This window comes from Monodelphis domestica, chromosome 4 (assembly GCF_027887165.1).
Source record: "Monodelphis domestica isolate mMonDom1 chromosome 4, mMonDom1.pri, whole genome shotgun sequence".
Classification (NCBI taxonomy): domain Eukaryota; kingdom Metazoa; phylum Chordata; class Mammalia; order Didelphimorphia; family Didelphidae; genus Monodelphis; species Monodelphis domestica.
The window spans coordinates 354,700,307-354,772,395 of record NC_077230.1 but is presented as its reverse complement, the minus strand read 5'-3'; the positions used below and the strand labels follow the sequence as shown (position 1 = coordinate 354,772,395).

At 35.3% G+C, this 72,089-nt stretch overlaps 5 protein-coding genes and 1 pseudogene across 5 annotated transcripts in view; 3 read left to right on the top strand and 3 right to left on the bottom strand.

The window, feature by feature from the left end:
* Positions 1 to 22, bottom strand: part of LOC100023613 (olfactory receptor 56B1-like) — a 951-nt gene extending 929 nt beyond the window's left edge. Inside the window, exon 1 of the mRNA XM_001375067.3 lies at positions 1 to 22. This exon is cut by the window's left edge and continues 929 nt beyond it. Within this exon, the coding sequence (XP_001375104.2) occupies positions 1 to 22 (22 nt within the window).
* A 25,682-nt stretch (positions 23 to 25,704) lies between these two features.
* On the top strand, positions 25,705 to 27,840 carry LOC100021318 (olfactory receptor 52N4-like). The gene has a single exon (XM_001365694.2). It carries the CDS (start codon positions 26,353 to 26,355, stop codon positions 27,316 to 27,318), a length of 966 nt encoding a protein of 321 aa, XP_001365731.2. The 5' UTR covers positions 25,705 to 26,352; the 3' UTR covers positions 27,319 to 27,840.
* Positions 27,841 to 42,084: 14,244 nt separating this feature from the next.
* Positions 42,085 to 43,050, top strand: LOC100023588 (olfactory receptor 52N4-like). Its single transcript, XM_001375049.3, has one exon. It carries the CDS (start codon positions 42,085 to 42,087, stop codon positions 43,048 to 43,050), a length of 966 nt encoding a protein of 321 aa, XP_001375086.3.
* Positions 43,051 to 52,948: 9,898 nt separating this feature from the next.
* On the top strand, positions 52,949 to 53,914 carry LOC100023562 (olfactory receptor 52N4-like). The gene has a single exon (XM_001375033.2). It carries the CDS (start codon positions 52,949 to 52,951, stop codon positions 53,912 to 53,914), a length of 966 nt encoding a protein of 321 aa, XP_001375070.2.
* A 4,952-nt stretch (positions 53,915 to 58,866) lies between these two features.
* LOC100023538 (mitogen-activated protein kinase 6-like) lies at positions 58,867 to 61,776 on the bottom strand (annotated as a pseudogene).
* Positions 61,777 to 68,966: 7,190 nt separating this feature from the next.
* LOC100023514 (olfactory receptor 52P1-like) lies at positions 68,967 to 69,932 on the bottom strand. Its single transcript, XM_001375002.3, has one exon. It carries the CDS (start codon positions 69,930 to 69,932, stop codon positions 68,967 to 68,969), a length of 966 nt encoding a protein of 321 aa, XP_001375039.3.
* Positions 69,933 to 72,089: the final 2,157 nt, after the last annotated feature.

Here is a 72,089-nt window from a genome sequence, read left to right as displayed (position 1 = left end):
ATTGTTGGACAGATAGAGTCATCCTAACCTGAGAGGAAAAATTCCCCAGAATTATTATACTCCATTTTGACCCTCACCCCCATTAAGTAGCATTTATCTGGTGTCTATATTTATGTAATACAGTACTTAATTGGGTACACAGAACACTGCATAGATAGATGCTCAGTATCTTAGGAAATTACAGCCCAAGATACATAACAATCCTGTAAGTAGGATTTCTGTCATGCCTAGCTGCAAGGTGCAATAGGACTTTAAAGCCTGATAAGGAGACCTGTCAACTGATGGAGTTGGCCTCATGGCCTCTAAGGTCCTTCATAGATTCCAAAGAACAGAATGTTGTTCCCTGGAAAGGGGTTCTCTGCTTCAGACCTTATCTGTGACCCTCTTAGTCTCCCTTATTTTAGTGCTATTCAGTCACTCCTTGTCTGACATATTTGGAAAGATTTCATGAGTAAATATGGCAAAACAAAAAGTGTTAAAAGGACTATGCAAATTTTAGAGTTGGTATGCATATTCAATAGAGGAATAATTTGGCTGGCAGGAAGACACATTCAAGTTCTCCATCTAACATATGCTAGCTATCTAACAGTGTCACTTAACATCTCATTTATTTATTCACCAAATATTTATTAAAGACCAGGCAGTGTATTGGGCTTTGGGCTAGAGAGATTAAAAAAAAAAAGGACTTCTTGCTCTTAACAAACTTACACGTATTTTTTTCTTTTTTTTTCTTTTTTGGTCAAATTTAACCTTAACAAATTTAATAATGAATAAAGAGCCAATGAAGGTTTTTGTGCACATGAATGACATAATTAAAAATAAATATAAGTAAAATTGCCCCAGATATGACAACCTTGACTGACCCAGCCAGTCACCTGTGGGATTTTGAAGAAAAATCATTGTAAACTACTCCGAAAACTGTCCTTTTCTTCTAGAGAGGAATATGTTCCCCTACCATAGTAAATGAGAATGCATCTTTCCATGCTTTTTGAACAAATTTCCCTTTTGATCTTTCTGCTCCTAGAGAAATCATTTTGTCCTTTCTCTCAGAGATTACTAAGAATTCTTAGAGTAATGATATCTATGTAGTAGCTGATGACAAAGACTTTTGTTATATATGCTAGGATTAGCTGTCTTTTACACCTGATCCAGAGAATCATTAATGACTATAACTGTGTCATAAAGTTAGGGGTTGCAAGAGGAGGGAGAATTATGTAGTAGCCACACCTTAACACAAACGTTAGAATCAATAATCTATACTCTGCTTACAAAAGGGAAACCAGGGTATAAAGCAGTAATCAGAAAGGATCATAATTAATTACCACTATTCCATCCTCTCCAAGGGAATTTTTTCTTCTCTGCAAATTAAAAAAAATTATATGGGTATATAATTTCAATTAAATATTTAAACTCAAATTTAGAATTAAAATTAAGATTTAATATAATCTAACATTACTTGAAATTAATTTAAAAACAAACATTTTAAATAAAATTATATTAAATTAGATACGACAATATATAAAAATAATATTTAAATAAAATTATGTGTGCATAACAGACATACAATTTCAATACATTACATTCCTAGTTCTTATAAAATTTGGTACTGGAGTCAACAAGGCACAGTGGAAAGTGTATTGGATCTAGAGACAAATACTCCAAATCTATCTTTGCTCTTTACTTCCTATATGGCCTTGGATATAACACTTAATCAGCTTGGACTTTTATTCGTCAGTGGTCAATTAGAAGATTTGGATGTCACATTTTCTAACACTCTTCCTAGCTTTAAATGTATGATCTTATGACACTTTGACTGTCATCTTTAGGTGAGCTCACATCTGAGATGGCTTTTGGTGTCTAGGAGATATGTTAAAAATGGCACTGGATGTTTTATAACTTTTAAGAAGTCAATGTTATACTCTACTTGAATTAGAGAATACTTTTATTCACATGTGATGTCCAAAATGAACTCCAGAGTTCATGAGATCTGCCAGTCTCAGCCTCCTTAATGGCTATTGTTATAGATATACTCTGCACTATACCAGACTTTTCTTCAACTTTGATGGAGAAAATTATTAATTTTACTGTACTACTAGATTTTTTCATTTTCTACTTTTATTGTACTTTATTTTTACAGTAGTATTTGCTTTGGTTTCTTGTCAAATAGATTGCTGATTGCAAAGAGTAAAAAAAGAATAGGTAGTATACCATGACTTAAAATTCTACAGCAGAATTTTTAGCTCAAGAGTGAAGAGATGATTTTGTAACACTTTTGTTATTATATATGTATATGCATACACATGCATACATATATATGCATACACATATATGGAAAAAAGAGATCATCTTTATAAAAACACCCACATAGTTACATAGGCTACACATGGGCCAATTCAGTTTTTAAAGACATATATATATATATAATATTGAGAGCGACATGATATAGTTAAAAGAGCCATGAAACTGGACTCTGGAGAACTTTTAAAGTACAAAAAATTGGAAAATGAGGGGATACCCTTCAATTGGGAATAGCTGAACAAATTGTATTTATTGGTGATGGAATACTTTGTGCTAAAAGGAATAATGAATTGTTGAAATTCCCCATGAACTGGAACGACCTCCAGGAATTGATATAGAGTGAAAGGAGCAGAACCAGGAGAGCCTTATACACAGAGGCAGATACACTGTGGTACAATTGAATGTAATGGACTTCTCTACTAGCAGTAATGCAATGAACCAGGACAATTCTGAAGGACTTATGAGAAAGAACACTATCCACATCCAGAGAAAGAACTGTGGGAGTAGAAACACAGAAGAAAAACAACTCCTCAATCACATGAGTTGATGGGGATATATGATTGGGGATGTAGACTCTAAATGGTCACCCTAGAGCAAATATCAATTGTATGGAAATAGGTCTTGATCAATGACACATGTAAAACCCAGTGTAATTGAGCATTGGCTAAGGGAAGGGGGTAGGAGGAGGAGAGGGAAAGAACATAAATCACATAATTATGGAAAATTTTTCATAATCAATTAAATAAAATTTAAAAAATGAGACCATTGCTATTAGATACATTACCACTGGCAACTCAAATGCATTTTTCTTAGTTTTCTCATGAATAAAGTAGAGGAAATCTACTTGGACAAACTACATAATAGAAATCTTGTTGAGAAAGTACCTTATTCACTTTGATATTATTCTATAAATGTAAGTTATCAATATTATTATTAGCATTATTAAAGTGAAATTATGAGTAGTAACAAAATTAAAAGAGTGACATAGTCCTGTAAAAAACATTATCAAGGACCTGAAAGTCCATAATTATCTGGAGTATGATGAATTCTTAGTTCTACAAAAAGAGGACTTTTGTGCCCTCTGGGGGGAAATAAAAGATTGATGGTTGGGAAAAGGATGAAAATGACAAAGTTACATAAGAAAGCAGAACTACTCTCTATCAAGGATTATGGTTAATATAACATGGCTAATAATAACTAGAATTTATGTAATATTTTTAGGATTACAAAAGTGCCGGATTTGTGGCATCTCATTTGGTCATCACAATAACTTTATGAGGAAGAAACTATAATTAGCCCACACTTTATAGATGAAGAAACTATGGCCTAGATGTTAAGTGACTTGCTGAGGATTATATAACTATTAAACAGATAGCTTCCAGGAAAGAGGTTTAAATCTAAAATTCATTGTAACTGAGTTAATATTTGAATTCTCACAGTCCTGATTCCAAATCCAGGCTTCTTTTTACTGTACCACCAGTTTCCCTAGGTGTTGACTTGGAACTGGAGAGGGGAAAATGAATAAAGGTGAAGATGAAAGTGAAACAGAAGATAACTAATTGACAACTATAGCACTATCTAACTCATATCTCTCTATCTTTTTCATAAAGATAGAATGAGAGAATTTGTCAAATGTTTTCCCAAGCTCTCAGCATACTGTATCTGCAGCATTTATAGGATCTGCTAGTCTAGATTAAAAGGTGTGGTTTGAGATTAGAATGAAGGTGAGAGTCTCCCATTTGTCTCAGCCTCACATTTAAACAATTTAGTCTTGTTGACTAATTTCCCAATACCTCACCTGCTTTTCCTCTTTACCCAAATGACCACCATTCTAATTTAAAATTTCAATACCTCTTCTTTTTCCTATTGTAATGGCCTTCTAACTTTATTCCCTCCCTTCTCTTTTCAGTTCTTTGTGGAATCATCCCTCAAAAATCTTTGTAATGTATAAATATGTTCCTACAAATACCTCACTTTAATATCACTTAGATAGGGTATGGGTCTATTTTCTATGTGTTATCTGTATATCCACATAGGTTTGTCTAAATCTAGCCAACAGCGAAGCATCAATAAATATCTCTGGAAACTTACCCACCTCTCTCTGATGGACACTAATTGAAACCTTGAGGGGAAGAGGAGATTGGAACCATGAGGCTGGACCTCTCTGCTCTCTTCAGGGAGTGTATATTGAACTAGAATTAAATCTATCCTCTGCCCCCACTCAATATCAATAGTTTAGGGTGAATGATTTTTCTGTTTAAACCTATTTCCTGGATACTATCTGTATAAGGTCAAGGAATGTCACAAGGTGGCATAGTGGATAAGAGCAATGGGTTTGGAATGAGCAAGACTTGAATTCCAATTCAGGTTTAGAAATTTGTTATCTATGTGATACTGAGCAAGTCATTTAAGGTCTCAGCCTGTTTCTTCATTTGTAAATTGAGAATGAGAACACCTTCCTCACAGGGCTGTGGTAAGAAACAAAGGAGATAATGTAAGTATAGCACTTTTCAAAGTTTAAAATGATTTTTAAATTCTAGCTATTATAGTATGATATATTTAAAGGACTGACTTCATTCCCTCTAAATGCTAGTTACTCAAAGACCATAATTAATATTTATTAATAAAAATATAAACCAGAGAAATAATATAAATAAGAATATGCCAGACAATACAAAGAGTGAATGAGCTTCCCCAGTTGGAGTGAGGTATCTCAGTACAATTGAGAGTCCCTGATTTTACCCAAAAGGAAATCCCTCTAATGCCTAGAGTATAGTAAGTTGGAAATCAAGGACATGTTGAAGTGCTGATTCTTCTATGTATTGGCTTCTTTCCAAAGTCAATCTTCTCCTCTAGGAGCTTCTCCCTGAAGAAACTTGGAATTGTGTGTGACCTCCCTTGAAGCAGAAGTCAAATGAGGGATCTTTCCTCTCTTCAGTTCTTATCAATGATACCCTCAGAGCCTCCTGGCTCCCAAAACACAGGCATTTTTCATGATGGCTTGGAGAATCAAGTAATCATTCTCTCCACCATTGAGGAAAGTCTTTTGCAGCTTCACTAAGCCTGGTTTACATTTGTTACTTTTAGACTGGAATATGAATTCTCTCAAATGCCATTTAAGACCCTCTGCCTTCTAGCTTGGACAATTTAAAAAATACTTTTAAAAAAACTCTTACTTGCTTAGTTTAAATTCTAAGACAGAAGAGCAGTACCAGCTAGGCAATTGGAGTTATGTGACTTGCTCAGGGTTGCATAGTTAGGAAGTATATGAGGTCATATTTGAACCCAGGTCCTCCTGTCTCTATGCCTGGCTGGCAATTCACTGAGCCTTCTGGCTGCCTCATTCTGACCAACTTTTAACAACTTAGATCATATTGCTGTATTTGCACTCTTTGTTCCTGATAGACTATCCTTTTCACTTTAGCTTTCCCACATGCTGGGAATACATTCCATTCATTCTTACCTGTGGAAATTCTTCTCTCCTTTTTATTTTTTATTCTCTCCCTCTTCAAATCTTCCTATGGAACTTTGCTGGTATCTCTCCTTTGCCCTATCACATTTTACTTGTTTCATGCTTTTTTGTGTGTGACCATGGTTTTTCTCCATCAGTGGATCCCAAGTCCTAGAAAAAACAAGACTAAGAGAGAGGGATGGAGACTGGTAAATGGGAGTCCAAGTCTCAAAGCATACAAAAGAGACTCTGCCTATTGCCTTAAATGTAGGGGATTTGGTGACCTTGCTTCTCAATTTGTGATGACAGATAATGGAAGAGCCCTGTCTTAATTCAGGCCTTAATTCAGGCAGTCTTTCACTATTCACTTTCCTTGTGAAGGCAAGAAAAATATTTTAATGCATTTTAATGAATTGCTAGATTGAGTAAGGAAGAATTGCTATAAGTTCCTAGGTGAGAGCACAGATTATATTATCTTACATCTTTGATTTTTTCTGCCTTTTACATTTTTGGACTGGATTTCTGATTGAATTGACATTGGAAAATCCTAGAGAGAAAATTCCCTCCATTAATGAAGATCAGCCACTGCTCTGAAACTCATAATGAGTAGACGGGGGCACTGAGAGAGAAAATGATTTGCCCAGAATCATGAGTATCTATGTGTCACAGGCATAATTGGAAACAAGAATCAAAGGACTTGGTTTCAATTCCTTCCCTTTAACTGACTAACTTCCAGTCTCAGTTTTCTCATCTGTAAAATGATTTTGGTCTTGATGACCTCTAAAATCCTTTCCAGATCTAAATCCATGATCTTAGGGGATTTCTGTCTCTAATTCCTGTCCCTTTACCCACTGCACCAGCATGTCATTTTCCTGAGCTCCTTTTTACTGCTTCTTAGAAGTGAATCATGGTGGGTCAAAGATCCTAAACAAAATCTCTGAGCCCTGAAATGTAAAATGTTATGAAAGTGACTTAACATATAATAACATGAACTTTTTTTATTTCCCTGTATAATCTCACAACTCAAGAATGCAATTTCCATTTTATAGTCAAGAAAATGAGCAGAGAAATACAGTACTTACTATTATGCATTGGTGAGAGTTATGGAAAATTATAGTACTCACCACTGTAGCATCACTTCTGGACCTGGCCTTGACAAAAATCCTCCACCATATCCCAAGTCTGCATCATAGTTGCTATTAGCACACAGGAGTCTATGGTCTATTATATGTAAGAGAGTAACTCAGGGAACGAGGGCAATTTGAAGGACTGAGAAGATGAGGACTGGGTATAGAGAGGGAGAGGGTGATTTAAATCCCTAGGGCTACATAAATTCTGAAGTTGACATAAATTTAACTAAACATACAATTAATCAAGGAACAATTCCCCTTGGCATACAAAAGGCAGTTTAGCATTGTTGTAAGCATCAGGGATGGGTTCAATTTCTACTTGTGATATCAATTAGCTATTTGATAATGGACAAGACACTTAAACTCTGAGCTTCTATTTTCTCATCAATAAAACTTGGGAGTTCAACTTACATGGTTTCTAAGTTCTCTTTCAGCTTTTAGATCCTATGATTTGGAAAATCCCATAATGGTCTCTGGTATGTAGGTGAATATAATGTCAGTGCAACAACAATTTAATGAATAAAAGACTTCCAATGAATACAATATATGTGCCTTTAAATATATTAGAATGAAAAAGACTAAGAAAGAATAAAGTACCATAATAAGTATGGAACAATGAGAGTCAGCATAGGATGATGGGTGTCAAAGACTGACTATCAAACATCTATAGTCACATCTGATCTCTAACCCTTTTAAGCTTTGTAATTTTGTTTTGAACATTTCATCTCACTTTTCACTCTTTCAAAATAGGACTATAATATTTATCCTACTGGGATATTTTGAAGACCAAATTAGATAATAGTTGACAAAGTGTTTTTCATTCGTGTAGTATTGTTTACTTTCTTAGATGAACATAGAGATACAAAGGAAGTGACTTACAGATTTACTCATCCTACCAGAAATACTCATGAATGTCCTATAATTGTGCACAGAATTAAATATCCTGGCTCCCTGAGAAGAGGTTGTAAAAATCACATACCCAGTGAAGCAGAAATTCCTCAGAGATTATCTAGTCTGACCTCTGCATAAGTACAATTCATCTCTAAATGATCTTCCTGACTTCAGACCTGGCATCACCTACCTGCCCTGTTGAATTAGAACTATTCTATCTCTATTAGAGGTGCCATAACTCTGGTTGAGAAAAGTGGACACACAACCAGGAAGGATCAAAGGAAGGCTTTGAACCTGTCCCAACCTAACTGAAAAAATTCAATAAGCTTTCCTTGAAACCACACAGTGCTTTTAACTAAATTCAAGTAGTCAGATGTCATTCATCCTTCATTTTTGAGGAAAACCAATGACATCACAAGATTGTGCTTTGACTTGCACATGACTTGTATTTAAGTTAGGCAGAGTTGCTCAAAGTCATCAGACTGACTCACTCTCTCTTACAGTCATTCAAATCTTCAGAATGACTTGCAATGGCCTGGTATGCAGTAGATAACCTTGGTGTCTTCAATATTAGACCAATCTCTAATGGTGTCTATGATTCAGTTACCTTCATGCCCACTGGAACAAATTGTTTTAATCTTCCCACTCCAGTGGTAGGAGTTTTCATATGCTTGGGGTAGATATCCATCTCACTAACAGTTTTGAGGCCTGTTGGGTACCCACAGTAATGAATTTGCAAGACTAAGGGAAAATGTTTTATCAGATGTCTTAGGTAATTATAAGTTGGAAAACAACAAATCCATATTGCTCATATACAACAGGTGAATTTCATGACCACTGCCAGGATCATTCTGAAACCTAAAATGACTGAATACCCAATCATGAATGTTCAAGAGGATCAAGAAATCTGAGACTTGAATGTTCACATATTTTAGATTTGATATAAATGTTTAAGATATGTTCTGAAGCTTTAAAAATTTGCCTTTACCTCATGGAAGCGTATAATAGGTGTAAGAGGGTATTTTTTTAAAGAAGTATTTATTACATTTTTTCATTAGTTCCTGTCATATTCTTGATCTATTGTTCTTCCAAATGTACTTGGTTATAATTTTTTTCTAATTCTATAAAAAAGTTTCTTGGTATTGTGATAGGTTTTGCAATGAATAAGTTAATTAACTTGGATAGTATTGTCATCTTTATTATATTAGCTTTTCCTACCCAGGAGCAATTAATGTTTTTCCATTTATTTAGATCTTACATTGTGTGAAATGTGTTTTTTAGTTGTGTTCATATATTTCCTGCATTTGTCTTGGCAAATAGATTCCTAAATACTTTATATTGTCTAGAATGATTCTAAATGGAGTTTCTCTTTCTAACTCTTACTGCTGAGTTGTGTTGGAAATATATAGAAATGCTGATAATTTATATGGATTTATTTTGTATCCTGCAACTTTGCTAAAGTTGTTAATTATTCCCACTAGCTTTTTAGTTGATTTTCTAGGATTCTTTAAGTTGACTATCATGTCATCTGCAAAGAATGATAATTTAGTCTCCTCGTTGCCTACTTTAATCCCTTCAATTTCTTTTTCTTCTCTTATTGCTACCATTAGCATTTCTAGTATAATGTTAAATAATTGAGGTAATAATGGACATCCTTGCTTCACTCCTATTCTTATTGGGAAGACTTCTAACTTTTTCCCATTGCAGATGATGCTTGCTGATGGTTTTAAATATATACTGTTTATTTTTTTTTAGGAAAGGCCCTTCTATTCCTATGCTTTCTAGTGTTTTCAATAGGAATTGGTGTTGTATTTTGTCAAAGACTTTTTCTGCATCTATTGAGGTAATCATATGATTTCTGTTGGTTTGGTTTTTTATATGGTCAATTATGTGGATGGTTTTCCTAATAATAAACCGTCCTTGCATTCCTAGTATAAATTCTACCTCACCATAGTGAATAATCCTCATGATCATTTGCTGGAGTCTTTTTGCTAGCATTCTATTTGAGATTTTTGCATCTATGTTCATTAAGGAGATTGGTCTGTAGTTTTCTTTCTCTGTTTTTGGTCTGCTTGGCTTGGAATTAGTACCATATTTGTGTCAAAAAAGGAATTTGGTACTCCTTTACTTATTTTGTCAAATAGTTTGCATAATATTGGAATTAGTTGTACTTTAAATGTTTGATAGAATTCCCTTGTGAATCCATCTGGTCTTGAGGATTTTTTTCTAAAAGAGTTCCTTGATGACTTATTCAGTTTCTTTTTCTGAGATGGAATTGTTTAAGTATTTCATTTCCTCTTTTGTAAATATTCACCCATTTCACCTAGATTGTCATATTTATTGCCATATAATTGGACAAAATAGCTCTTAATAATTACCATTATTTCCTCTTCTTTAGTGGTGAGATCACCTGTTAATTTTATTTTCTTCTTTCTTTTTTCTGGATAATATTAATCAGTACTTTATCTATTTTATTTGTTTTTTCAAAATAGCAGCTCTTAGTATTATTTATTAGTTCAATCATTTTTTTTACTTTCAATTTTATTAATTTCTCCCTTGATTTTTAGGATTTCAAATTTAATGTTTGTTTTTTTTCTGGGGATTTTAATTTGTTCTCTTTCTATTTTTTTAAAGTTACATGCCCAATTCACTGATCTCTTCCCTCTCTGAAATGTTGATACATGCACTCAAGTATATAAAATTTCCCCTGAGTATGGCTTTGCCTGTATCCCATAGATTTTGATATGTTGTTTCCTCATCATTCTCTTCAATGAAATCAGTAATCACTTTTTAAAAATTTGTTCTTTGATCCACAAGTTTTGAAGAATTATATTATTTAGTTACCAATTATTTTTAAATTTGGCTTTCCATAAGCTCTCGTTATTATTTTTATTACAATATGAACTGAAAAAGTTGCATTTATTATTTCTGTTTTTCTACACTTCTTTGTGATGTTTTTATGCCTGAGTACATGGTCAATCTTTGTATATGAGGCTTGTGCTGCTGAAAAGAAGGTATATTCCTTTTTATCCCCATTTATTTTTCTCCAGATATCAATTAGCTATATTTTTTCTAATATTTCATTCACTTCCCTTCTTATTTATTTTTTGTTTCAATTTATCTAGTTCTGATAGGGGAAGGTTGATATTTGCCACTATTATGGTTTTACTATCGATTTCCTCCTTCAGCTCCTTTAGCTTCTCCTTTAGAGATCTGGATGTTATACCATTTGGTGCATATCCTGAGCACTGATATTTCTTCATTATTTATACTACCTTTCATCAAGATGTAATTACCTTCCTTATCTCTTTTAATCAAATCTATTTTTACTCTAGTTTTGTCTGAGATCATAAATGCTACTCCTGCCTTCTTTATCTCAGTTGAAGCTTGTAGTAGAGGCAAAGCCATAGAGGCAAAGCCCCATCTTCTCCCCACTTGGGCTGCAGTAGTCAAGGTCATGGGTTGAACTGTGTACGACCTGCCCAGCTGTGTGTTCAAGGTTGGAATAGTCAGCATAAAGGAGGTTTGATAACGACTGTGAGAAACTTGTTTTTCTGCCCTTTTTTGGAGTCCTCTTGGTTCCTCCTGGTGCCTGGCAGGTAACGTCATGAATTCCTATGAATTTGCCCAATCATGGTTCCTGCTGGTGCTGGGATGTAACATCATACATTCCTGTGGTTTTTACCTTTATATGCTTTGTGTGAATCCAATAAACTTTGTTGCTATGCATTTCATATAGCGTCCATTTGTTACTCTTCATTTTCGTTACCCCAAGTAAGGTCACACAGGGTTGGCCACCCTGTGCTGGAGCCTTACAGCAGCTCAGTAAATTCACTCCACCATCTTCTTACCTTTACCCTGTGTATATCTACCTACCTGCCTCAAGTGTGTTTCTTGTAGACAACATATGTTAGGATTCTGTTTTTTAATCCATTCTGCTATTCACTTTCTTCTTTTTTATGGATGAGTTCATCCAATTCACATTCACAAGAATAATTACTGTCTGTGTATTTCCCTCCATTTTGACTTCCTCTTTTGATTCTGCCCTTTCTCTTATTCCTCTTAGCCTCCCTTCCAGCTTTTTGTCTTAAGTTAGTCTCCCCCCTTTCCCCTCCCTAATGTTCCTCCCCTTCATACCCCTTTGACTTTTATTGTTCCTCTCTTACTATAATGCCTTTTAAATGACACCCCCAATCTCTCCCTTCCTTCTATTACTCTCCTCTCCACCAGCCCATTTATTACCCTTCTACTTCTCTATAGGGCACAATATAATTATCTGCCACAATAGATTTGACTGTTCTTCCCTATCTGAGCCAATTCCTATATATATATATATATATATATATATATATATATATATATATATATATATGAATGTAAGATTTAAGTATGACATGTCACCAACCTTTTCTTCTCTTCCATTGTATTGGTCTTCTCCCTCCCCCCACCCATTGTTGCTTCTTTATGAAATGCATATATATTTACTCCTTTTAATTTTTACCCTTTTCTTTTAGTATTATCCTCTTTTTTACCACTAGTTTTTTTGACCTATCATCCTATACAGTTTACCACCATACCCTCTAAGTATACTTCTTCTAGCTACTCTGATGATGATAATAATTTTTAAGAGTTACCAAAATCACATGTTTTCATATAGGAATACAAATTATTTGTCCTTATTGAGTCCCTTAAATTTTTTTCTTTCTTAATTACCTTTTTTTGATTCTCTTGAGTTATGTATCTGGGCACCAAATTTTCTTTTAAAGTCTGGTCTTTTCCTTAGGAATGTTTGGAAATCTTCTATTTTTTAAATGGCCATGTTTTCCCCTACAAGAATACAGTCAATTTTACTGGGTAGTTGATTTTTGGTTTTAGACCCAGTTTCCTTGCTTTCTGCAATATCATATTCCATGCCTTTTGGTCTTTCAGTGTGGATGCAACCAGGTCTTGTGTAATCTTAGCTATTGCTCCATTATATCTGAATTGTTTCTTTTTAGCAGTTTGTAGTATCTTTTCCTTGTTTTGAAAGTTCTTGATCTTGGTTATAAAATTTCTGGGCAATGTCATTTGGGGATTTAATGTAGGAGATGACCTATGGATTCTTTCAATCTCTATTTTACTCTCTTCTTCATCAATATAAAGGCAGTTTTCTTGCTACAGATTTGCTATATTTGCTATATATGCTATAATTTGCTATAAATGCTATAATTTGCTATAGAATGATGTGTAGGATTTTTCTTTGGTCATGATTTTCAGGTAGTCCAATAACTCTTAAATTGCCTCTCCTGGAGGTCGGTTTTTTTATCAATAAGGTGTTTCATATTTTCTTCATTTTCTTCATTATTTTGAATATTTTAATAGATTCTTGCTGCCCTATGAAGTCATTTGCTTCTAGTTGTTCAAATCTGAATTTAAAGACTGAATTTCATCCTTGACTTTTTGATCCTCCTTTTCCTTTTGATCTCTTTTTCTTTTTTAGTCACTGTTTTTATTTTTTGCTTTCTTTGCCTCCTTTTCAAGCTGGTCAACTTTGTCTTTTATGTAACCATTTTCTTGTTTTAGATCATATGCCTCTGTTTCCAGATGACTTACTTTGCTTTTTAAGTTCTTTTCCCAATTTGCTTCAACCTCTCTTAATTGTTTTTTTTTTTTTTGAGCTCTTCCAGAGGCTTATTTCAATTTGCTGGAGTTAATGTGGTTTTGCTTGCTTTTCCTTGGTCCTCTTGTTTTTGATTTATTCTTTGTTCATTACCTCAACAGAAGCTGTCAATATGAATTTCTTTTTCCTTCTTTTGTTTACTCATATTATTTCTTCTTTCCCTCTCCTTATGGGCTGTATACTTAGTTCTCTGTTTGTTTGCTGGATCTGTGAATTTGAGCTTTTCTACCCTGAAGGGACTTCTTCTCTGTTCTGCTGATAAACTGGATTAGGCAATTTAGTTGACCTGTTTTATTAATGTACCCTGAGGCCAGATCTTTCCCAGCTGCTAGCAGAGGCTGAAGTTGAAGGTAGAGGTATGGAGACTGAAGGTAATTACCCTAGGTCCTGCCCTCTACTCCTCTCTGCCAGTCACTTTCTTATCAGCCACCTGGTCAAAGTCCTGAGCTTTCTGTGGTGTACCAAGGTACTCTATCATAGTTGCAGCTTTTGCCCTGGGATCCTACAGTCAGCCTGAGTCCTACTGGGGGTCTCAGCACATTAGGTGGGGAAGGATGTTGGATCTTTTCCTTATATATAAGAATTTGACTTTACCTGTATGCCTTTCAGGTTGAATTGAGTAGGAGAGACTTGTAGCTCTGTCTTGTTGTTGAGATTTTATTTCTGACTATTTTGAATTGCTTATTTTTGCTTTTTCTGTAGAAGGAAAGTCACAGAGGTTTTGGTTTCTGTGCTTCCAAGTCACCATCTTGACTCCACACTCTGAATTGAATCCATTTGGTACTATTTTGTTTTTAGCATTAAGCCATGTTGCATTTTCCTCTTTTGTGCCCTCTTCTCATGACCATATTAAGGATAATGCTATTATTAAGGTCCAGAGCCAAGCAGGACATACTCTATAACAAGTCAAGGTCATTGGACCTTATGGAAGCTGGGCCTGTCAACAACTCCACTGGAATTCTCTTTTGTTAGGGGCAACAATTCCAGTCCATAGGAATGAGACTTTGCCACAACTCATACCTCATGAGGATCATATATTACCTGAAAAGTCTTTTTCCCCTTTTGATTTTGTTATATGTCACATTGATAGTGACAGATGGAGTCCATCTACCTGGTCACAATGTCTATCACTGATCTTTGAGAGATTCACATATTTGTGAAAAACATGTATCCTAAGGTAATTTTCAGATATTTGGGAACCAAATACCAGTGACTGATCATGTTCCCATATTTGACTTGTGTTTTAAAAGAGCTAAGGGACTATCAAGTAGTGGATATATAGGTGATAATGTGAAGTACAATCTCATTATTCCATTCCCTACCACAACATTTATTTCTAAGACAAAGTCAATAGTATAAAGAATGGGAAACATAAATATACATCTTTTGCAAGTGTTACTGACTCATCTCAGCTGAAGACAGATTTCCCATAGGGTTTTGTGGCTCCTAGGCAATTCTATATTTGTAACTCTTCAGCTTTCTCTTCCCTTTTCCAAAGATGGTATGAGATCTGTGGTTTGACCTATTTTATCCCATAAGTATTGGTGCACAATCATTTTATTGTCTGGGCAGAAAAGCCAATGACTCAGAATCTGGTCACTTGGTGGCATACATGGAGCAAGAGATCTAGGTCTAATTCAATAGCCACTTCACCTGCAACACAGAGAGTTTTATGGGTTTCTATGTACACTTTTGGGATGATGGCAGTAATAGATTATACTAGGAATATATCTACTGAGGTTGAAAAATTGCCTCTGTCTATAGTTAAAGCCATCTCCCAAACTTCTAAGGCCATATTCTTCCTCTAAGAAGGGACTTATTCCTTAGGAAAGATAGTTATACAAAACTGACTAGTTATTGATGTGCTTATAGTCATTTTGGGGGTGCTTGTGCTGTTATGAATCAATCTTGTTCTTACATAAATTGATTAGGTGAAATTGTTTCAAATGTCCATGAGGTTCAAAAGATTTTGAATAACTCTCAGAAAATTCCTTTAGAGGTCTTTGTGACATCTGATGATGTGTAGTGGAACCTTTCATGGCTATAGGGAACAGATTTCTTGGCGACTGTAGCCAAATGGACCTTTTTAATCCTAGGAATTTGTATTTTTTCAGACTGCCTTAGTTGTTGTATTAAAGTCTATGCCAAGCTTTCACCAGGAGATAAACTTATGTACACATACTGAATATTATTTCCATGTTAGTGAGAGAATAGACTTACCTTTTGAGTAATCTATCTTTATTTTTTAATGCAAATTTAACTGTTACATTGTGTAAGGGGGTTTGAGATATTTTTTTTCTTTTTTCCCCTTTATCATTTAAATTTGATTAAAAAATCTAAATTTATTGAGTCATGACTGATATTTTATAGTGAAGGATCAGTTTACTAGCAGACTTTTTGTCTAACAGACTTGAGAACATAGCAAAATCCAGTGCAAAGACTATTGAAACCTGTCATTGGTTATTAAATCTTATGGAACTATAATTGATGTTTGAATCTAATTCCAGGAAAAGAGACTGCTAACAAGCCACTGATCAGTGCTGATGAGCATATGATGACTGAAGTCAATAATCTCTATAGGGGTGGTGAATGTCAATGCCAAAACAGTGGAGTTGTCTAAAGGGACTTGGGCAAATGGCTATTCAACAAATTTTGAGTTCCGCCTTCTCTGTTAGCCTATATTAAGACTAAAATATAATCCCTATTTGGTGCTAACTCTGACTTGTCATTCCCATGACTGGAGTATAAATCAGACTAGGGGATCATATTACCCTTTTTGTCAGATTTCTATGCTTTTTACTTTTCTTTGGCATGGCAAATTTCTTTAGTCATGGCAGAAAGTGGATAACTGCAATATTGCTAAACCTGACCTCTGTGCTAGTAGGATACAAACTACTTCCAGGAGACCTTGAATATGTTTCAGGACTTGTTATGATTTTAATATATATTTATTTTGTTAAATATATATTAAATTAAATTTTATATATTTATTTTTATTTATATTATAAAATTATACTTTATATAATTATATATATAATTAAATATATATTTAATATTAAAATTTCTCTCATATTTTTGGGAGAAGTGATCCATATATTATTTAATGCCTTCTTAGATCAATAACTGAGTAGCCCAGTCATACATCCTTTGCCAAAACTATTTTTAATGAAAATGAATATTCAGTCTGCTGGAAAATTATTTTGTTACATTCAAATTATGTTAGGATTAGGTCCTGGGCAGTATCATCCTCCTGAGGAGAGACTGTGTAATTATTCTAAAAGTTCATAGTCTAAGATCTTTTAAAACAATTTTAGGAAAAAATATCATCAATAACCTGGACCAGGAAAGCAGATCTCTTAGAGAAGTTGTAAGGACCATCATGATTCCAAACAGAATAAAAAGATGACAGCAGTAGAGGATGTCCCCACAGATCAAATACTTGTGAGTGTTAAAAACTGTGAATGCCAAAACCATTAAGGTTTTGGCCAAACTATAAAGATAATTTTAGTGTTTTGACTTAAAATCTAAAATAAGTGGTCACCATGGGAAATTCCCAAATATGAAAATACCCAAGTCAGCTGGGATTTATGGAGATTTTTAATTAATATAAATGAAGGACTTAAGGGAAGGAGAGAGAGAGAGAGAGAAAGAGAGAGAGAGAGAGAGAGAGAGAGAGAGAGAGAGAGAGAGAGAGAGAGAGAGAGAGAGAGAGAGAGAGAATAGCCAAGCAGTAGGAAAGGGCCTGAGCCTAAGGGAGAGCAATTCAGTCTTTATCACTCACCACAAGATTGTCTCCAATCTGGGTTCAATTGCAAACTCCATTCAAAATGTCCTCACTTCAACTCTGAACTCCAACTACTCTAAAATTCAATTGCCCAAACTGACTTTTCCTTTTAAAGAAATTTTCTCTTATGTCACCTCCCCTACATTTTCACATCTACCAATCACAATAGACACTTTTTCCCAGGACTGCCCATTCTTAGTTCTCTTCTTTTGTTCTCACCTTCTCTGGTTAGATTAAATCCTCTGAGTACTTCACACCTCTTTTGCTAAGCTTGCCTTTTGTAAATTGTTTGACCTTTTAGTGATCAATTTAACCTTTATAGGTACTTAGCAACCTTTTTTATTAGATCTAAAAATAGACCACCTAGCTTAAGGTTCTAGCTTTACTATAAGGTATGAGTTAGGGACTTTTCATTCTTCAATCAGGAGTTTGCAAGTTTATCTTCCCCTAAAGCACTGTCTGAGTAGGGTTGAGTAATTTTAAAAGTTCTCAAGTACCTTCATTGTTAAAAATGGGGAATAACTTAATCAAATCTTCTAAGGTACAGTCTGAGTAGTTTTAAGATTCACATACTGCATTATAAGACTGTGTAAATATTTCAATATAAAGAACTGAACTATGAGAGATCAGCCCCAACTTTGACTGGTCAAGCACATGTGTCTATATGACCTTTCAATCTGTCATCTTGATCCTGCTTCCTAGAATTATTCTGGATGTGTTATTGTCCCCATCTATCATTGGCATTCTATCAAATATCATAGTGTTTAGATGACTTCATAAAAATATGATTTTAGATTTGTTTCTACCATCTTGTTCTGATATCCTGAATAGTCGAGGATGTCAAAGCACCTCCCCTATCCAAGCATCCAAATCCAAAACCCCTCCTTGCTATAGGACTTTATAGGGTCCCTTTAGGGATGGAATAATCATTATTAATTGAACTTATGGTTCAGAGGGTTGAGGTTGGCTTCCTACACATTAACACATACTTAAATAATAAAACAATAACCCATGAGACCTATTATACTTTATTTAATACAAGAAATGTGACTACATTAAAATAAATACATAGAATGAAAATGAAAGACTAGAAAATTTCTATAACCTTAGAGATAAGCGATTGCAAAGAAGCAGTAGTTTCCATGATGTTAATTGGTGAAAAAAAATCAGTTGAGAGAGATAAACAGATAGAACTTTATGCTTAAAGTCATAGAAGTCAATTAATTGTTATCATTATCAAACATATATGTGCCAATTGATATAGCATGTAAATGAACAAATGAAAGCTAAGGGACTTTCAAATGAACATAAGGATTTTCTACTGTGATCATAAAATATATCAATCTCAACTAGTGATTGATAACTAATTATGAATATAATATCATCAATGGCACTACATTTTGAGGAAATTTGTGCTAAAATAAGCCTATTCTTCACATGAACATAATCATTTTTGTGGTTTTTAATTCTATGTCATAATTATAAAAATTGTCTAGGATTTTATTAACAAATGAATATAGGATTACTTTCCCAGATAATTCCTAGCTATGTGCTACTGGGTAATTTATTTAACCTCTCTCAGCTTCAGTTCCCTTATTTATAAAGTGGGGGGGGTATTAAGAGAACCAACCTCATGTATCGAATGAGATTTTGTGTGTGTCTGTATGTAAATATATGATTATATAGCAATTCAATGTAATGCAAATCAGCTAACACGCATCAAAGGTCAACTTGATTCTATAGATTCTGAGTTATTGCTTCAGTCACCCACTGGATAAGAAAGAAAATCATAGGTTTTTAATAGTTTTTCCATTATTTTAGGGGAACCTGAATGGGCAGTTGGATAGAACACTGGAAGTAGAGTCAGAAAGATCTAAATTCAAATCCATACTTAAATATTTACTAGTTATGCAATCATGGGCAAGTCACTTAACCTCTATTTGTGTTAGCTTCTATAAAGCCTATAAAATAGTGTCTCCTTTCCAAAGTTGTAAGGATCAAATGAAATGATAGCAGTAAAGTCCCTGGCACAAAGTAAATGCTCTATTGTTACTTTTCTGTCATTTACAACTTTTCATGACTCCATTGGGTTTTCTCGGCAAAGATACTGGAATGGTTCACTGTTTCCTTCACCAGATAATTTTTCAGATGAGGAAACTGAGTTGAACAGGGATAAGTGAGTTGTCTGGGACCACACAGCTAGTAAGTAAGGATTTGAATTTGGGAATATGAGTCATTTTGATTCCAGACCCTGCACTTTATCCACTATGCCCCTTATCTCTCAAGTGCTATATAAATGATAGCTATTTATATTTTAAACCTTGATTATTTTAGATAAAATTCGGTCCTTAGGCATTGATAGAATGCCTACCTCTTATTCCTCAGAGATCAAGGCTTTTTTTTTTCAAACCAGCAGCTGTGCCTCTGCTTCTCTGAAATGTCCCCAAAGTGATCCTATAAACATCCATAGTAAGGAGAGGCTTTGGACTTTCAGATAGGGGAAACTTTCATGCCCTAGGTTACCCAAGATATCAAAGCAACCTTATAGGATCTAGTCTAAGACCATCTTTTTGCCCAGCCATCTAAACTCTGAGGTATCAATTATGAATGGGGTTGCCAAATAGAGAGTAATTATGGTATTTGGGGGAAGAAGAGTAGAGAGGGCTGAGACTGGTTTTAAGCAATTACTCCTATTTTCAGAGAGCTCTGTTTGGTTTTAGGGTTCCTGATTGGAGATTGGTGTCACATTTGGGTAGGGGAGTAGAGGAAGGAAAGGAGAAAGACTTCCTGAAAATTCTTATTTTTTAATGTAAATGATCCAACCAATAAAAGGAGACTTCTTTGTCCTTAGAATTTAGTGTAGGTGGTTATCATTAGTTCCAAGGCTATGTAAAAATTGAAGTCATTTAATGGACTATTTGAGAGGGTAATGGTTCCTGGATTGAATTCTCTTGACTTTTCTCTAACTTACCCAAATGCCCAAGCTAGGAAGTCTTATGCTCAGTATCACAGTTCACCAGAAGGAAATCTCAGGTGTGGATCATCACTTTCTTCCTCCATGCTAGACCTGCAGAAAAGAGAATATAGTTGCATTGAGGATGGAGCATAAAGAAACCAATGGATGATGACACATAGTAGGTGCATGATAAATATTTGTGAAACTGAAGACAAATGATTTTTAAAAAACTGGCAGAGGTGGGGATGAGGGCTGAAAATTTGGGAATAAAACAAACCAAGTAAATGGTATACCATTTTGGAACTGTATAGATAAAGATGTGCTAGTCACAAAACTCAGGCAGCCAATAGTGAGTGAAATTCCCTACATTCTACCCATTCTACCCTACCTTCCCAATCTCCAAATTATCTTGGATTTTTGAATGCATGTTTCATATTTTAGGCACATGAACCTGAGATATTGTAAGAAATAAAAGAAGTCTTCCCACATATTGGGTATGTCCTTTATAGAGGACTTATAGAGGAATGTGGAACATGACAGAGAATTTCAATAAATGGAGGGAGCAGGGTTCTAGCTTCAATAGTGGAGTGTTTTCCAACAGTGAAAATGCATCAGGGTACCAATGTGCTGCCTTCTCATGTCTCTAATAGGTACTATATAAGGGTTTTTCTTAAAACCACATTCTTTTTAATAATAGTAATAATAATTATAGTTAGCATTTGTGTGGTGCCTACTATGTATCAGGCACCATGTTAAGCATTTTCCAGTTATATTGTTTGATCTTCACAATAATTATGGGAGGAAGATGCTATTATTACTCTCATTTTACATGTGAGAAAACTGAGAGGCTAAATGCCTTTCCACATAGCTAACAAGTCTCTGAGGCAGAATTTCAATTTGACCCTTCATAACTCTAGGTCCACCATTCTAGTTCTCATACTTTCTTGGCTTTATTGATATGAGAAACTCTAGAGCACTGAAGAGTAAGTTAACTTGCCCGAAATCACTCAATCTGCATGTGTCTGAGGTGAGACTTGAACTAAATACTTCCTGATTCTGAAAACTAGCTATATAATATACTATTCTACCTCTCAGGAAATATATTGTTTGATAGGGATAGCATTCTCAAGGATATTACAATCTAATCAGGGAGGCAAAGTTCTTGTTCCACTGTCTCTCTTCACTAGAAAATTCACAAGCGAAATCAGAAAGAGAAATCATTAAATATGGCTTTGTCATTAAGAAGAGAACATGTGAAATAGCCAAACTCATAAAACTCAAATTTCCATTAGTAAGTTGAGCTATTAATGGTTTTAATCGATGAAGTAACTATAGGATTAATTGAGTAGAATAACTTCTAGATTGTAATGCTGGTGAGTAGAATTACCAAATATTTTAATACCAATAATGATAAGGATCAATAGAACTAGAAGCTGTCAGGCAGTAAATTTAAGTAGGAGACTATCAGTTTTTATTTGTGGAAAATTTAGACCTATATATGTATATATATATACACACACATATGTACATACAGAAACACATATACACTCATGTAAAATAATTTAAAAATTTTCTCTTTTATTACTATGAACCTGAGAAGCATTAACACACCTGAACATTTCCACATTCAAAGAATAGAACAAAGAAGACCACATATGAAACTGGAAATCTCTGCTACATAATATTTAAAACTTTAACATTTAATGTGGTAATTCCAACTTGCTTTGTTTGTATGGGTCCCATTCTGCATTTTCTTTTACTTTCCTACTTGAATTTTTAAATGATTTATCAATATTCTTTTCTTTCTTTTTTATGATTATCATTAACTAATAAACTTAAAAAAATCCCTTTCTCAGCCCAAGATGGATGGCTTGTATGTAAGTTGTATATATATATATTACATATATATTATCTTATGATACAGATTTCTCTGTTTATCATATTGTGAAATAAGATATTGCTGATGTTAGAGAAAAGTTCATGGAGGAAATCAAGTGAAGAATGGTATGTTTCAATTGGCATTTAGACTACTATTTCTATCATTATAGATATTCTTTTTCATTATGAGTCCTTTAGAGATGTCCTGGATCCTTGCCTTGTTGATAATAATTAAGTCATTGAAAGTTAATCATATATTATTGTTACTGAGTACAATGTTCTTTTCATTCTGCTTACTTCACATTGCATCATTTCATATAAGTGTATCCAGGTTTTTGTGTGATTCATCTCGTTTGTAATTTCTTATGGCACAATAATATTCCAACTATCACATACTACAACTTGTTCAGCCATTCTCCAATTGATAGACATCTCTAGTTTCTGTTCTTTGTCACCACAAAAAGAGGTGCTACAAATATTTTAAAGCATATAGTTTATTTTCCTTTACCCTTGATCATGTTAGGTAATTCATCTTATGTGATATTGCTGGGTCAAAAGGTATGAACAGTTTTACAACTTTGGGTATAATTTCAGGTTGCTCTCCAAAATGCTGGATCACTTCCTAGTTCCACCAACAATGTGTTAGAGTATCCATTTCTCCACATCCCCTCCAACATCTGTCATTTTGCTCTCTTATTATTTTAGTTAATCTGATAGCTGTGAAATGATACCTTAGAGTTGTTTTGATTTGCATTTTTCTAATAGATAATGAATTAAAGCCTTTTTTCCCCAAGTAGTTATATATAGCTTTAATTTCTTCATCCAAAAACTATCTCTTCATATAGTTTGAGCATTTATCATTTGGGGAATGGCTCATATTCTTGTATATTTGACAAAGTTCTCTATTTTAGATATGAGACCTCTATTTGAGAAACTGCCTATAAATCCTGCCATCCCATTGATGTATTGCTTTCCATTTAATCTTGGCTTTATTAGTTTTATTTGTATAAAACCTTTGCAATTTAATGCATTAAAATCATGCATTTTGCATTTCACAATGTCTTCTGTCTCTTGTTTATTCATAAATTCTTCTATCCATAAATCTGATAGGAAATATGATCCCCATTCTTCTAATTTGTTTATAGTATCTCCTTTTATACCTCAGTCATGTATCCACTTTGGTCTTATCTTGGCAATTGCTGTAAGACAAAAATGCCTTCAAGTTTTTCCAAAAAATTTTATGAAATAGTGAATTCTTATTTCAAAAACTTAGATCTTTACCTTTGTCAAAGACAAGATTACTATTACAACTATTTGTTGTAGTCTATTCTGTTCCACTAATCTACTTTTCTATTTCTTAACCAGTATGAAATAGTTTTGATAATTACTGATTTATAATATAGCTCACAATCTAGTACTGGTACCTTTCCCCCTAACATTTATACCCATTATTTCCTTTGATATCATTGACCTTTTGTTTTTCCACATGAATTTTGTTATTTTTTCTAGTTCAATAAAATTTAATTAGGATGACATTAAATAAGTATCCAGGTCATTTTAATTATATGAAGTATTTTTAAGGGACCATTAAAAACTGGGGAAGAGTAAAAAATGCTTCTCATGATCAGAGATTTCATATGAGATAAGAGTTAAGTGAAGCAAGGAATTCAAAGAGGCAGAGTTGAGAAAGGTGAACATTTGAGCTGCAAAGGTTATATCAGGGTGACTGGCAAAAGAGGGAACTTTATGAATGTGGAAAAGTAAACGTGCTATTTTATCTAGAATAGTGAATAGAAAAAGGCACTATTATATGAAAATTTAATTTTATGAATTTATATGAAATTTTAATTATAAAACAGATTCTATTATTCTATTATAAAAGAATTTTTAGTCTGTCCTAGAAATATTAGAGACAGAAAATTGTTGATAAAGAGAAGGATAGGGTTAGGAATCTATTTTATAATTAAAATTATAGGTGTTGCCCATCTTTATCACTGAAAGGAGGTTTCCATAACAAGAATTTCTTATACTAATTTGGGTCTTTCTCATTCCACCAAAAATTCAAAATCCATGTTAAAAAAATTAACTTCACTTGTCTTTAAAAGAAAATTGGAGGCATGGTTAGTTAGTAGCTTGTCCATGTGAAAAACTTCGAAGGGTTATTGTGGGTCCAAGGGCTATAATGAGTCCACAAAGACATCATCAGAATCAGGCTCCATAAAAGCCTTTTATATGCTATTCATATAGGAATATTTTGAAACACAATACAAACTTCTTTCAGAACCAGAAAATTCAAACTGAGAAAACACCTTAACTGCTTCTAATTTTGTCTAAATAACTAGCACCAAATGTGTGTCCTATATACAACCAAATGTATTCCATTTCTACTTCATTGTATAACTCTTTGTTTGTTTATTTAATAAAAGCTGTTGAGCCTTTTGGTAAAAAAAAAAGATGATGGCCTGTTAGACAACATTAAGAACATTGTAGTATCCGGGATGAGAATGGGAACATTCCTGCTATATATACTCTGCATGCCAGACTACACCTGAAATCTCAGTTCAGTTTTAGGGAGAACACTGATTTGGGGTTTGTGGGGGGTGTAGTTTCCTGAAGGCTCATCAGCTTGTTGATTGACTTTAAGGTTTTGCCTTATAAAGGCGAATTTTAAAGAGCTAAAAATGTTTAACTTGGAAATGACAATGTTTGAGTGGCTGGAGATGGAGATCACATCTATCTTTAAATTCTCAAAAGCCTAGTATGTGAAAAGGATTAAAGAGACAGCTAAGTGACTCAGTGGATAGAGCACCAGACATAGAGATTGTGGGATCAAATATGACTTCAGACACTTCCTCACTGTGTGACAGTAGGCAAGCCACTTAACCCCAATTACCTAGCTCTTACTGCTCTTCTGCTTTGGAAATGATATTTAGCATCAGTTCTAAAACAGAAGGTAAAAGTTTTTTTTGTTTTGTTTTTGTTTTTTTTTTAAAGAGGGATTAGATTGTCCCAATTGGCACCAGCTAGGAAAAATGGCTAGAGTTGCAAAGACATTTAGATTTATTTAAGGAAAAGCATATTAAAAATTATAGCTATTCCAAAGGTGACTAGTTACTTTGGGAGGTAATGGATTCTTCATCATTGCAGTTCTTCATTTGGAGGGGTATTCTTGGTCTAAAAAGAATAAGATCCTATTTTTTTTCCTGCGATCACATCCAAGGAAAAATGCTATCTAATTCCTGAGTTCTGTGGTTCCCAGTGATTCTGATAAATAGCTTTGTTAGGTTAGACTGGAAGATTGAATACAGATGTTTTAAATGTCAGGCTAAGTATTTTAAACTTTGTTATTTCCACAAAAGTTTGTTACAAAGCTATATGCTTTACTTACAATAAGCAACTACATAAGAAACAAATTTTTATGAATTTTTGAGTCACAGAAATAATAAAAGGAATTAATTGTGGTCAAACTATGTAATGTAGCTCTCCCTCCACCATGAAGGAGAAAAATATGTGCACTGATGAGTGTAGCAAGTGGCATAGGTATATGAATATACACATATGAATATAAATATATATTAATAGATATACAAAGATGTACAGGCATAAATTCTCTGCTTAGGCCATAATGACATTTATTTATTACTATATATGTATTTATTATGATGATAAAGTATGATAAAATGTTTTTTCTGGCAGCTGATATTTTAAAACTTTATTTAAATTAAATTAAATTTAGTTTTTTTACACATTAACTATCTGTAGGCATTTAAAAGTATTGACAGACAAATAAGAAACCAGAATATACAGCTTGTTTGGTGGTTTTTCATCCTCATTGTGTTTCCTGGACACACACACACTCAGATACTGTATAGAATATTTTTTATTCCTTTGGCACAAACAGCTTTATTGATTCAAGTGTCAATGTGTATTTCTTTCATGGAAAATTTATGGATTTCCTTTAGAGCCTGAGGAGCTTGCTTTTGCAAGCTTACTCTATGGATCGGCTTGTAAATGTATATCTATCTATCTATCTATCTATCCATCTATCTATCTATCTGTATACACACATATATAATATGAAGAAATGCATTCTCTGAACTCAGGCTAAAAAACTATTTACATTATAATTACATAATCTTAAAGTGATGATGAAACATTATAAAAGGATTTGAACTTAATGAATTCTTTTGTATTGGATTAAAGAGAAAATGGAGGTAGCAATAAATATTTTTTCTTCCAAATTCTCTTCCACTAGAGGAAGACACTGCAGCTGAAAGCTAAACACGGGACCATCCTATATCCGTCATGCAAAGGACCAATGCAACTACTCTGACTCCAGTTTCATTCATCCTGAATGGAGTTCCAGGACTAGAGGACATGCATATCTGGATCTCCCTTCCATTTTGCTCCATGTACATTGTGGCCATGGTGGGAAACTGTGGGCTACTCTGTCTTATTCATTATGAGGATTCCCTCCATAAGCCTATGTATTTCTTCCTTGCAATGCTTTCTTTCACTGATATCATAATGTGTTCAAGCACACTGCCTAATACTCTTGGCATCTTCTGGTTTAACCTCAAAGAAATTGATTTTATTGCTTGTCTGACCCAGATGTTCTTTATCCACACCTTCACATTGATGGAGTCTGGAGTCCTTATGCTCATGGCTTTGGACCGCTACGTGGCCATCTGCTATCCACTGCGCTATGCCACCATCCTCACCAATCCTATCATTGCCAATGCTGGGTTTATTACATTCTTAAGGGGAGTGATACTTGTTATCCCCTTCACTTTACTCACTAAGCGACTGCCCTACTGCCGAGGAAATGTCATCCCTCACACATATTGTGACCACATGTCTGTGGCCAAGGTTTCCTGTGGCAATGTTAAAATCAATGCTGTGTATGGTCTCATGGTTGCCCTCTTGATTGGGGGCTTTGATATTCTCTGTATCACAGTGTCCTACACCATGATTTTGAGGGCTGTGGTCAAACTGTCATCTGCAGATGCTCGACAGAAAGCCTTTGGGACATGTACAGCTCATATATGTGCCATTGTATTCTCCTATACCCCAGCTTTCTTTTCATTTTTTACTCACCGCTTTGGGGGTCACAGGATCCCCCACTCTCTCCACATTATCATTGCCAACATCTACCTCCTCCTGCCTCCAACTATGAACCCCATTGTTTATGGTGTGAAAACCAAGCAGATCCGGGATTGTGTTATAAGGTTTTTTGTGGGATCCAAGGATACCAAGTCCCATAACATCTGAATCAGAACCCTACTGATGAAGACAGTATTGTCTTCATGATGAAGAACCATACTTATGGAGACAGGAAATATTATTCTTTTCTGTGTTGGAAGAACTAAATGATTTTTGACCCTTTCTCTTGATTTATTCTGCCTTGACACTATTGTTCTGTTAAGATTTATCTTTTTTTTTTTGTCTATCTAAAGCCAGTATCAGCATATAGTGTGAAGACTAGAGATTTTGACATTGAGAATGGTATAGGATAATGGACAGTGATCAAACTTCAATTCATTGATTAATTAACTTTCTTGAAGTCCAAGGATTATGTCAATAAACTTATTTGAATGACTCTTTATGAAGGTAGTATAATAGTTCAAAATTCATGAAAACAGGAAGTATGTGTGGTGGCTATAGTGGGAAGACAAAAATGAGAATCAGAACTAACTATAAATGTCTTAGCAACTCATTATATATCTCTTTAAGTGACTAATAAACAAAAAAAGTTTATCTAAAAGCTTCTATTGCTTATAAAGAGCCTTCTCCACAATGGGATTGATGGAAATAAAAATGAATCATACTGTCTTCTCCATCATCTGTCAATACTACACTATTGTCCCTTAAATAGTGGGCTAATACTTTCCAGTTCATTTACTCTTGACATAGTTTAACTACTTCTTTTGCAGATTCTTTTTCTGTTATAAACTTTAATTAAAAGATAAATTAGTTCTTGATTTTTAATCTATTTGGCACCATTCTTACTCATCAATGACTCTTAGATTTCCTTTGTTTATGTTTCTTTTTATGTCTTTTATGTTTTGTCCACAATTTAAAAAATTAAAATTTGCAAATTTATGTTTTCTTTAAGAAATAAAATTATAAATAAGGAATTGTCCTTTCAAAATTTCTGTCTAGTCAAAACTTATGGTAAGATGGTAATTAGTAGTTTTCTCTATAACTCTCATTTTTGTTCCCCAAAATAATAAGACGTGTGCCAAGTGTTCTTATGCATCAAATATTTAATGAGAATGAAAGAAAAAAAAAACACAATATATGTTGAATAAAATCAGAATGCTAAGTAAAGAATTTAACCCTCAGTCCCAACTTGGGTCACTCTGTGCCCAATGTGAAAGGTCTCTGTAAGCCTAAATGTAGTCTTTTCATTTCAAATGGTATTTCTGCCATTCCCACTTTAGCAGTGACCAGTCTCATCATTTTAAATATTCTTTAATGAGGAAATTTCTTTGAATTTGCTCACTTGTGAGACCCAGTTGCATTAACAAAATCAAGGAATCGATATGAAAAAAATAATTAAGTCTAGACTAGAGAGAAGAAATGGGTTGCAATAAGATAAAGGCTAATTACTATGGGGACTTAACATACAATTACCTGGAAAAGACAGAGAAAAGGCAAGAAGGCTGACAGAGAAAAGTTGGAAATAGACCAACCACTAACCAGATCAATGAGACACCTAAAGAGAGAAGGAAAAAAATGTGATTATATATGTACACACACAAATGTAATAAACAGATAATACATAATGATAGAAAATGAATATAAGGCTTCATATAAAATAAAGACAATTTCTATAGGCTCTTGAAAAATAATGGAACAAGAAAATGAATTCCTGGATCACTTCCAAAAAGAAATAGAATATTTAAAAATAAAAAGAAATTAGAAAAGAAATTAAAGTTCTCATAGAAGAAAGTAATAATTAGTAAATAATATCACATAGATAATGCAGCTTTCCAAAAAGGGTAGAAACTTTGGAATTGGAACACATTTTTCTACTCAGAAGCAGAGAAATGGAAGAAAGCATGACAGAACTGAATTTAAAAAATCAAGAATATAATACTAGATCATGAATCTACATCTGAGAGGAGACTCAAAGACAATATTATCCATTGGCCTTCCTCTTAAGGATGAGGAAACCAAGGTCCACAATGGTTAGGTAATTTTATAAAGTTCACATTGATTAGGGCATATCAAATTCAGATCTGATCTTAGGTCCTCTAACTCTTTCCTTATTGATAATTTCCATTTGGCCATGATATCTTCTAATGATGAGATGATGATAGCTCCCATTGATATACTGACCCAAGGTTCACAAATTAATTCACACATTAACTTATTTTATTCTCACAACTACCTTGGATGGTAGGTGATATGATTATTCCCTGCATAGAAGAGAGAATTGATACAGAGAGGTTAAGTGATTTACCCAAGGGCATACAGTATGTATTTGAGCCAAGATTTAAACTAAGGTCTTCCTGATTACAAGTCCTATAGTCTAGCTACTGTTCTTTTCTTTATTTTTTTTTCACTTTAAACATTATTTTATTTGGTCATTTCCAAACATTATTCATTGGAAACAAAATCATTTTCTTTTCCTCCCCCCACCCCTTCCCACCACCTCTCCCATACCTGATGCACAATTCCACTGGGTATCACATGTGTTCTTGGTTTGAACCCATTTCCATGTTGTTGGTATTTGCATTAGAGTGTTCATTTAGAGTCTCTCCTCAGTCATATCCCTTCCACCCCTGTAGTCAAGCAGTTGCTTCTCCTCGGTGTTTTTACTCCCATAGTTTATCCTCTGCTTGTGGATAGTGTTTTTTAGATCCCTGCAGATTGTTCAGGGACATTGCATTGACACTAATGGAGAAGTCCATTACCTTTGATTGTACCACAGTGTATCAGTCTCTGTGTATAATGCTTTCCTGGTTCTGCTCCTTTCGCTCTGCATCACTTCTTGGAGGTTGTTCCAGTCTCCATGGAATTCCTCTACTTTATTATTCCTTTTGGAACAATAGTATTCCATCACCAACATATACCATAATTTGTTAAGCCATTCCCCAATTGAAGGGCATCCCTCATTTTCCAATTTTTGGCTACCAAAAAGAGAGCAGCTACGAATATTCTTGTACAAGTCTTTTACTTATTGTCTCTTTTGGGTACAAACCCAGCAGTGCTATAGCTGGATCAAAGGGCAGATAGTCTTTTATCACCCTTTGGGCATAGTTCCAAATTGCCCTCCAGAATGCTTGGATCAATTCACAACTCCACCAGCAATGAATTAATGCCCCTACTTTGCCACATCCCCTCCAGCATTCATTACTTTCCTTTGCTGTCATGTTAGCCAATCTGCTACGTGTGAGGTGATACCTCAGGGTTGTTTTGATTTGCATCTCTCTGATTATAAGAGATGTAGAACACTTTTTCATGTGCTTATTAATAGTTTTGATTTCTTTGGCTGAGAACTGCCTGTTCATGTCCCTTGCCCATTTATCAATTGGAGAATGGCTTGATTTTTTGTATAATTGATGTAGCTCTTTGTAAATTTGAGTAATTAAACCTTTGTCAGAGGTTTTTATGAAGATTGTTTCCCAATTTGTTGCTTCCCTTCTGATTTTAGTTACATTGGTTTTGTTTGTACAAAAACTTTTTAATTTGATGTATTCCAGATTATTTATTTTACATTTTGTGACTCTTTCTATGTCTTGCTTGGTTTTAAAGCCTCTCCCTTCTCAAAGGTCTGACATGTATATTATTCTGTGTTCGCTTAATTTTCTTATAGTTTCCTTCTTTATGTTCAAGTCATTCACCCATTTTGAATTTATCTTGGTGAAGGGTGTGAGGTGTTGATCTAAACCTAATCTTTCCCACACTGTCCTCCAATTTTCCCAGCAGTTTTTATGAAATAGTGGATTTTTGTCCCAAAAGCTGGGATCTCTGGGTTTGTCATATATTGTCTTGCTGAGGTCACTTACCTCGAGTCTATTCCACTGATCCTCCTTTCTGTCTCTTGGCCAGTACCAAATTGTTTTGATGACCCCTGCTTTATAATATAGTCTGAGATCTGGGACTGCAAGGCCCCCTTCCTTTTTATTTTTTTTTCATTATTTCCCTGGATATCCTTGATCCTTTGTTCTTCCAAATGAACTTTGTTATGGTTTTTTCTAGATCAGTAAAAAATTTTTTTGGAAGTTCCATGGGTATGGCATGAAATAGATAGATGAGTTTGGGTAGGATGGTCATTTTTATTATATTGGCTCGTCCTACCCATGAGCAGTTAATGTTTTTCCAATTGTTCAAGTCTAGTTTTAGTTGTGTGGAGAGTGTTTTATAGTTGTGTTCATAAAGTTCCTGTGTTTTTCTTGTGAGATAGATTCCTAAGTATTTTATTTTGTCTAAGGTAATTTTGAATGGGATTTCTCTTTCTAGTTCTTGCTGCTGAGCTGTGTTGGAAATATATAGAAATGCTGATGACTTATGTGGGTTTATTTTGTATCCTGCAACTTTGCTAAAGTTGTTGATTATTTCAATTAGCTTTTTGGTTGAATCTCTAGGATTCTTTAAGTTGACCATCATGTCATCTGCAAAGAGTGATAACTTGGTCTCCTCATTGACAATTTTAATGCCTTCAATTTCTTTTTCTTCTCCAATTGCTACTGCTTGTGTTTCTAGTACAATGTCAAATAATAGAGGTGATAATGGGCATCCTTGTTTCACTCCTGACCTTAATGGGAATGCATCTTGTTTATCCCCATTTCAGATGATATTATTTGATGGTTTTAGATATATGCTGTTTATTATTTTTAGGAACGACCCTTCTATTCCTGTGCTTTCTAGTGTTTTTAATAGGAATGTGTGTTGTATTTTATCATAGGCTTTTTCTGCGTCTATTGAAATAATCCTGTGATTTTTATTGGTTTTCTTGTTGATGTGGTCAATTATGTGGATGGTTTTCCTAATATTGAACCAGTCCTGCATCCCTGGTATAAATCCTACTCGATCATGGTGAATGACTCTTCTGATAACTTGCTGGAGTCTTTTTGCTAGTATCCTATGTAAGATTTTTGCATCTATATTCATTAGGGAGATTGGTCTATAATTTTCTTTCTCTGTTTTTGGACTGCTTGGCTTTGGAATTAGTACCATGTTTGTGTCATAAAAGGAATTTGGTAGAACTCCCTCTTTGCTTATTATGTCAAATAGTTTGTATAATATTGGGGTTAGTTGTTCTTTGAATGTTTGATAGAATTCACTGGTGAATCCATCAGGCCCTGGGGATTTTTTCTTAGGAATTTCTTTGATGGCCTGTTGGATTTCTTTTTCTGATATGGGATTATTTAAGAAATCTATTTCATCTTCTGTTAGTCTAGGCAATTTGTATTTTTGTAAATATTCATCCATATCACCTAGGTTGGTATATTTATTGCCATATAGTTGGGCAAAGTAGTTTTTAATGATTGCCTTAGTTTCCTCTTCGTTGGAGGTGAGGTCCCCCTTTTAATCCTTGATGCTGTTAATTTGCCTTTCTTCTATCCTTTTTTAAATTAGATTGACCAGTACTTTGTCTATTTTGTCTGTTGATTCAAAGTACCAGCTTCTAGTCTTGTTTATTAGCTCAATAGTTCTATCACTTTCTATTTTATTAATTTCTCCCTTAATTTTTAGGATCCTCTACTTTGGTTTTCTTCTGGGGGTTTTTAATTTGTTCGTTCTCAAGTTTTTTGATGTGCATTTCCAATTCATTGATCTCTGCCCTCCCTAATTTGTTAATATATGCACTCATGGATATGAATTTTCCTCTAAGTACTGCTTTGGCTGCATCCCATAAGGTTTGAAAGGATTTCTCACCATTGTCATTTTCCTCAACGAAATTATTAATTGTTTCTATGATTTCTTCTCTAACTAACCAATTTTGGAGTATCATATTATTTAATTTCTAATTAATTTTTGATTTGGCTCTCCATGTACCTTTTCCAATCAATATTTTTATTGATTTATGATCTGAAAAGGTTGCATTTATTATTTCTGCTTTTCTGCATTTGAGTGCCATTTTTCTGTGACCTAGTGTATGATCTATTTTTGTGAATGTGCCATGTGGTGCTGAGAAGAAGGTGTATTCTTTTTTGTCCCTATTTATTTTTCTCCATATGTCTATTAACTCTAATTTTTCTAAGATTTCATTCACCTCTTTTACCTCTTTCTTGTTTATTTTTTGGTTTGATTTATCTAAATTTGATAGTGGTTGGTTCAAGTCTCCCACTAATATGGTTTTACTGTCTATTTCCTTCTTCAATTCTCCTAGTTTCTCCATTAAAAATTTGGATGCTATACCATTTGGTGCATACATGTTGATTAGTGATATTTCCTCATTGTCTATACTCCCTTTTAACAGAATATATTTACCTTCCCTATCCCTTTTGATCAGGTCTATCTTTGCTTTGGCTTTGTCAGATATCATGATTGCAACTCCTGCCTTCTTTCTATCAATTGAGGCCCAAAATCTACTCCATCCTTTAATTCTAACCTTGTGAGTATCAACCCGCCTCATATGTGTTTCTTGAAGACAACAAATGGTAGGGTTTGGGGTTCTAATCCAATCTGCTATTTGTCTACGTTTTATGGGTGAGTTCATCCCATTCACGTTCAAAGTTATGATTGTCACTTGTGGATTCCCTGGCATGTTGATATCTTCCCCTAGTTCTGACCTTTCTTCTTTAGCTATATCCTTTTGAACTAGTGATTTACTTTAGGTCAGTCCTCCTTGTCACTTCCCTTGATATGCTTCCCTTTATAGCCCCTCCCTTTTTATGCTCCTTTTCACCTTCCCCCTCTCCTTCCCTCACTTTTTATACTCCCTCTATCCTCCCCCTCCTTGATTTTCCTTTCTTTCTTACTCTGTTGGATAAGATAGAATTCAGGATCCCACTGGATCTAGATGTTATTCCCTCTCAGATTTGATTTCACTGAGAGTAAGGTTTAAGTAATTCTACTTCAAGCTCTCTTCCTCTCCTTCTCATATGAGATTTCTTCCCCTCCTCTTCCCATGTGTATCTTTGTATGGGAAAGATTATTCTATTTAGTCTCCCCCACCCTATTTCTTGAAGTAAATGTCAGTATTATCGACTATTCCCCCCTCCCTTATTTTTCTTTGCCCCCCCCATTCACCAAATCTTCATGATGCCCCAATCTTTCCCTACACATGATTCTTCTAATTACTCTTATGATGCATACAATTTTTGAGAGTTACACAATACATTTTCCCCACATATTAATATATATAATTTGATATAAATGTAGTCCTTATAGAAGAGAGTTTGACTTAAAGAAAAAGATAAGATTTACCTCCTTTTACTTTTTTTCATATTTACCTTTTCATATTTCTGTTGCTTTCTGTAATTGGATATCAAATTTTCCACTTAGTTCTGGTCTTTTCTTAGCAAATGCTTGGAAATCTTCTATTTTGTTGAATGCCCATACTTTTCCCTGGAAGTATGTAGTCAGTTTTGCTGGGTAGTTGATTCTTGGTTGGAGACCCAGCTCTCTTCCCTTTCTAAATATTATGTTCCATGTTTTGCGGTCTCTTAGTGTGTTAGCCACTAAGTCCTGTGTGATCCTTATGGGAGCCCCCCTATATCTGAAGCTCCTCTTCTTGGCTTCTTGTAGGATTTTCTCCTTTTCCTGGAAGCTCTTGAATTTGTCGATTACATTCCTGGGGCTTGTCTTTTGGGGATTTAGTATAGAGAGTGTTCTATGAACCCTTTCTGTTTTTATTTTGCCCCCTTGCTCCAGAGCATGTGGGCAATTTTCTTCTATAATCTCCTGTAGAATAGCATTGAGGTTTTTGTTTATCTCTGGTTTTTTTGGGGAGACCAATAATTCTGAGGTTGTCTCTTCTTCCTCTGTTTTCCAAGTCTTTTCAGTGAGATATTTTCTGTTTTCTTCTAATTCATTAATTTTTTGGCTTTGCCTTATTGATTCTTGCTGTTTTGTAATCTCGCTGTCTTCCAGTTGCTTAATTCTAGTCATTAGGGACTGGTTTTGCTTTTCAGCTTTGTCTGCCCTTCTATTAGATGCTTCCAGCTCCTTCTCCAGTTGTGAAGTCTTGTCTATCAGACTGCTGATCTCTTTCTCCCATTTTTTTCCCCAAAAGGTTTCCATCTTTTGGGTAAGCTCCAGTTTGAGATCTTCCAGAGCTTGTGGATAGTTTCCATTTTGGGAGGCATGTTCTGATTTTGTTTGCATTTCATCCTCATTCTTTTTTTTTTCCCTTGGGTACTCCCTCCATAAAAGTTTTCAATAGTCACTCCCCCCCCCAACCCCCTTTCTTCTTGGAGGCTTGATTTTGGGCTGTGTGAGCCTTCCCTTTGATGGTTTTATTCCACTTTCTTTTTTGGTCTGGGGTCTGGGCGGGTTTTCTGTGAATTTAGGTTGCCTCAGACTAGTTCTTCCCAGCTTCTGAGGTTTCTTAGAGCGCGGGCCCCTGTGTTCAGCCCAACCACCCAGGCAATATTCGTGGCCTGCCCAGGTGTTCATCTCCGCCCAGGGGCTCAGAGCAACCACCCCAGAATTCAGCTCCACAGCCCCCTGTGCTCAGCGCAGGATTCTCCCGTGAAACTGCCCTGATAGGTCGTTTCCTTGCAGTCTTTAGATCCCAAGGACCCTGGTGTTCCCCCCCCCCCCCAGACAGAGAAGCTCCTCACTCACTCGCTGTCCCAGTGAGCGCTCTGATAGCTTACTCTGGTTTGGTGGGTGGGGGGGAGGGGCGGCTCAGTTCACATTTTTGTGCGAGCTTTTCCTCCTCCTTATAGTGTGGAAATGTTCAAACCCCACATACCTTCATTTCGGTGGGATTCTGGAGAGTCCCTCTGTTCTTCCAAAGGTGATTTTTATGCTCTTTTGAGGTAGTCTATTTCGTTTGGTGCCGGGGAGGGGAAGCAAGTTGTGTCTAGATTGCAGCCATGTTTACCCAGAAGTTCCTTCTAGCTACTGTTCTTTTAACTGAACCTAATTCTAACACATGCATTCTATACATGCCAAAATGACTAATTGTGAATTCACAGGATTTTTTAAGACTCATATATTATTTAAGAAAAACATAATTAATTAGAAACTTTTAACCACCTCCCAAGTAAATAAAGGAAAAAAAATTAAGCAAAAGTAAACTGATGGATAGAATCCATCAGGTGTGGGAAATTCCAAACTTAAAACACTATGGCGGGGGCAGGTTGTTGGCTTAGTGGATTGAGAGCCAGGTCTTGATATCAGAAGTCCTGGGTTCAAATCTGACCCCAGACACTTCCTAGCTGTATGATCCTGGGAAAGTTATTTAACCTCCATTGCCAATCCCTTGTTGCTCTTCTGCATTGGATCCAAAACATAGTATTGATTGTAAGATAGAAGGGAAGGGTTAAAAAAGTCCTCACTGTGGAATGTGATGGTTAAACTTATAAATCAGATTCTCAAGCAAAAATATTCCAAGAGACCAAGAAAAAATATTCATCTATCATCTAAATTTTTTAAGTGTCATTTACTATTTGATCCAGTGACACTAGCTTCCTTAGTGTTACACAAAAAACACCCCATCTCATAACTTTAAATATTGTATCTATCTGTACCCCTATACCTGAAATGCTCACCCTTTTATATCTACTTCCTGGCTTCACTATTCTCCTTTAAATCTCAGCTAAAATTCCATTTCCCAGAAGAAGCCTTTCCAAACTCTGATGAATTCTAGTGCCTTCTCTCAATTATTTCCTCTTTATCCTGTATAAAGATTGTTCGTATATAGTTGTGTTCTTGTTTTCTTCTCCATTAGTCTGTGAGCTCCCAAAGGTCAAGGTATATCTTTTGCCTCTTTTTGAACCCAATGGAACATGGAGAGTACTTTATAAATGTTTATTGACTGGCTGACTCGTTATTTGCATCAAGGATTATCTCATTATGCTCCCCAACAGAAAGAATCATTTTTTTGTTTAAACTCCCTCCAGACTAAGACCTTGTTCTAAACATATTAAATAATTAGTCCATGTATGATGAATTGAATTTTTAAATTGGATTCATATTTTTTTTCTTTCAAGTAATACTGAATGTTTCACTGCATTTCAGTCTATTCTTCATAAGTCATAGTATCCTCTCAAACCTGATGCACTATTCCTGGCATGTCAGAAATTGCCAGTTAAAATTATATGAAATACCCTGATATGGATTCTTAATCTGGGTTCTATTAACTTGGTTTAAAAAAAAAAGAATAACCATATTTCAATATGATTGTTTCCCCTTGTAATTCTCTATTTCATTTTATGCACTGAAAAACATGATACTGAGAAAGGGTCCATAGATTGCCAAAGGGGTCTATTATGCTTAAAAAGGTTTAGAACTTTTACATTAGAGGCTGTCAAGATTTCATATAAACTGGTTTCTGTCAATTATTGGGGCCCTGAAAAACTCCAAAAGAATGTTGCCATTTCCCTTTTGGATCTTCAATACTATCTTTCTTTCCCAAGAACTTGAATGATGAGAGTCATGAGTTCCCTGTCCATAGTACAGACACTGATCCCAGTAGATATCCAAATAAGGTTAATTGAAAAAATGAGGAGGCTTCATTGTCTATCTTTTGATTGCTGCCCCAGAAGGTCAATGTATCATGCTAATCTCTTCTTTCATTCCCTATGATTACCTTAAGAGAGAATTGAGGAGTTTAAGGCAAAGGAGACTGTTACTTAAGTATGTGTGTATGCAAACATCTAGGATCCTCAGGGAAGAGCCTAGTTGTGAGTGAGTGAGAGAGAGAGAGAGAGAGAGAAAGAGAAAGAGAGAGAGAGAGAGAGAGAGAGAGAGAGAGAGAGAGAGAGAGAGAGAGAGAGAGAGAGAGAGAAAAGATAGAAAAAGCAAATGGTTGACTTCAGATCTTTTCATCTACTTCTGACCAGGGGATCCCAGTTAACTCCTCAGTCATACACTGGAAAAGGAAGGAAATAATACATTTGTTATAGTTTTATTCCTTGTATTTTATGGGAAGCTAGATGGCATAATGGACTTGAGTCAGAAAGATCAGAATTTGAATCTAACTGGGTGACTATGGATAAGTCATTTAATCTCTGACTACCTCAGTTTCCTCATCTGTGATAAAATAGTACCTCACTTCCAGGGTTGTTGAAGGGATCAAATGAAATAACAATTGTAATGTCCCTGGCTCATAATAAGTACTATATAAATCTTAGATATTATTTATATTTTTATAAATTGCTAGTTTTAGATAAAACTGTCTTTAGGTTCTGAGGAAATGTACATCCCTCCTTCCCCAGAGATATGGCTGATTTTATTACCACAGGCTAGACCTCTGCTGCTCTGCAACTTTCCCAAGGGGATCCAGTAAACATATATGGCCAGGAGAGATTTTGAATAAGGACTTTCAGATAGCGGAAATGCTTGCCTTCATGTCCTAGGTTAACCAACTATTAGAGCAACTTTATAGGATGTTAACTAAGATCATCTTTTGTTTTGCACAGCCATCTAGACTCTGAGGTCTTTGATAGATGGTCAGTGATAGGCGGGAACAATAAATGCTGAGCAATTCTGGTATGCTGGGGAAGAAGAGTGAAGAATATTGGGACTGGTTTCAAGCAGTTTCTCATACTTTCAAAGAGCTCTGTTTGCTTTTAGGGTTCTAGATTAGTCACTTAGAAAAGAAATTAGAGAAATGAGAGGATAAGGACTTCCCCAAAATTCTCATTTCTTTATGTAAATGACTGTGCAGGCAAAAGAGTCATCTTTGTCCTTGGAATTTGGGCAAACAGTTGTCAGCAGATCCAGGGCTATGTAAAATTGAAATCATTTTCTGGAGTCTTTGGGAGGATAATGGTTCCCGGCTTAAATTCTTTTAGCTTTCCCCAGATTTGCCCAAGTGCCCAAGTTAGGAAGTCTCATCCCCAGAATCAGTGTTCACCAGAAGGGAATCTCAAGTTTGGGTCATTACTTTCTCTTTTTTCCTGGCTGATGCTATGCCTGCTGAGCAGAAGATTTAATTTCAAGGATGGAGCATAAACAGACCAATGGAAGATGACACATAGTAGGTACATGATAAATGTTTGTGGAAATGAAGTAAAAAAATTGTCATCAGTGGGAGTTAAGGCTGAAAGTTGGGGAAATAAAACAAACCAAGTAAATGATGGATCATGTATGAATCTATCTGGACACAGATGTTCTAGTCACAAAATGCAGGTAACCACCAGCAAGTGAGGTCCTCACTCCCCTTCAATCCTGAAACTTTCTACAATTTTTGAGTGTCTGCTTTGTATTTCAGGCATATAAACTTGTGATATTATCAATGCTTTCAACCTTTATCTTTTGTCTTAGAATCATTGCTAAGTATCATTTCCAAGGCAGAAGAATGGTAAGGGTTAGGCACTTAGGGTTAAGTGACTTCCACAGGGATACAGCTAGGAAGTGTCTTATGACAGCTTGGAACCCAGGACCTCTGATGTTTACACCTGGCTCTCTATCCTTTGAGCCACATAAACTTGTACCTAAACTTGCAATATTTTAAGAAATAAAGGAGATCCTCCCACCTATTAGGTATGTCCTCTACAGAGGTTTGATAGAGGGATGTGGAAAGTGACATAGAATTTCAATTGCTGGAGAGAACAGGGTTCTAGCTTCACTGGTAGAGTGTGCTCCAATAGTAAAAATGTATCAGGGTGGTGTCAAAGTGTTGCCCCCTTCTCACATCTCTACTAGATACCACAAGGACTTTCCTTAAAGCCACATTCTTTTAAATGTGAGTAATAATAATTATAGCTAGTATTTGTAACATGTCTACAATGTAGTATGCCCTGAGCTAAATGCTTCCACAAAATTTATATTATTTGATTGTTTCAATAACCCTGGGAGGTAGGTGCTATTATCACCTCTATTTTGCAGCTGAGGAAACTGAGATTTATCAAATGATAGGTTTGAAGTCATGTCTTCCTGACTAGACAGAACATTCTACTATGTTACCTAGGTTTTATTGTTTGGGGAATTCTAGGGCACTGAAGAGTTAACTCATTTGCCCATTCTGAATATATCAGAGGTGCGATTTGAACCAGAGTTTTATTGACTCTGAGGCTGGCAGATGTATGATATATACATATGTACAAACATACAGACATATATTTAAACCGACGTGATTTTGAAGGGAGAATAAAAAACTGGTCAGGAGTTAGAAGAGCTTCTTTTATGTCAGAGGTCTAACATGTGCTGAGACTTAAATGGAGTAAAAAATTAAAAAAAGGCAGAGGTGAGAAAGGTGAATATTTAAGGTATTCAGGAAAGGTTATACCAGAGGACAGAGGCAGGAAAGGGAACTTCATGAATGCAGAAAAGCAAACAGACTATTTTGACTAAAATATGTATTGGATGAAGACATAATTATGTGAAATGAATCTGGAAAGAGTGGCAAAAGCCAGATTATGGAATGCTTCAAATGGGAAACAGAAAATTTTTTAGTTCATCCTAGAGGCATTCGAGATAAAATTTTTTGATGAAGGGAAGGTTGGGGTCAGGAATCTGCTTTAGAATTAAACTTAGAGATATGGTGTCCAGCTTTATCAGTGAAACGAGGCTTCCTTGCAAGCAATTTCTTGTACTAATAAACTCACAGGTTTTTACCTTTCCCACTTCACCAATAATTCAAAGCCTAGATTAAAAAAATCAACTCCTGTTGTATTTAAAAGATAATTGGAGGTATGGAAAGATAGCAAGTTGTCCATTTGAGGAAGATTTACAAGTTATAGTGGGTCCATGGTCTTTGTAAGTCAATGATGACAGTAAAAAAAAAAGATGATGGCCTATTGGACAGCATCAAGAGCATCATAGTGCTGAGAATAGGGAAGTGGACATTCCTGCTACACTCTACATGTTGAACCATACCTGGAGTCTTTAGGTTTCAGTTCAGTTTTAGGAAGGACATTGATTTGGGGATGAGGGGAGAAGGTATTTCTTGAAGAGGGTGACCAGTCTGTGAATTGGCCTCAAGTATTTCCCATATAAAAATAAGTGAACTGTTTAACCTGTAAATGAGAATGCTTAAGTGCACTGTCTTTCATACCTTTGAATTTCTATTTTGTAAAAGAAGAATTAGATTTATTACACTACTCTCCACTAGGAATAATGGTTACGGTTGCAACGATATTAAGCTTTGTTTAAAGAAAAACCTATTAAAAGTTATAGTTATCTCAAAAGAAATTAATTGTTTTCACAAGAAATGGGTTTTCTCTCAATGAAGATCTTTATTCAAAGGGGGATTCTTTGACTAACTAAAATTAGACGAAAATTTACCTGAGATCTCTTCTGTTTCTGAGTTCTCAGACTCGGAGTAGTCCTAATTAGCTAGTATATCTAGTATCTACAGAACGAAGAGGATTAGGTTGAATTGGGAGGTTGGATGCATATGGTGGAGTGTTTTAAATGCTAGGATAAGAATTTTAGACTTTAGTTATTAATACTAAAAGTGTGTTACAAAGTTACATGCTTTGTTAACCATAAGTAAGTACAATAGAAAGAAATTTTGATCAATTTTTAAAATTCACAGAAATAACAGAAGGAATTCATTACTATTAAAATATGATTTAACTCTGAGGTTGATTGCAGAGTTCTGCAGGTATAAATTGTTTGGAATTACATCATAATAAATGTTGATTTATTACTAAATATATATGCATCAAAAGGAGTAGGTGATTATATATGTGTATGTATATGTATATATATGATACATGTGTATAAAATGCAGAAATGTATTCTCTGGACTCAGGCTAAAATGATGTTTATATTATTATTATATAATCTTAAGGTAACTGTGAATGAAACATTACAAATGACTTTGAGTTGTTGAATTCTTTTCTTTTGGATTAAAAAGGCAATGGAGACAGTAATAAATATTTTTTCTCCTCTATTCTCTTCCACTAGAGGAAGACACTATAGCTGAAAGTTAAGGACTACCCATTAATCTATTCCATCATGCAAAGGACCAATGCTACTACTCTGACTCCAGTTTCATTCATCCTGAATGGAGTTCCAGGACTAGAGGACATGCATATCTGGATCTCCCTTCCATTTTGCTCCATGTACATTGTGGCCATGGTGGGAAACTGTGGGCTTCTCTATCTTATTCGTTATGAGGATTCCCTCCATAAGCCTATGTATTTCTTCCTTGCAATGCTTTCTTTCACTGATATCATAATGTGTTCAAGCACACTGCCTAATACTCTTGGCATCTTCTGGTTTAACCTCAAAGAAATTGATTTTAATGCTTGTCTGACCCAGATGTTCTTTATCCACACCTTCACAGGGATGGAGTCTGGGGTCCTTATGCTCATGGCTTTGGACCGCTACGTGGCCATCTGCTATCCACTGCGCTATGCCACCATCCTCACCAATCCTATCATTGCCAATGCTGGGTTTATTACATTCTTAAGGGGAGTGATACTGGTCATCCCATTCGCCTTCCTCACTAAGCGACTGCCCTACTGCCGAGGAAATGTCATCCCTCACACATATTGTGACCATATGTCTGTGGCCAAGGTTTCCTGTGGCAATGTTAAAATCAATGCTGTGTATGGTCTCATGGTTGCCCTCTTGATTGGGGGCTTTGATATTCTCTGTATCACAGTGTCCTATACCATGATTTTGAGGGCTGTGGTCAAACTGTCATCTGCAGATGCTCGACAGAAAGCCTTTGGGACATGTACAGCTCATATATGTGCCATTGTATTCTCCTATACCCCAGCTTTCTTTTCATTTTTTACTCACCTCTTTGGAGGTCACAGGATCCCCCACTCTCTCCACATTATCATGGCCAACATCTACCTCCTTCTACCTCCAACTATGAACCCCATTGTTTATGGTGTGAAAACCAAGCAGATCCGGGATTGTGTTATAAGATTTTTTGTAGCATCCAAGGATACCAAGTCCCATAACATCTGAATCAGAACCCTACTGATGAAGACAGTATTGTCTTCATGATGAAGAACCATACTTATGAAGAGAGGAAATATTATTCTTTTCTGTGTTGGAAGAATTAAGTTGTTTTTGACCCTTTCTCTTGATTTATTCTGCCTTGACACTATTGTTCTGTTAAAATTTATCTTTTTTTTTTTTTGGCCTATCTAAAGTCAGTATCAGTATATAGTGTGAAGACTAGAGATTTTGACATTGAGAATGGTATAGGATAATGGACAGTGATCAAACTTCAATTTGTTGATTAATTAACTTTCTTGAAGTCCAAGGATTATGTCAATAAACTTGTCATTTGAATGACTCTTTATGAAGATAGTATAACAGCTCAAGATTTATGAAAACAGGAAGTATGTATAGTGGCCATAGTGGGAAAACAAAAATGAGAATCAGAGCTAACTGTAAATGTCTTGGCAACTCATTATATATCTCTTTAAGTGACTAATAAACAAAAATTCTTTATCTAATAGCTTCTATTGCTTATAAAGAACCTTCTCCACAATGGGATTGATGGAAATAAAATGAATCATAATACCTTCTCCTTCATCTGTCAATACTATACTATTGTCCCTTAAATGGTGGGCTAATACTTTCAAGTTTAACTACTTCTTTTGCAGATTCTTTTTTGTCATAACCTTTAATTTAAAAGATGAATTAATTCTTGATTTTTAATCTATTTGGCATCATTCTTACTCATCAATGACTCTTAGATTTCCTTTTTTATATGTTCCCTTTTATGTCTTTTATGTTCTGTCCACAATTTTAAAAACTGTAATATATACTCTTATAATTTGCACCGGTATCTATTCTTTAAAAATGAAATTGTATATGGGGAATTGTTCTTTCAAAATTTCTGTCCAGTCAAAACTTATGGGAAAATGGTAATTAGTAGTTTACTTTATAACTCTCATTTTTGCTCCCCAAAATAGTAAGACTTGTGCCAAGTGTTCTTATTAATCAAATATACAGTAAGAATGAAAGAAAAAAACACAAGTCCTGTTGAATAAAATCAGAATGCTAAGTAAAGAATTTAACCCTCAGTCCCAACTTGGGTCACTGTGCCGAATGTGAAAGGTCTCTGTAAGGCTTCATGTAGTTTTTTCATTTCAAATGGTATTTCTGTCATTTCCACTTGAGCAGTGACCAATCTCATCATTTTAAATATTCTTTAATGAAGAAATTTCTTTGAATTTGCTCAGTTGTGAGTCCTAGCTGCAATAACTAAATCAAGGAATTGATATGAGAACCTAATTAAGTCTAGACTAGACAGAAGAAATGGGTTGCAATAAGATAAAGGCTAATTACTGTGGGGACTTAACATACAATTACCTGGAAAAGGCAGAGAGAAGGCAAGAAAGCTGACAGAGAAAGGTAGGAAATACACCAACCTCCAATCAGATCAATGAGACAACTAAAGAGAGAAGGAAAAAAAATAAGCATATATATGTACACACAAAAATGTAATAAACAGATAATACATAGTGATAGAAAATGAACCAAAGACTTCATATAAAAAAGGCAATTTCTATAACCTCTTGCAAAATAATAGAACAGAATGAATTCCCAGATCAGTTCTAAAAAGAAATAGAATATTTAAAAATAAAGAGAAATTAGAAAAGAAATAAAGTTCTCATAGAAGAAATTAATAATTAGTAAATAATATCACATAGATAATGTAGCTTTCCAGAACACATTTTTCTATTCAGAAGCAGAGAAATGGAAAAAAGCATGACAGAACTGAATTTAAGAAATCAAGAATATTATCATAGATCATGAATCTACATCTGAGAGGAGACTCAAAGACAATATTATCCATTGGCCTTCCTCTTATGGATGAGGAAACCAAGGTCCACAATGGTTAGGTAATTTTCTAAAGTTCACATTGATTAGGGCATATCAAGTTCAGATCTGATCTTAGGTCCTCTAACTCTTTCCTTATTGATAATTTCCATTTGGCCATGATATCTTCTAATGATGAGATGATGATAGCTCCCATTGATATACTGACTCAAGGTTCACAAATTAATTCACACATTAACTTATTTTATTCTCACAATAACCTTGAATGGTAGGTAATATGATTATCCCCTAAATAGAAGAGAGAATTGATACAGAGAGGTTAAGTGATTTACCCAAGGGCATACAGTATGTATTTGAGCCAAGATTTAAACAAAGGTCTTCTTGACTACAAATTCTATATTCTAGCTACTGTTCTTTTAACTGAACCTAATTCTAACACACAGATTCTATACATTCCAAAATGACTAATATTGAATATAATATCCTCAAGATTTTTTAAACTTTATTTCGTCATTTTCAAACATTATTCATTAGAAATGAAGATCATTTTATTTTCCTCCCCCTCCCCTCCCCCCACCCTTCCCATTGGTGATGCATGATTCCTCTGGGTATCACATGTGTCCTCAATCCAAACTCATTTCCATGTTATTTGTTTTTGCATTAGGGTGTTCATTCAGAGTCTTTCCTCACTCATATCCCATCCATCCCTGTAGTCAAGCTATTGCCTTTCCTCAGTGTTTTTGCTCTACCATTTGTCCTCTGCTTGAGGGTAGTGTTTTTTTCTCCTTGATCCCTATAAGTTGTTCAGGGACATTGCATTGGCATTAATGGAGAAGTCATTAGGATTGATTGTACCACAGTGTATCAGTCTCTGTGTACAATGTTTTCCTGGTTCTGCTCCTCTGACTCTGCATCAATTCCTGGAGGTTGTTCCAGTCTCCATGGAATTCCTCTATTTTATTATTCCTTTTAGAACAATAGTATTCTATCACCAACATATACCATAATTTGTTAAGCCATTCCCCAATTGGAGGGCATCCCCTCATTTTCCAGTTTTTTACCACCATAAAGAGAGCAGCTATTAATAGTCTTGTACTTGTCCTTTTACTTATTATCTCTTTGGGGTACAAACCCAGCAGTGCTATGGCTGTATCAACGGGCAGACAGTCTTTTATCACCCTTTTGGCATAGTTCCAAATTGCCCTCCAGAATGCTTGGATCAATTCACAACTCCACCAGCAATGAATTAATGTCCCAACTTTGTCACATCCCCTCCAACATTCATTACTTTCCTTTGCTGTCATGTTATCCAATCTGCTAGGTGTGAGGTGATACCTCAGATTTGTTTTGATTTGCATCTCTCTGATTATCAGAGATTTAGAATACTTTTTCATGTGCTTATTAATAGTTTTGATTTCTTTGGCTGAAAACTACCTATTCATGTTATAAAAATAGAGATTTGAACCCTGGACTTCAATCCCTAGATGTCCTTACTCTAGTTCCCGAGATGCCCTCTAATTTCACTGAAATTTCCACCTGGGCGAGATCAAAATTTCTATTTAACTGGCTGTAAAAGCCTACTGAGCTCTCTTCCTACTTCTGCTTCCAAACAGACTCGTCCCTCATTATGTAAGTGAAATTGAATGGGCCTTTCGGCCCTCCTAGGCATGTGCTTTCTTACTTGTATTTTCTTAAATTCTTTCTCTTTAATAAACCTCAAAAATAGAATACATCTAGCAGAAACCAATTTTTAATGCCACAATGTCCCTTGCCCATTTATCAATTGGAGAATGGCTTGATTTTTTGTACAATTGATTTAGCTCTTCATAAATTTGATTAATTAGACCTTTTTCAGAGGTTTTTATTATGAAGATTGTTTCCCAATTTGTTGCTTCCCTTCTAATTTTGGTTACATTGGTTTTGTTTGTACAAAAACTTTTTAATTTGATGTAATCAAAATTATTCATTTTACATTTTGTGACTCTTTCTATGTCTAGCTTGGTTTTAAAGTCTTTCCCTTCCCAAAGTTCTGACATGTATACTATTCTGTGTTCACCTAATTTACTTATAGTTTCATTCTTTATGTTCAAGTAATTCACACATTCTAAGTTTATCTTGGTGTAGGGTGTGAGGTGTTGATCCAAACCTAATCTCTCCCACACTGTCTTCCAGTTTTCTCAGAAGTTTTTGTCAAATAGTGGATTTTTGTCCTAAAAAGCTGGGGTCTTTGAGATTGTCATAGCCTGTCTTGCTAAGGTCACTTACTCCAAGTCTATTCCACTGATCTTCCTTTCTGTCTCATAGCCAGTACCAAATTTGTTTTGATGACCACTGCTTTATAGTATAGTTTGACATCTGGAACTGCAAGGCCACCTTCCTTTTTTTTTTTCATTATTTCCCCAGATATCCTTGATTCTTTGTTCTTCCAAATGAACTTTGTTATGGTTTTTCTAATTCAGTAAAAAAAAATTTTTGGAAGTTCAATGGGTATGGCATTAAATAGATAGATAAGTTTGGGTAGGTTGGTCATTTTTATTATATTGACTTGTCCTACCCACGAGCAGTTAATGTTTTTCCAATTGCTCAAGCCTAGTTTTAGTTGTGTGGAGAGTGTTTTGTAGTTGTGTTCATGCTCACAATTTTTTAAGGGTCATATTATTTGAGAAAAACATGATTAATTAGAAAATTTTAACCACCTCCCAAATAAATAAGAGAGAAAAAAAGCAAAAGTAACCTGATGGATAGAATTCATCAGGTGAGGGAAATTCTGAACTTAAGACACTATGCAGGGGGAAGCTTGGTGGCTTAGTGGATTGAGAGCCAGGCATGGATATGGGAGGTCCCTTGTTCCAATCTGGCCAGAGATGCTTCCTAGCTGTATGATCCTGGAAAAGTCATTTAACCTCCACTCCAATCCCTTGTTGCTCTCTCCTGCCTTGGATCCAAAACATAGTCTTGATTGTAAGATGGAAGGGAAGGGTTAAAAAAGTCCTCACTATGGAGTGTGATGGTTAAATTTATAAATCAGATCTCAAGCAACAAATATTTCAAGAGTCCAAGAGAAAATCCTTCATCTATCATCTAAATTTTTTAAAGTATCATGTACTATTTGTTCCAGTAATACCAGCTTCCTTAGTGTTACACAAAAAACACCCCATCTCATAACTTTAAGTATTGTATCTATCTGTACCTCTATACCTGAAATTCTAGCCCTTTGATCTCTACTTCCTGGCTTTACTGGTCTCCTTTAAACCTCAGCTAAAACCCCATTTTCCAGAAGAAATCTTTCCAAACTCATGAGTTCTCATGCCTTCTCTCAATTATTTCCTCTTTATCCTGTATAAAGATTGTTTGTAATAACTTGTATTCTGATTTTCTTCTCCATTAGTCAGTGTGCTCCAAAAGGTCAAGGTATATCTTTTGCCTCTTTTTGAACCCAATGGAACATAGAGAGTACTTTATAAATGTTTTTTGACTGACTGACTAGTTATTTGCATCAAGGATTATCTCATTAAGCTCCCTGACAGAAAGAATCAATTTTTGCCTTAATTCCTTCCAAACTAAGACCTTATTCTGAACATATTAGACAATTAGTCCATGTATGATGAATTGAATTTTTAAATTGGATTCATTTTTTTTTTCAAATAATGCTGAATGTTTCACTGCATTTCAGTCTATTCTTCATAAGTCATAGTATCCTCTCAAACCTGATGCACTATTCCTGGCATGTCAGAAATTGCCCAGTTAAAATTATATGAAATACCCTGATATGGATTCTCAATCTGGGTTCCATTAACTTGGTTTAAAAAATTAAGAATAACCATATTTCAATATAATTGTTTCCCCTTACAATTCTTTACTTCATTTTATGCACTGAAAAACATGATACTGAGAAGGGGTTCATAGATTGCCAAAGGGGTCCATGATGCTTAAAAAATGTTTAGAACTTTTGCATTAGAGGCTGTCAAGATTTCATATAAACTGGTTTCTGTCAATTATTGGGGCTCTGAAAAACCCCAAAGGAGTGTTGATGAAATTTGCCTTTTGCCTTTTTGGATCTTCTTTCCCAAGAACCTGAATGATGAGAGCCCTGAGTTTCCTGTCCATAGTACAGACACTGATCCCAACAGATATCCAAATAAGGTTACTTGAAACTATGAGGAGGCATCATTGTCTCTATTGATTGCTGCTCCAGAAGGTCAGTGTATCATGCTAATCTCTTCTTTCATTCTCTATGATTCCCTTAAGAGAAAATTGAGGAGTTTAAGGCAAAGGAGACTGTTACTTAAGTTTGTGTGTATGCAAAAGACTAGGAATTCTCAGGGAAAAGCCTAGGTGTGTGTGTGTGTGTGTGTGTGTGTTTGTGTGTGTGTGTGTGTGTGTGTGTGTGTGTGTGTGAAAAGATAGAAAAAGCAAATGATTGACTTCAGATCTTTTCATCTACTTCTGACCAGGGGATCCCAGTTAACTCCTCAGTCATACACTGGAAAAGAAAGGAACTAATAGGTTTGTTATAGTTTTATTCCTTGTATTTTATGGGAAGCTAGATGACATAATGGACTTAAGAGTTAGAAAGACCAAAGTTCAAATCTAAGCTCAAATATTTACTAACTGGGTGACCATGGGTAAGCCACTAAACCTCTGTTTCTCTCAGTTTACTCATCTGTGATAAAATAGAACCTCACTTCGAGGGTTGTTGTAGGGATCAAATGAAATAACAATTGTAATGTCCCTGGCTCATAATAAGTACTATATAAATCTTAGATATTATTTATATTCTTATAAATTGCTAGTTTTAGATAAAACTGTCTTTAGGTTCTGAGGAAATGTACATCCCTCCTTCCCCAGAGATATGGCTGATTTTATTACCACAGGCTAGACCTCTGCTGCTCTGCAACTTTCCCAAGGGGATCCAGTAAACATATATGGCCAGGAGAGATTTTGAATGACTTTCAGATAGCGGAAATGCTTGCCTTCATGTCCTAGGTTAATCAACTATTAGAGCAACTTTATAGGATGTTAACTAAGATCATCTTTTGTTCTGCACAGCCATCTAGACTCTGAGGTCTTTGATAGATGGTCAGTGATAGGTGGGAACAATAAATGCTGAGCAATTCTGGTATGCTGGGGAAGAAGAGTGAAGAATATTGGGACTGGTTTCAAGCAGTTTCTCATACTTTCAAAGAGCTCTGTTTGCTTTTAGGGTTCTAGATTAGTCACTTAGAAAAGAAATTAGAGAAATGAGAGGATAAGGACTTCCCCAAAATTCTCATTTCTTTGTGTAAATGACTGTGCAGGCAAAAGAGTCATCTTTGTCCTTGGAATTTGGGCAAACAGTTGTCAGCAGATCCAGGGCTATGTAAAATTGAAATCATTTTCTGGATTCTTTGGGAGGATAATGGTTCCCGGCTTAAATTCTTTTAGCTTTCCCCAGATTTGCCCAAGTGTTAGGAAGTCTCATCCCCAGAATCAGTGTTCACCAGAAGGGAATCTCAAGTTTGGGTCATTACTTTCTCTTTTTTCCTGGCTGATGCTATGCCTGCTGAGTAGAAGATTTAATTTCAAGGATGGAGCATAAACAGACCAATGGAAGATGACACATAGTAGGTTCACAATAAATGTTTGTGGAAATGAAGTAAAAAAATTGTCAGCAGTGGGAATTAAGGCTGAAAGTTGGGGAAATAAAACAAACCATGTAAATGGTGGATCATGTATGAATCTATCTGGACACAGAAGTTCTAGTCACAAAATGCAGGTAACCACCAGCAAGTGAGGTCCTCACTCTCCTTCAATCCTGAAACTTTCTACAATTTTTGAGTGTCTGCTTTGTATTTCAGGCAAAAAAACTTGTGATATTATCAATGTTTTAAACCTTTACCTTTTGTCTTGGAATCATTGCTAAGTATCATTTCCAAGGCAGAAGAATGGTAAGGGTTAGGCACTTAGGGTTAAGTGACTTCCACAGGGATACAGCTAGGAAGTGTCTTATGACAGCTTGGAACCCAGGACCTCTGATGTTTACCCCTGGCTCTCTGTCCTTTGAGCCACATAAACTTGTCCTTAAACTTGCAATATTTTAAGAAATAAAGGAGATCCTCCCACCTATTAGGTATGTCCTCTACAGAGGTTTGATAGAGGGATGTGGAAAGTGACATAGAATTTCAATTGCTGGAGAGAACAGGGTTCTAGCTTCACTGGTAGAGTGTGCTCCAATAGTAAAAATGTATCAGGGTGGTGTCAAAGTGTTGCCGCCTTCTCACATCTCTACTAGATACCACAAGGACTTTCAAAAACTGGTGAAGAGTAAGAAAAGCTTCTTTTATGTCAGAGGTCTAACATGAGCTGAGACTTAAATGGAGTAAAAAATTAAAAAAAGGCAGAGGTGAGAAAGGCGAATGTTTAGGGTATTCAGGAAAGGTTATACCAGAGGACAGAGGCAGGAAAGGGAACTTCATGAATGCAGAAAAGCAAACAGACTATTCTGACTAAAATATGTATTGGATGAGGATATAATTATGTGAAATAAATCTGGAAAGAGTGGCAAAAGCCAGATTATGGAATGCTTCAAATGGGAAACAGAAAAGTTTTTAGTTCATCCTAGAGGCATTCGAGATAAAATTTTTTGATGAAGGGAAGGTTGGGGTCAGGAATCTGCTTTAGAATTAAACTTAGAGATATGGTGTCCATCTTTATCAGTGAAACGAGGCTTCCTTCCAAGCAATTTCTTGTACTAATAAACTCACAGGTTTTTACCTTTCCCACTTCACCAATAATTCAAAGCCTAGATTAAAAAATTCAACTCCTGTTGTATTTAAAAGATAATTGGAGGTATGGAAAGATAGCAAGTTGTCCATTTGAGGAAGATTTACAAGTTATAGTGGGTCCATGGTCTTTGTAAGTCAATGATGACAGTAAAAAAAAAAGATGATGGCCTATTGGACAGCATCAAGAGCATCATAGTGCTGAGAATAGGGAAGTGGACATTCCTGCTACACTCTACATGTTGAACCATACCTGGAGTCTTTAGGTTTCAGTTCAGTTTTAGGAAGGACATTGATTTGGGGATGAGGGGAGAAGGTATTTCTTGAAGAGGGTGACCAGTCTGTGAATTGGCCTCAAGTATTTCCCATATAAAAATAAGTGAACTGTTTAACCTGTAAATGAGAATGCTTAAGTGCACTGTCTTTCATACCTTTGAATTTCTATTTTGTAAAAGAAGAATTAGATTTATTACACTACTCTCCACTAGGAATAATGGCTGTGGTTGTAACGATATTAAGCTTTGTTTAAAGAAAAACCTATTAAAAGTTATAGTTATCTCAAAAGAAATTAATTGTTTTCACAAGAAATGGGTTTTCTCTCAATGAAGATCTTTATTCAAACAGGGATTCTTTGCTAATTAAAATTAGACCAAAATTTCCCAAAGATCTCTTCTGTTTCTGAGTTCTCAGACTCTGAGTCATCCTAATTAGCTAGTATATATAGAATGAAGAGGATTAGGTTGAATTGGGAGGTTGGATGCATATGGTAGAGGGTTTTAAATGCTAGGCTAAGAATTTTAGACTTTAGTTATTAATAGTAAAAGTGTGTTACAAAGTTTCATGCTTTGTTAACAATAAGTAAATAAAAAAGAAAGAAATTTTAATCAACTTTTTAAATTCACAGAAATAACAGAAGGAATTCATTATTGTTAAAATATGATTTAACTCTGCAGGTATAAATTGTCTGGGTTTATATCATAATACATGTTGATTTATTATTTATTTATTATTAAATATATGTGAATCTAAAGGAGTAGATGGTTATATATATATATATATGATACATATGTATAAAATGCAGAAATGTATTCTCTGGACTCCGGCTAAAATGATGTTTATATTATTATATAATCTTAAGGTAACTGTGAATGAAACATTATAAAAGCCTTTGAGCTTGATGAATTCTTTTCTTTTGGATTAAAAAGGCAATGGAGACAGTAATAAATATTTTTTTCTCCTCTATTCTCTTCCACTAGAGGAAGACACTACAGCTGAAAGTTAAGGACTACCCATTAATCTATTCCATCATGCAAAGGACCAATGCTACTACTCTGACTCCAGTTTCATTCATCCTGAATGGAGTTCCAGGACTAGAGGATATGCATATCTGGATTTCCCTTCCATTTTGCTCCATGTACATTGTGGCCATGGTGGGAAACTGTGGGCTTCTTTATCTCATTAGTTATGAGGAAACCCTTCATAAGCCTATGTATTTCTTCCTTGCAATGCTTTCCCTCACTGATGTGGCAATGTCCACAAGCACACTGCCCAATACACTTGGAATCTTCTGGTTTAACCTCAAAGAAATTGATTTTAATGCTTGTCTGACCCAGATGTTCTTTATCCACACCTTCACAGGAATGGCATCTGGAGTCCTTATGCTTATGGCTTTGGACCGCTACGTGGCCATCTGCTATCCACTGCGCTATGCCACCATCCTCACCAATCCTATCATTGCCAATGCTGGGTTTATTACATTCTTAAGGGGAGTGATACTGGTCATCCCATTCGCCTTCCTCACTAAGCGACTGCCCTACTGCCGAGGAAATGTCATTCCTCACACATACTGTGACCACATGTCTGTGGCCAAGGTTTCCTGTGGCAATGTTAAAATCAATGCTGTGTATGGTCTCATGGTTGCCCTCTTGATTGGGGGCTTTGATATTCTCTGTATCACAGTGTCCTACACCATGATTCTGAGGGCTGTGGTGAAATTGTCATCTGCAGATGCTCGACAGAAAGCCTTTGGGACATGTTCAGCTCACATATGTGCCATTGTATTCTCCTATACCCCAGCTTTCTTTTCATTTTTTACTCACCGCTTTGGAGGTCACAGGATCCCCCACTCCCTCCACATTATCATGGCCAATATCTATCCCCTTCTGGCCCCAGCTCTTAACCCTATTGTTTATGGTGTGAAAACCAAGCAGATCCGGGATTGTGTTATAAGGCTTTTATTGCGATCCAATGATATCAAGTCCCGTGTTATCTGAAATAAAAAAAATTCACTGATGAAGACAAATGGAATATGATTATCTTTTGGGAAGGAGGACTGACTGAGATCTCTTATCCCTCTGCATTGATATGGATAGATTTTTTACTCTAATTTCCTGGCTTCAACCTTCCATTCCTTGTCCCCCCCTCCCATCTAGAAGCAATCTTGGAGAATTATGCAAAGACTAGTGATTTTGGGATCAAGAGTGATGTAGGACAATGGTAGGTGAACAACCTTTAATTTGTTGATTATTCAGTTCTCTCAAAGTCTAGGGATTTTGTCAGTAAAATTACCTTTTGAATGACACTTATTGAGTACAGAGTAATCATTCAAGATTTGTGAAATCTGTTAGAGTTAATGGTGTCTACAGTGGGAAGATAGAAATGAGAATAAAAACAAAGAGTAGATGGAGAAATTCCTTCTTGTCCTCGCAACCCATTATAAATATATGTAAGTCAATAGTTGTTGTATATACAAGTGTATCATACTGCTTTCTGCCATTTATGACATTATAATATTGAACATTAGTAGTTGGCTTTTCTGTTCACTTACTCTTGATGTAGTTTAACCACTTCACTTTTTTGGTCATCAGCTTTTATTTATAGGCTTAGTTTATTGTCTGTTATAATATATTGTGCATCATTCTTACTCATCAGTGACAGATTTATTTTCCTTTTAGCTGTATATTCTATTTTTATCTCCTTTATGTTATCTCTGCAATTTTTTACAAGTCACCATAACAAATATTTTTAAAACTTGCATTTGTATTTTTTCCTAAAAAATGATATTATGCCTAGAAGGTTGTCCTTTTGAAATTTCTATCTAGTTGAAACTTCTGGTAAGATAGTGATGAGTGATTTTCTTTATAACTCTCACCCCCATTACCTCAAAATAGCAAGAAATATGTCAAATATTCACCAGAAGGAGTGAATCAGCTTACAACTCCCCTGCATTAGTATCTCAATTTTCCCTCATTTCTTCCAAGTTTTATCTTTTTCTTTTTATCATAATAGCCAATCTCATGGCTATGGGGTGGTACCTCAGAGTTGTTTTAATTTGTATTTTTCTAATTAATAGTGATTTAGAACATTTTTTTGTATGACCATAGAGAACTTTAATTACTTTGTCTGAGAACTACCCTTTCATATTTTTTGACCATTTATCAATTAGGGAATGAATCATCCCATATATACTCTTTATAAATTTCAGGATTGTCTTATCAGGTCCATAAGGATATAAGAGATATTGTATATTTCATAGTGAGTATAACTACAATTTGGGTGTTTCTTAACATATTAAAAATATTTGATAGGTACATTGATAAGTAGCCATTAGGGAATATTCTCTTTTCCAGAACAAAAGTTTTATAATCAGGATAAAATAATAGTGTATGGGATGAACAAAAGTTGATAGAGGGCTCAATATCTCATAATTCAGTTCATTATATCCAAAAGTTCACAGTGTTGTAACATAATGTTTGATTTATGAGAACTTCCCCTATTGCTATCATATGTTTAGTCTGTTAGGAAAATGATAGTCCTTACAACAACTTCTCCAGGAGAGCTGTGTTCCTGCTCAAGGTTATTAGTGATATTTTTCCTGAAACTGCTTTTTTAGATTATGGACTTTTGGGATAATTACACAATCTCCCCTCCAGAGGAAAGGTACTGCCCAGGATCTAATCCTAACATAATCTGAATGTAACACATCAGTAATAGACTTGGGACAGGATATTAGACTAGACTATTAGGTTATTGATCTACAAAGGCATTGAATAATATATATTGATAAACTTTCCCCCCAAATAAGAGAGATAACATTAAAATATATACATAAAAGTATAAATTAAAATCATAAAAAGTCCCTGATACATATTCAAGGTCTCATGAAGGCACTTTATATCCTACAAGTATGTTGGTCAAATAGCAATATTGCAATTACCAACTATCTTCCATGACTAAAGTTGCTATGTCAAAGGAAAAAGGAATAGAAGTCTGACAAAAAGAGGAGAATGTTCCTCTATTCTGATTCATACTCCAAACATAAGGATAGCAAGCCAGAGCTAGAGTCAAATAGAGATATATTTTAATATCATATCTTATAGGTTGAAACAGAAAAGGCTGACTTCAGAACTTACTGAACACCTGTTTTGCTGAGTCCCCTGAGAACACTCCCCAACTTTATTATTTGACAAAAAGATGGTGGGGAAAATGAAAAGCAATTTGGCAGAAAATAAGTATTGATAAACATCTTATGCCATATATGAATATAATCTAAAAATGGGTAAATTATGTAGAAATATAGGATGACAATATAAGCAAATTAGGGGATTCTGGAATAATTTACTTATTAGATCTATGAATAAGGGAAGAATTTATGATCAAGCAAGACACAACCCTGACTGACTGAGTAGACTAGAAGATGAAAGACATGCCATTAGATTTCAGGAAAACATTTAGAAAATATTTTATGCTCTCAAGATGGATGGATCTAAATAGTATAGCTTGATATATTTGGAAGTATGTAAATGACTGGAAGCACAGAATAGAAAAAAATGAATTAATTGCCTTTTGGAATGAGTACTCTAGTTAATTATCATAAGGAGATGTCTCTGTGTCTATAATGTCAATATTTTTTACCATTAAGTGAAGACAATGACCTTGATCCCCAGCACAGGGTAGCTTACAGTACTCTGAGATCTGGAAGCCATCAGAAATACCAAGGAGTGATTGAATGAGCCTTAGGAGATGGTTTTTTAAGAGCTTCCAACCCATAGATCATCATATCATTTTGGAAGAACTGAAACTTGCAGAAACTTAGAAATAGAGCTGAGGGTAGCAACAAAGAAAAACTGAAGTTTAAGAGAGTGCACTCTCTACACTGAGAATAGAGTCCACCTTTAAGATAAAAGTGAAAGTTAAGAGAAAGACTTAGAAAATGAGCAAACATAAAATACTACATCTAACCACAGAAAATTTTTATGGTGAAAAAGAGCAAGGCACAAATTCAAAAGGGGACAGTGAAAGCAAAGCAACTATATGCAAAACTTCAAAGAAAAATATGAATTGGTTTCAGGCTTTGGAAGAGCTTGAAAAAGATTTGAAAAATTAGTTAAGAGGCAGAGGAAAACTGGGGAAGAGAAAAGAAATACAAGAAGAAAACAATAGCATAAAAATAATTGGCCAAATGTAAAAAAAAAGGTTAAAAAGCTCACAGAAGAAAACAATTTCTTAAAAATTAGAATTGAGTAACAGAATCTAATGACTTCAAGAGATATCAAGAAACAATAAAACTAAACTAGAAGGAAAAAAAAAATATCTTATTGAAAAATCAACTGACCTGAAAAATAGATCGAGGAGAGACAATTTAGGAATTGTTGAACTACCTGAAAGCCATGATTAGACAAGAATCCTAGAAATCATATTATAAGAAATTATCAAACCAAATTGCCTTGATATTGTTGAACAAGAAGGTAAAAAATAGAAAGAATCCACAGATTACTTTTTTTTCCATTTTTTCCGGCCATGTTTTTATTCATCCTTTTCTTTAAACAGGTTAACCAAGGATACAGACAGTATTCCATAAAATAAAATAGGTGAAATGAATTTTCAAGATACTGAGATGCCACATGCTACATTTAACTTAATTTTATTCATGATTGCTTTGGGATGGGGAATAGATCATTCAGTAAAAACATACAGTAAAAACAAAATATGTCTTACCATATACAACTTTTAACCTACAATAATGATGTACCTTAATTACTTCCATGCACACAAGTCTAACATTACAATGTTTAAAAAAATAAACACAATTAAAACTTCTAGGAGCATTGTATTTTTTTATTTGTTTTATTTTTTTTAAACCCTTACCTTCCATCTTGGAGTCAATACTGTGTATTGGCTCCAAGGCAGAAGAGTGGTAAGGGCTAGGCAATGAGGGTCAAGTGACTTGCCCAGGGTCACACAGCTGGGAAGTGTCTGAGGTCAGATTTGAACCTAGGACCTCTCATCTCTAGGCCTGACTCTCAATCCACTTAGCCACCCAGCTGCCCCCTTCTAGGAGCACTTTATAATAAAATAATTCCTAATTTTTCTCTGTAGACAAATCAAGCACCTCCAAAATACAAATTCCTATACACAGTGAAAGCTTTATTTAAAATGAACACTTAAGTAAATTGAGTAAGTGGACAGGCTCAGTACAAGCTGATGTTATAATTTTCATCTAAATAGGAAACAAATCATAGTGCCAAATGGAAAAAAAAAACCTTTATTTGCATATAAATTTCAAAAAACGAAGTTAACTTTCTATAATTAAATACAGAAAATATACTGATTTGCTAAAATAGATAAGATGTGGTGTATTAACTCTTCACTATAAAGAATGCATATCAGAACACTTATAAACAGTGAATGATTCTTATTAAGAAGTTACTATAAAAACTCTGGCTAAATAGAAGTGCATATTTTGAAGCACTATGGATGGTACATGTTTTGCCACATACTTCTGTTACCTTGAGTAGATAACACATGTGTACAAAATTTGTCATTCATTTTCAGTTGCTGCTGGTATTATGTATTTTAAGAAATGTGTACAATATGAAAAACTTGAAAATACTCATGAATGAAAAATGTTTTAGGAAAAAAATGGATATTTTCATGCTATTATGTACAGTCCACTGTGTAAATTTCAAGGCAAGATTTTTCCCCCTGTAAAACAGGTAACTTTTACTGAGAGAATGTTTTTACTTGGCTTAGTGCATTTTTTTTTGTCTCCTCCTGCATTGCATTATTTTGCTCTATTCTTTAATTTTGTGTGCAAATGACATGCCAGTTTAAAATGAAAACTATTTCATGTATAGAAAGTAATTCTGGATTTTAAAAACCAGGAACTAATGAAATCCATACTAAAATGACATTGTCTGATTAAAGTAAAAATGACTTATACTAGTAATAAAAAAGACAAAACACATTTCATGAATACAAAAAGAACTGTCTGCTGAGTGTTTTAGTTCAGATGTTTCAGAATGCTGCTGTATGTTTTATGGGGAATCTGGAGGGGGGAGATTTTATAGCAGAAGGTATTAATGTAGCCTGTATTGATTTAAGTGGTGAACCAATTGGACTATGAAACTGTGGGATGCCTATAGACTCAAGATACTTATTAAAGAGGAACTCCCCACTATTATTAAGAAAACTCTCCTCACCTTCTCTTTACCCAAACTTGCCATCCTCTATTGGCTCAGTTTCTATCATTTCGTTATCTTCCTTCCTCCTAAAGAACTTGTCCAAGTAACTGGTGTAAGTGTTTTCATTCTCAATCTGTTCATCCTTTCTTACTTGGCATCAAAACTGATCTATGAGAAATCATTCCTCCATACCACTCACAAACTGGCTGTCCCAAGAAGCTTCTAACTAAGCCAAATCTGCCATTCCTTTTTTCCTGTTTTCCCCAGCTTACTGACTTTGATATCAAACTTTTCAATTCTAGTTGGGACACTGAGCTATTCAAGTCATTTAATTTATCAACAACATCATCAGACTCATGTTGTGAACTAAGTTGAATAGTTCCTGCAATAAAGGAATCAAAGGCAAATCCTTGATTCTTCTCCCTTTCTTTTCCAACCAGTTGCTGTGATGCTTCCTCAAGAGCTATTTGAGCTTTAACCAATCCATTCCTTTCACATTTTGACTTGCCTTTCTTATTAGATTTTTCTTTGCTTTGTTCTTTCCAATTAGAAAGATCTATAAAAAGTTTGGGTTCATAGTAATGGTTAACTTCACTCTCTCTCCAAACTAAGCTATCTAGATATGATAACAACCTCATTTTGTAGTTACAAGTGTGACTGCATTTGTTTTCATGATGATCTGGATATTGCCAACAAGGCTCAGTAGAGAAATGGGTATCAAAGGCAGGATCCTTCAGCTACTTTTCACAATCTCCATCCAAATATTTTTGAGGATCTATTTGGACTTCCTCTTCATCAGTGACATCAGAAAGAGCCCTTGGGTCACACTGAACTTCAAATCAAAATTATTGTGTATAGGCCAGTGGTGGTCTGAAAACTGACAATCATGGTACTTCTCCCAATTATAAATATGACTATGCATTTCATCCATGAGCAAAATATCATCAACTTCATCTTCAATGTGAAAAGGATGACTTGAAATTGGTTCATCCATTGGAAAAGAATAAATGCTCATATAAGGATGGGACAGAGCTTCTTCTGTGGTCAATCGATCCATGGGATTAAATGTCAAAGTTTGCTCTAGGAAGTTCAGTGCTTCACAACTAATTCCTGGAAACAGCTGAGTTAAGGGTTTGTGTGGCTCAGTCATATCATTTTTATGTACACTGGGATTACACTGAGAAGCACCTGGCGATCTTCCTCATGTACAACAAGAATAGATTCTAAAATCAGCTTCATCTGTTCAAGTTCATGTGCACATGCAATGAGGATTTTCCCAGTCAGCATTTCAGCAAAGATGCATCCTGCAGCCCACATATCAATGGCTTTAATATAGTTATTAGGAGAAAGCAAAAATCATGGAGATCTGTACCATTTAGTAACTGATCCTTCAGAAAGATGACCCTTGTGGGAATAATGGGGATTCATGATTGGGCAAGACCAAAGTCACCTATCTTCAGCACCAAGTCTTCGGTATTAATGAAAAGATTAGCTGGTTTGAGATCTCTGTGCAGTACGTTTGCAGAATGAATATACTTGAGCCCATGTAGCAGCTGATACATGAAAAGCCTGGCATGCTCCTCCAGTAAAGGGCCCTGCTCTAGCAGATTAGCCAAGTTTGTCTCCATGTACTCCTAAACAATGTAAATACTATTTAGTTCTGTCAGAGAGCCCACATCATCTGTTAACTGGCTTCCACTGGGACAAAGAATTTCAAATACTTTCACAATGTTATGTCGAGTCTTCTAATAATTTTGATTTCATGTAAAGCATGTTTAACACTCTGGGGATCTGTAAGAACAATTTTCTTGACAGCCACTCTTTTGTCACAGCCATTATCAACAGCAGAAAAAACTAAGCCATTGCTACCACAACCCAGTGGTTTTAAGTCCATATACTGAGAGTCCAGATCAAAACCATGAATGTTGATAAGACTTTCAAACTTTTCTGCCATTTTAAAGCTTAATATTATTTTTCCTTTCAAAATGATAAACTTGTGTAAACATGGTAGGAAACTGGCATCAAAAAGAAAGATCTTTCAAAAAGGGAGAAAAATAATTCTGCTTCCACTGCAAGATGGTTTCTTGATACTCATCGCATGTGCCAACCAGGCCTCTTAAGTTCCCTTTAAATTTATAGCTTGTAAGCTCTAACTCATACTGAGAATTAGAAAGATTGCAGTATTCATAACTCAAGATAGGGGCAGAAACTCTGCAGAAATTTAAAGAAAACACTCAAGAAACTCAAATGGAATGAAATAACATACTATGCACTCAACTTTACTGTGCTAAATGAGTTAACATTTAACAAAAAAGTGAATAAATAGGCACATGATAGGCTTCTCTGAACATTCTCCTCATACTGCAGATACATTCATTGTTGGATCGGACCTGAGCAGCATCATTTCTAGGGTGCCAGTAAGCACTATGTTAGTTTTGTTTCTTTTCCTCCTTATTTGTTTACTGTTTATTTGAATAGAAAGCTCTGGCAGCTGTTGGTTTACAGAAGATGTCTTTTGTTAGTGATCAGGTGGCTCCAGCTCACCACAATCACAATCAAAGCTACCATCCATCTTACTCTATGACAACGGGACTTCTCCAACTCATTGAGTGTAGGGCCTGCAGATAGCCCCTAAGGTCTAGTCTAGAGTGGTGCTGGCAGCAGTGGTGACTCCAAGGCTCTTGCTTTGCTGCAGTTGCCACCTTGAAACCCCAACACATGAGAGAGGGCAAGGGCCACAGATTACTTCTTGAAATAAATTCACAAATGAAAACTCCCAGGAATAGTATAGCTAAATTAGAGACCTCCCCTCCCAAACCAATGAGAAAATATTGTAAGCAGCCAGAAATAAACAATTCAAATATCATAGAGCTACAGTTGGGATAACACAGGATTCGGCAGCCTCTACATAAAAGGATTAGAAGGCTTAGAATGTGATATTTTGGAGGCAAATAAACTATGTTTATAACCCAGAATCACTTACCCAGCAAAATTATATACATTATTTCAGGGGGGAAATGATCATGTAATAAAATAGATTTCCATGTATTCCTGATGAAATGACTAGACCTAAACAGAAAATCTGATGTCCAAATAAAAATCTCAATAGAAATACAAAAAAGATAAATAAGAGAAAGCTTAAGGTATTCATTAAAGTTGTATTCCTATGTGGAAAGATATTAATGATTCCTAATTTTTTTATCAGTATTAGAGCAATTAGGAGTATATGTAGACAAAGAATGTGAGAGTAAGCTGATAGAATGATATGATATGTGAAAAAGCAAGGGGAGAAAAATAGTATTTCATTGATAGAGAAGGAAAGGAAGGGGTGGAATGGGGTAAATTATGTCATCTAACAAGGCATAAAATACTATTACAGTGAAGAAGAGGATCATGGTGGTGATGGGCAATAGTTAATCCTTACTCTCATTGTAATTGGCTCAGAGAGGGAATAACAATCACACTCATTTGTTTATAGAATCCTACCTTGCCCTATAGAAAAATAGGAGAGGAATACGACAAGGGGAGGTAATAGAAGAGGGGAGGATTCAGTGGATGGTGATTAAAAAATAAAACATATATGAAGGGACAGAGTGAAAGGAGAGAAAGAACAGGATCAAAAGAGGAAAATAAGATGGAAGGAAATACACAGGTTGCATTCATAATTGTGAAAATGAATGGGATGAACTCACCTATAAAAAGGAAGTGTATTAAAAAACAGAATCCTATGATATGTCATTTATAAGAAACACATATGAAGAAGGGTGACACATACATAATAAAAGTAATGGGGTGACAGAATTTATTGTGTATCATTTGAAGTAAAAAAAGCAGGAGCAAAAATTATAATCTCAGATGTGACAAGGAAATCACTTTAAAAGACTGATATATATTAATTTAAGGTCGCCAAGGAATTCAGCTATGTAATTCCTAAATGAAAACTCAAGTCAGCAGTCAACCCTTTATGGAGTTTAATTACAAACAGGAGGAAGAAAGGGAGAGAGAGAGAGAGAGAGAGAGAGAGAGAGAGAGAGAGAGGGGGGGGGGGAGAAGGGAATAGGGCTTAAATACCCCCCCTCTGTTTAGGCTGGGCCAAAAAGCCCAAGCCCTTAGATAGCTGAGGCAAAGAAAAGAGATCAGTCCCTATTACTCACATGACCAAAATGGAGAAACAGTCTCAGGGGCCTCCACCTCCAGCCTCCTTCAGAGCAAAACTTCTCAGAGCACCACCTCTCAGAGCAAAACCTCCCGAACCCCCTTCAGTCCTCAGATCCCGCTATCTTTAAGGAAACCATCCAAGTTCCCTCCCCTCTGTTCTCACATCTACCAATCACTGTCCATGTCTTCCCTGTGCCAATGGTGGCTCTAGCTTAACCCAGGACTGCCCAGAGGTCTGCCCCTTTGCTCATGTCTGTTGAAGGTCATATTCTCAAATAATTAAATTTTGATCTATGCTGCAGCCCTTCCTAAATCCTGTTAGGACTGAGTAGGGTGGAGATTGTAAGTTCCAAGACCTGGTTCTGTCATTCCAAGTATCTCTATTGTATCAATTCTAAAATCAATCATGACTCAAAGAAATTCCTGTTCTATGCTTAAGCATAGGTCAAAGCCCTTTCCATTGTTCAGCAAAAGGTTTCTGTCCTAAAGTTATCTTAAGTAGGGAGGAGAAGGACCCTCCCATGCCAAGGGGGGTTCACATTCCAATAGACTATCAGTAGGAAAATTTTCAAGTATGAAATTTCCCAATGGTGAAATTTCCAACATTTATAAGTCTAAGAAATTTTAAGGTTTACACAGATGAAGCCAAAGTAAAAATAGATCTAATTAAAAAGATAAGGAAGGAAGTTACATCTTGATAAAATAGACAGTGAAGTTAAATCAATATTAAATATATATACACCAAATGGCATATCCTTCATATTTTTAAAGGAGAAATTAGTTGAGCTTTAGGAGAAAATTGACATATTTCTATATGCCTATACTATACTAGTGGAGGACCTCAACTTTCCCTTTTTAGATCTAGATAAATCAAACCAAAATGTTAACAGGAAAGAAGTGAAGCATCTGAATGAAATTTCAGAAAAGTTAGAACTAATATATCTTTGGAGAAAATTGAATGGAAACAGAAAGTAATATATGCTCTTTGCTATAGTACATGGCACTTACACAAAAACTGACATATATTAGGACATAAAAACTTCACACCCAAATGCAGAAAAGCAGAAAGAATAAATGTATCCTTTTCAGATCATAATGTAATAAAAATTATAATCAATAAGGGTCCATGGAAAGTCAACTCAAAAATCAATTTAAAACTAAATAATCTAATTCTCAGAAAAAGGGGTGGGTCAAAGAGTAAATTATAGAAACAACAAATAATTTTAGTAAGGAGAATGAAAATGAGGAGGCAATATATCAAAACTTATTGGATGCAGCCAAAGCCATACTTCAGGGAAAATTTATATTTCTAAATGCTTACATCAATAAAATACAGAAAAAGTAGATCAATGATTTGGACATGCAACTAAAAAAAAACTAGAAAAAAATTAAATCCTCAAAGACTAAATTGGATGTCTTAAAAATCAAAGGAAAAAATAATAAAATTGAAAGTAAGAGAATCATTGAACTAATAAATAAGTTCAGAAGTTGGTTTTATGGAAAAAAACTTAAAATAGGTCATTTATTTATTTGATTTTAAAAGGAAAGTAAATCAAATAACTAGTATCAAAAATGAAAAAAAGATGAATTCACCACCAATGAAGGATAAATTAAACCAATCAATAGGAACTATTTTACCCACTTATATGCCAATAAATCTGACAATCTAAGGGTAATAAATGAATAGTTACAAAAATATAGATTACTGAGATTAACAAAAGAGGAAATAGAATACTTAAATAATTCTGTCTCAGAAAACAAAATTGACCAAGAAAACCCCCTCTGGGCCAGATGGATTCACAAGTAAAATTTAATAATCAATTAAATAACAATTAATCCCATACTATGTAAACTATTTGGGGAAGTAGGCAGAGGAATACTTTCAAATTCATTTTGTGACATAAATATATTGTTAACTAAGCCGAAAGAGCAAAAACAAAGAAAGAAAATTATAAACTAATTTTATTAATGAATGTAGATGCAATTTTTTAAAATAAAATGCTACCAAGGAGACTACAACACTGCATGCACTATGACTATGTGGGATTTATACCAGCAATGCATTGGTTTAATATTAAGAAAACTATCAGAATAATTGACCATGTCAATAACCAAACAGAAATCACATAATTATCTCAATAGATGCAGAAAAGCCTTTGGGAAAACATACACTCATTCCTATTAAAAACACAAGAAAAATAATGGAATAAATGGGTCATGCCTTAAAATAATAAGTGGTATAATCAAGTATCATCTACAATGGAGAAAAGTTAGAAAATTGAGTTCAGAGAATCTCACTATCAGGACTGACTAAGAATGATGATTATTTTTACTCCTACTACAACAACTTATTTCACTAGGACCATCTACTGAAGACAGTGTGGAAAGAATGCTACATTACTACCTGTGTGACTTTGAACAAATGATTAAGTTTTTTTTTTTTTTGGCTCTGATCCTCATCTGTAAAATGAGTTGGATGATCTTCATGACCTCTAAGTTGACTTCCAACTCTAAAATTCTGGTCTTACTAAGATATAGAAAAGCTACATAGAAGGAAGGAGTTTTGATACTGACAAAAATCACTGTTCCTTAAAATAGTTAAGAGCTAGATTATCCAATTTACCATAAAAGAACCTTTATCTACTGGCCCTTCTGATTTTTTTCCTAGTACAATTGGAATTAATATTCATAACTATTACTTTAAAGTCTCATCAGTTAGAAAATTCTTTCTGACTCATCAAAGGAAGATTGAAAATTCTAAATTAATTTTTGCATGCTACACATTTTATAGTTTTCAGTCTTTGAAAATAACAATTCATATACATTGAATAATAAAATATTGTTCCAATGGAAAGAACTCTGATTGATCTTGCTTGAGATAATGAAGAACTCATGAAATTTCTGGCCTTAGGCATGCATTTTTCTTTATATATATGATGATGTAATTTCACTATTAAGGGTAAGGATCACCTAAGAGTACAGGGGTATCTCTTTCCAAAGACCTGTGTATAGGGGCTTAACAGGCTTCAAAATATAATGAATTGAAACTCTAATAGAAAATAGAGTTACATTAGACAGTATTGTTTATTAGAGAAGAAAGGGTAAAAAAACATGATGCTGATTTATTAGTTTTCAGAGATGAAAATTATATAATGAAGAGAAAATTTATTTACCCACGCTAGTGGAGAAACGATTCTGTTTATTTTTATTTTTTTAAATTTTATTTAATTAGTCAATGTAGAACATTTTTCCTTGGTTACAAAAATCATATTCTTTCCCTCCCCTCCCCCACCCCTTCCTGTAGCCCACACACAATTCCACTGGGTTTTACATGTTTCCTTGATCAAGATCTATTTCCATATTATTAATATTTGTACTAAGGTGATCATTTAGTCTATATCCCCAATCATATTCCCAATGAACCATGGGATCAAGCAGTTGTTTTTCTTCTGTGTTTCTACTCCCACAGTTTTTCCTCTGAATGTGGATAGTGCTCTTTTTCATAAATCCCTCCAAATTGTTCTGGATCACTGCATTGCTACTAATGGAGAAGTCCATTACATTCTATTGTCCCACAGTGTATCAGTCTCTGTATATAATGTTCTCCTGGTTCTGCTCCTTACACTCTGCATCAATTCCTGGGGGTTGTTCCAGTTCACATGGAATTCCTCCAGTTCATTATTACTTTGGGTACAATAGTATTCCATCACTAACAGATACCACAATTTATTCAGCCATTCCCCAATAGGAGGGCACCCCATCATTTTCCATTTTTTTTTGCCACCACAAAGAGCACAGCAATGAATATTCTTGTACAAGTCTTTTTCCTTATTATTTTTTTTGGGGTAGAAACCAAGCAATGCCATGGATGGATCAAAGGGCAAACAGTATTTTAGCACCCTTTGGACATGAAACTATTCTATTTAAAGCAAAGTTCTGGGGAGAAAGAGAACTCAGAAGAATTCTATGTTGAGGGACAAATTAAGGAAGTATATGATCTACTCATTATAATAAAGGATTATATTATATAGAATGGAGATCTGTACCTTCCAAAGAAATGTCTCTGAGATGAAATGTCTGTGAGATCTGATTTTGTGGTCAATTTTTGTATTCAACAATTTATTTTTAGCCATACAAAGCTAGTTTTAAATAGCAGAACAGTTGATAAAATTTCCAAATAATATAAAGCATTTTCTACTCTCAAAAGCCCATATAAATATGTTTACCTTTATCAACCAGTCAAAAGACACCTGTATTGAAATAAAAGGCAATTTAATTCAATAGTATACCAAATAAAATGACAAGAAAAGATTTTCCCTATATATACATGAAGTGTACTTTCTTCAAATGTAACCAACCCATTAGTGAATAGGTTTTGCACAAAGAAAACACATGTAACTGATGACTACTCATGAAGGGTACTTATAAAGGGAAATTATGTGGCCAGACCACATGAATAGCCAGGAAAATCCATACCTTTGACCTCCAAAGCAATACGGTTATCACTTTACTCTTGGGATTTCTCATCATACTGCTTTCAATCAGGCAAGTCACTCACTCTACTGGTCTCATAGTTGCTTCCTTGATAACAGTTTCTGAATTCTCTTTAGGATCACCCAATGAAATTCTCAATTTATGACCCTTTAATCAAGTGAGAGGTCATAAATTAACATAATCAATTAAAGAGTGACTGAACAAAAGATAAGTAGAATAACCTAAAGGTAAGATTATGTCTTTTGTTTTAATTCCTGATGTCAGTGACTGAACCATGGTCATATCTTCTTTTACACATGAATCCCTAGAAAAGGCATCATGAGATTAAGGCATTCTAATCTGCACTCAAAACCAAAACTCTGGAATCATAGCCAATGGGTATTACATCTCTGTTTTTTTCTAGATACATTATCTTTGTTCAGTGTCTCTCTGATATTGTCATAGCCATTGCATCTCTCTCTGAATTTCTTCACTTCAGAGTCATCTGCTGATCATTTCAACTCCTCTGTTTTAGGGTGAAGAAAAAGATCTTTTAGTACATAGACACCTATCCAAGTTGGAATGACTCAAGTTCAAGGTAAATCTATTCTTTTCACTATCTCAGTTTCTTTATCTAGAAAATGAGAGCACTGAGTTATCTCTAAAGATATGTTCAATTTTGATATTCTTTGACTGATAATCTCACAACTAAATTGAGTGATTCCCATCAGAAAATTTCTGCTGGCAGAGAAAGTACAGAAATGGAAGTCATGGGGCATAGGTGACAGGAGAGCAAAGGAATGGACATCTAAGAAATGAAGCAGTAGAAGAATGAGGATGAAGTCCAGGTGGAAAAAGACTAATATCTAGACCTTATGTTTAGCAAAATAGGTAGATGGCATAAAATAATTCAAATAAATGATTTCACACTCCAGGACATTAAAAGGGAATCCCTCTGTGAGGTAGTGATACCAATGAGTGGGGATAATCTAAGGATTGAGATGGAAAACCAACCGATGTGTCCTTTCCTAGAGAGGGAGAGAAAAGTAGTGGTGTGAGCTCTTAGATAATCATTGTGGCCTGGATTTGCTGAAATAACTCCAACTGGCTCTTGGGAAGGTGTTCTTTCTTCATACCAAAATCTGATCTTTCTCTTTGCTTTCCTTTAGCTTTTAGAAGAATGTCCTCTTGGTGATACTAAAGTCTAGTTATCTTACTTCCTGCCTCCAAATCATCCTAGTCCTTTGTTCCCAGAACTCTGGTCCCTCAAGAACACTCGAAGTACTCGATCTCGGATCTCTTTGGTCTTAACACCATAAACAATGGGATTGAGTGCTGGTGGGAAGAGCAGGTAGACATTTGCCAGGAGAATGTGGATGTGAAGTGGGACATGGCGGCCAAAGCGATGAGTAAAGAAGGAAAAGAGAGCAGGTGTGTAAGAAATGAGAATGACACAGATGTGTGAGCCACAGGTTCCCAGGGCCTTGGATCTGGCCTCACGGGATGAGAGACGGAGGACAGCTCGTGCAATGAGTGTATAAGAGAGGCCGATACAGAGCAAGTCAACCCCAATGACAAGCAATGCTGCTGTTAAACCATACACTCGGTTGGGCATGGTGTTCCCACAAGCCAACTTCACCACAGCCATATGTTCACAGTATGTGTGTGGGATTACATGGCTACGACAGAAGGCTAAGCGCCCAATAAGGAATGGACAAGGAAACATTAGCAATGAACCACGTAACACAGCAGCCAAGGCAATCCGAGCAATGACTGTGTCAGTGAGAATGGTGGTATACCGCAATGGGTCACAGATGGCAACATAACGATCAAAGGCCATGGCTAGCAGCACTGTGGATTCCATCATACAGAAGGCATGAATGAAGAACATTTGGGCCAGGCAGGCAGCAGCAGCAATGTGGCCAGCCCCAAACCACAGGATGGCCAGAAGTTTAGGCAATGTGGTGATGGATGCAGCCAGGTCAATGGTGGAGAGCATACAGAGGAAGAAGTACACAGGCTTGTGTAGGGCAGGCTCTGTGGCGACCACAACCAAGATGGTCACATTACCCACAACAGTAGCCACACCTAGGCAGCACACAGGTATAGAAAGCCATTGGTGGATTGACTCCAAGCCTGGAATTCCCAAGAGAAAGAAAACAAGGGGCTCTTGGATGGTGTGGTTTGACGATATCATGGCCTATCCCCAGGATCTTTGGCTTCCAACTGTTAACACGAATTTATTATATCACCTGTGGAAATCAGACAAAGACATCAGAGATCAGGGGAAAAGAATAAGACATTATAAAGTGGGGAGAGAGAGAGAGACAGAGACAGAGACAGAGACAGAGAGAGAGAAAGAGAGAGAGAGAGTTTTATTTATTCCTTTCTTTACCTAAGCCTGTTGAAGTGTCCTTGGGTTCAAGCCTACAATTATCCCCAGGCTCAGAGTGCTCAAGGAATGATCCAAGATAATCATAGTCTATGATAATGTCTTAAAGGTCATTTATTCCTTCACTAAAAAATTAAATGTCTACAATCAGGTAGTGCATGGGTAGAACCCTGGTCTTAGAGGTAGGGACACCTGAGTTCATTACTAGCTCAGAGACCCTGCCATGGATGGAATGCTCAGCCTCGAGTCAGGAAGACTTAAGTCAAAATTTCGCCTCCAGCACTTACCAGTTGAGTGATCCTGGGCAAGTCACCTTACCTCTGTCTGTCTCAGTTTCCTCACCTGTAAAAGAAGGATAATGATAGCAACTATCATTTTTATCACACTTTCTTTGTGCCAGGAACTGTCTTAATAGCTTTATAATTATTATGTCTTTCAATTTTCATAACAATCCTGGAATGTAGATGCTATTATTATTCTCATATCCACACTTGTCCAGGATGACACAGCTAGTATGTGTCTGAGGCCGAATTTGAACTCATCTTCCTGACTCAAGGCTAGACTTTCTATCCCCTGTTGCACCTAGTTAATAGTAGCACTAATTTCCTGGGGTTGTTGTAAGGATAAGATGAGATTTTTTTTATAACCCTTACCTTCCATCTTGGAATCAATACTGTGTATTGGTTCTAAGGCAGAAGGATTTTAAGGGCTAGGCAATGGAGGTCACACATCTAAGAATTGTTTGAGGCCAGACTTGAACCTAGGACCTCCTTTCTTTGGGCCTGGCTCTCAATTCACTGAGCCACCCAGCTGCTTCCAAGATGAGATATTTTTAAAACTTACTCAACACAAACTTTACACATAATAGGTGCTTAATAAATGCTTGTTATTTGGTATCTACCAACGAACAAGGTCCCAGGCACTGTGTTGAAGGATACAAAAACAATACTCAATAATCCAGGAAATTCTTGATTTTTTTTCTGAAACCTATTTAGTAGTTCTGAACCAGGTTTCAGGAAACTAGGCCTCCACAAACTGGTTTTGTAGGATCTAGAACTATGAGTCCACTGGGAGATCATGGAGAAAAAGGGTGTCAAAAACTCAAATAGATATGGTGCCACTAAACATATATATAAGGATCTCTGCAGATTAACTTAGAAAACAGAACATCAATATCTTTTTTGTTCTATTTTTTAAATTCATTTTGTTAAATGTTTTCCAATTAACTTTAATCAGATTCTGGCCACTCTGGGGGTGGGAGGTGGTGTCACAGGTCTACAACTGTCAAGGAGTCGGCTGTTGGACACCCTTTTTTGAAAAGTCAGATAAGAAAATAGCCCAGAGTAGTGAGGTAATTTGTTAGACATTATATAACTCACAAATAAGAGGTCAGGATATACAATCCAGCTCTTCTGACTCCAGATCCAGTGCTCCTTCCACTATATCTTAGTCAGTACTTCCTGTTCAGGAAAGACTTAAATCATTGCACCTCATTGACTTTCCTAAAGGGAAAGCAAAGTAAGAGTCTAGGCTCCTTATTTATTATCTAGGATACTTATTCCTAGGGTCTAGATTTTAGTTCATTTCAGAGATTTGTGGGCAATGAGAAAAAGTCCAAGGGATGATTCTATATAATCACATAACAGAATGTCAGAGCTAGAAGAGATCTTAGAAACAATCCCATCTAAGCCTTTTATTTTATAGGTGGAGTATGAGGCCATCTTAGAATACATTGGTCTTGAGACCATAAATGACCCTAGGCAAGTCACTTGACTCTCATAGCCCTTATCACTCTTCTGCCTTGGAACTGATGCACAGTATTCTAAGATGGAAAGTAAGAGTATAAAAAAATTAATTATTTTCAGAGTTATGATTTGGACCCTAGATTCCCAACTCCAAACCCAAAGGCATGAAATCATGGTATTTCTCATTGGATATGACCCTGCGTCATTTACTGCTCAT

Coding starts and splice junctions, on each gene's coding strand:
- LOC100021318 (XM_001365694.2), top strand. CDS start 26,353: ATGCAAAGGACCAATGCAACTACTCTGACTCCAGTTTCATTCATCCTG.
- LOC100023588 (XM_001375049.3), top strand. CDS start 42,085: ATGCAAAGGACCAATGCTACTACTCTGACTCCAGTTTCATTCATCCTG.
- LOC100023562 (XM_001375033.2), top strand. CDS start 52,949: ATGCAAAGGACCAATGCTACTACTCTGACTCCAGTTTCATTCATCCTG.
- LOC100023514 (XM_001375002.3), bottom strand. CDS start 69,932: ATGATATCGTCAAACCACACCATCCAAGAGCCCCTTGTTTTCTTTCTC.